General features: G+C 38.4%; 1 protein-coding gene across 2 annotated transcripts; it reads left to right on the plus strand.

The window, feature by feature from the left end:
• The first annotated feature begins 12,595 nt into the window (after window positions 1-12,595).
• LOC118805325 (B-cell receptor CD22-like) lies at window positions 12,596-24,388 on the plus strand. 2 transcript variants are annotated; one of them, XM_036566052.1, is made up of 13 exons: window positions 12,596-12,672; window positions 14,851-14,911; window positions 15,101-15,146; window positions 16,870-16,907; window positions 18,366-18,416; window positions 19,826-20,092; window positions 21,958-22,221; window positions 22,354-22,581; window positions 22,667-22,760; window positions 23,398-23,491; window positions 23,638-23,701; window positions 23,808-23,854; window positions 24,084-24,388. In XM_036566052.1, exons 2-12 carry the CDS (start codon window positions 14,866-14,868, stop codon window positions 23,810-23,812), a joined length of 1,197 nt encoding a protein of 398 aa, XP_036421945.1. In that variant the 5' UTR covers window positions 12,596-12,672; window positions 14,851-14,865; the 3' UTR covers window positions 23,813-23,854; window positions 24,084-24,388. The 2 variants fall into 2 exon arrangements, with proteins under 2 accessions (XP_036421945.1, XP_036421944.1); XM_036566051.1 differs by lacking the exons at window positions 23,808-23,854; window positions 24,084-24,388 and having other exon boundaries at window positions 23,398-23,658.
• Window positions 24,389-68,184: the final 43,796 nt, after the last annotated feature.

Consider the following 68,184-nt stretch of genomic DNA (forward strand, 5'->3'; position numbering starts at 1 on the left):
ATCGGCAAGCACAGGAATGTAGAGGATCCCAGAGTGAAGCTCAGAGTGGAAAAGTAGTTCTCATAGGGTTTGGTGATGCTTCTGCAGATGTCCTGCTTTCAAATAGCGTATTTCTCTCCTCTCCTCCTTTCTCTGTGCTCTCCTCTACTGATGAGGATCAGTTTCAGGTGCTCTTTCATAGGTTCCTGAGTTCTCTGACTGTGTTCTTCTTTTTCCAAACCCTTGTTGATGTCTCCACTGACTTACTTCTCAGGCTGCTCTAAAGGTTTTCTTCACTGGTCAGTATGAAGCATTGGTTCTTCTCCCGCTCTTCCACTGCCTGTTTCCATTTCTCCATTTCTTATTCTGGTGTCTCTCTCCAGTCTGTCTTTCATCAGGCTCTACAGAGCGGTCATCATGCTGCCACCAGTGCGGTCTTCTCACGATCCATTCATTTCTTTCAGTGCGTGCAGGAGCAGACTGAGCGGGATGTCCTCTCATTCCTCTTTCGCTCACACGTCCTCCGTTGTGTGAAGGAGTTTGTGGAGCGTCCCTCCTCAGGAATCTGGACTCTCTCAGCCAGCACTGGGCAGCTCTTCTCCAGCCGTACTCATCAGTTCGGCGTCCGACTAAATGGGTTCCTCTGTCTCTCTGCTTGTCCACTGGTCTAGGATGGATCTTCTGCCTGATTCCAGCCGTATTCACTCTCAGATATTCTCCCTTCTTTCTGCTGTCTTTCTGTGGAGCACTCTTTTCCTCAGGAGGGGCTTGTAGAGTCTTCTGCAGATGTTCTCTTGTCCAATGATATGTTTCTCTCCTCTCCTCCTTTCTCTGTTCCCTCCTCTGCCCTATGAGGATCAGTTTCAGGTGCTCTTTCATAGGTTCCTGAGTTCTCTGACTGTGTTCTTCTATTTCCATATCCTAGTTGATGTCTCCACTGGCCTAGAGCTCCCACTCGGATGCCTCTGTCTGCTGATGTTCTCGTGCTGTTCTCCTCTTCATCTACTTCACTTTTTCTCTGCTCTTCGTCCTTTTTATAATTTATTTTTTGGCCCTTTGCCACGTGTTTCTCTCCTGGTGTTTCTCTTTTGTTGATCTCTTTTGGTCTCATTCACAGGATTGTCTTTCTTCAATGCTTCGAATTCAGCTAGTAGAAAAAAATCAGAGAAATCAGTAACAAAGCTCATCTCCAATAATCTAACCTGGAACAAAGAATTTGTGACTAATATTTAAATGATTAAAGTTGTTAACATGCTTGTTTAATTACAAATACAGACACCCGTATCAGATCAGTGCCATCTGTACATTTTACTCACCAGCCTTGTTGATGGTTCCTTCAGTCTCATCCACGATATCAGCCCAACTTTTAATGGGTTCACGATCAACCATTATTTCCACATCTTTTCCTGCAATAAAATGCATTTTCCAATAAAAAAGAGATTTGATTATTTCAGTTCATGTGACATTTGAAGATGGTCTTTTGGTTTCTTAGCAAGGTTTTAACTGCTTCATTCTTAATGAATTATGGTTTCTCTTACGTACCAAGGGCTTGATTCAAAGTAGTCTTTGTGTCGTCCAGCTGAACGTCCATCAGTTTGTTTATGTCATCAGCCTCAACTTCTACGTCAGCGTCCTTGTGCATCTCATTTCCTGCTTGAGAATTAGCAGCTGTACAGCTTCTTATGTTCTTAATATCTGTTTTTCTTTTACTCACGAGACTCTGGTCAACTGTTCACTGGACATCATTCGGCAGATCTGCCATCAGACTTTTAATGGTGTTCCAATCTGCTTCGTCATCAGACTTCTTTTCCACATCTTTTCATGCAGGAGACAGAATCACTCATTAAATCCTGATGTAAGTTAGATATTTGGGAGTATGTATGCAATATTATGTAGTATTAGTTGGTGAAGGCTGAAGATGGTTGTTTGAGGAGGAGGTGCTGATATTGTTATATTAAATCCTGTTTGGACATTTTTAACAGTTTAACTGTTGTTTCTTCATGATATCTAGTGTTCATTTGCTCTACTCACCCAGCGGTTGGTCATTAGTTGTGTCAGTTTCATCTAGATAAGTCTGCATGTTGTGTGTTGAGGCTTCAAATGTCATGGATGTCATTTATTATTCAGTAAACTTTTATAAATCAATATATTTTAAAAAATCTGTGTCATTTTGGGTTTATTATGTATTATTAATTGCTATTTTTTACCCAGCAATTGGGCCTCGACCCTGTCGATGAAAAGGAGCATTAGCTCTTTAACGGCTTCAACCTCAGCTTCAGTGAGTGTCGCCTCAAACATTTGTCTCCTGCTTTAACATTAATAAATATCATAATTATAGAAATCAACAACCATGTGAACAGCTTTATTGTAGATAAATGAACAGAAATCTTGCAGTATATCTTTATGAATGAATATTTTTAAAGTGATATTTCTGTGATTGTTAGCTTGTTATGGTTTTCGTTTCTCGCCCAGATTTTCGGTCTCTGTCTCCTGAAGGTCAGTGTGCATTCACTCTTTAATGACCTCTGCTTATTAGTTTTTTTTATTAAGTTGAATTCCTGCTTTTATATTAATAGAATATCAGCAGTTCTTCTTCTGTATTATCATCACACCATCAGCTCAGTTCCTATACGTACCCAGATGTTTCTCCATGGTGTCCTCAGTTACCTAACAACACCCTAGCAACCACCTGATTTTACATGATCTGGGTATCAGCAGTTTCCCCCTGTGTTATCATTTCATCTGTTCAGTTCCTGTACTTACCAAGATGTTTCTCCACCGTTTCCTCTGTTTCATCCAGATGAATGTTCATCAGCTCCTGGATGGCCTCTGCCTCGACTTCAGCAGCCGCCTTCTTCAGCCTCTCATTCTCTGTTTTCACAGGAATAGATACTCTCAGTTCTCCAGCTTTGTCATTTTCATGATTTCCGTTATTAATGACTATTAAAGACTTAATGATTTTTCATTTTTTCTGTAAAAAGAAAAATGTTTTCAATAACACTTGATTAATATTTTCCATTTTCAAGAGTTGCTTTATGAGATATATTGGTAGTAGTTTTTTTATTGATTTTGATAATTGAATGTTTATGTGGATGTTTGGTGGTCAGTACTGGACTAATTCATCTTAGTATTATTATCAGTAGTTTTTAGTCCTGTTTTTTATTTGGGCATATATTAATGTCCATTTCTTACCCAGAGGTTGGTTGTTATCTTTCTTATCCAGGTCAGTTGACATTAGCGATTTAATGGCTTCGGCCTCGGCTTCGGCCTCAGGTTCAGCCTCATTCTGATCCAGTGAATTTTCCATTAGATCACTGCTGGATTCAGGAATGCCTTCACTGGTTTTAAAGTCCTCAGGTAGAGGAGCTCCCATCTTCTCCAACATCACAGAAGAAATATTCTCCAAGCTGCCAAACTCAAGACCTGCTGGGACGTGTGGAACTCCTCTCCTTCTCTCCCGCTGCTGGCTGTTGTTCTGCTTGGCTTTCCTCTGCTCTTTCTACATCCTTTGTCTTTTCTTTTTTTTTCTGTTGTCCCTTCATTTTTCTCGCTCTCCACTTTTTCTTCCTCTTGATTTTGCCTCCATCTTTCTTCACTTGATCTTCATTCGCCTTATTCTCTGTGTCAAAACAGGAGGCAGCTCATTGTGCTGCTGGTCTTCTCTGGTGCCTCAACACAGAATGATTTGAAGTCGCAGAAGTCGTGTGGAATTTATCTGTATCATGGCCATTATGACTTCACATCATTTTAACATTGGTCCATCAGGTGAAAATGTCACATGTTAAATGGATGTGAACAATGCAAAAATGGCATTTGTGTGTTAAATTATAAGAGAGATTTTTGCTCAACACCTTAACATTCGAAGGTTATTTCATACTAAGGCTTATTATTCAGTGACTATAGGGACTTCAGTGCACACTAATGGAGCTTTTTTTAGGTTATACAAGTGTGTAATGAATACAGAAATCTTAGGAAATATACAAAAGTCTTAGGTAAATTGCTTTAAGCTGTTTATTTTAGCAGTCAATGTTCTTTGACTGTACAACACTTTATTACACTGGAACAAATACACATAAACATAAAAACAGTAAAAAGTAGAAAGAATTGTTTTCAGAACTGTTCCTTACTTGCTGCATTCCAGCCATCACATACCTTTGTTCAGCTCAGTTAATTAGGGCAGTTATTCTCATTTGCCCCTCTGTCTCACTAACAGACACACACTTCTCTCTTCTACTTTTATATTCACTGTCTCAAAGTAGTTTTTTTTTCTTCTCCTGTAAAGTTATCATTAGGGAGATACTGACAACAGTGATAAGTTATTGGAAATGTGTGGATCTGATTTAGATGCATTTTTTTCAATAAATCATACAGTATTTTCATTTTTCTCCTGGTATGATGTAAAGCCTGAGCCACATAGTATACATTGCGTACATTGTTTGGTGATGCTATATATTGCTAGATACTTGTAAGAAAAAAAATTGTGTTCTCAGCCTGTTAAATGTTGGGTTCTTAGAGAGCTTTAAAACTTCATACACCCAAGTATTTTAAGTACTGTGTAATCAAAGCATTAATTACACCATGAAGTGTGTGTATCAAAAAATCTGGAACAGTTTAGGTGACTGAGCTGGTAATTAAGGAGTGGGCAGTTATGGAGGATATTTTTTATTATGTTAAACATACACATAAAAACTCATACTAAAAACCTATTCATGCAGATACAGTAGCTGTGAGTATGTGTGTGGCCTGAGTCCTGCCATGATAACCAGCCTGAACAACCCAGTCCGAGTACCAGTCCGGCCCTGGCTATGCCTGACATGAGTGTAATCATGGAGTCTCGCAGTGACTGGTGTAACCCTGTGGTGCTTGTCCCGAAGCCCAGTGGGACTGTTGCATTCTGTGTGGACTGTAAAGTCAATCCAGTGTCTAAATTCACTGCCAACCCAGTGCCACATATTGATGGGCTGCTTGTTCGGTTAGGAGCTGCTTGTTTTTACCCAACACCGGATTTAACCAAGGGATAATGGCTCAGATCCCATTGACTCCAGTATCCTGTGAAAAAACAGGTTTCTCCACACCATTTGAATTACGCCAATTTGTCATACTCCCATTTGGATTGTTTTCGAGCCCTGGCTTTAATTCATGAACGGAATTCTCTCACTTACTTGGACAACATAATTATCTATAGTAATGATTGGCAACATTTGAGGGTCGCCCTTCTACTTTAATGATGACATAAATGTTACTTGAAAGGGCTGAAAAACTACCTAAGTGTTTATAAATGGTGTCAAGGACTCTTTGTTCATGAAAATATCACTTGCGTTGGAAAGATCCTATTTTCTGAGGATTCCTGGAAGTTTTCTGCAATACTGTTTTCTTTTAGCAAAGAGTGTCAGTACTATAACCATAGATTCTTTAGCTTTATTAATGCAAATCTAAATACAGGGAGATTCACTCGAAAGAGGCCCCAATTATTCTGTTGTACCTCCCGTTATGATGAAGCAGTCTTAACCAAAGAAATACGTTACATACCTTGACGTACGCGTAATCGATTGCATTACACGCAATGCTGGAGGTGATCTCCGTTTTCTGACAGACACATGAAGGGGTATGGGGGTATGCACCCGGAAGTTGCAAATGGAGGTTAAACATTGTGACGGCTGTCCGGCGCCTACCTCATCGCTCCGACGCAGGGGCAACCTTGCTTGTTCGAGGCTCCATATACTGAGGAGCACATTGCACATTGTTTTGTTCAAAATGCTTCACCCTAGCAAGTTATTATAGAAAATTTGGGGCCTCTTTCGAGTGACACAGTTGGCCTCTTTCGAGAGCGAGGCCAATTGTGCTATCTTGGACTCCTGGCCACGGATGGCTGTAGCATCACCAGTGATCAAACTCGCAGTCTCCTGATGATGGGGCCAATGCTTAGATGGTTGCGCTACTCAGGAGCACAGCAGCCTACTTTTAAGTGTGGTTTCTCTTTGTAGGCTGAGAAGAGAAACAGCAATTTAATGCAGGTCCAGCTGACAAGAGACAAGCAAAAAAGTTTGAGCCTGAAGCTCAAGTTTTGTTTTACTACTGAAATGCAGCGTTTTGTTTGGGAGAATAATAATTAGGAAAGTTTGACGTTTAAGTACTCCTGCCTACTGAGTCCTTCCTCAGAAAACCACGGATATACCTTAGCATAGCATGACTGCAACAAGATGGATGCGACCAAAGAATAACAAGCCATTAGTTCTGAAGTTAATGAAGTACTTAGTGTTATGAAGATTTGGCTAAACGCACCCCTGCACTATTACTGGTTCTCTACACTGCAACTAATTATACTGGTTTATGTCTTTTATTGCAATTAATATTGCTTTGCAACAAGTGCTTCAGCATGGTTAAGTTTTAGCTTCACCTGCAAATTTAAACACTTCACTGGAAGATTGCAGTGCTTAACTCCCCTAAAACACCAGCCTCTGATCTTTAGATGGCTGACGATGGCTCTGCATCAGTGCTCTGTAATTAAAGAGAGAAAGAAAGAAAAAAGAATAACAAACACACACTGTCAATGCAAAGCACCATCTCATGAAGCAACAAAAGGTACTTGACTTCTAATAGTGTCAGTGTTGCCCGATAAATTTTAGAGGGCCAGAGAATCACAGAATTGGGGTGGGGTCATCTATGAATAGTTTTGGGAATTGTTTTTTTTTTTAAGCGATAGAACACAAGAGGGAGTGTGTTATCGCGAAATACGTTATGTTATTGGAGATAACACACAACCTCAAGTGTTCTATTGCTTTTATACAACAATTAAACAAATAAAGTAAGAAATATATAAATTGGGCCGTGAATGTTTAATATGTTTTAATGTTAGCAGTTCCTTCCGCCAAATTATTGTTCCTTAACTAGCAGCTTGTTGCTACGTCAGAGTAACGAGCGCCGCTCACTCGCTGCACGGTCTGCTGTTCGTTCTCCAGCTCCACACAGACCAACTGACAGTTTGGGAATTTAGTGTAGTCTCATCTTCAGAGTCTGACCAAATCGGCTGTTGGTCAAATGTGATCTTCAAAGTATCCATTTTCTGTTTGTGGCAAAGTAAGAAGTAAAAATGTTCATTTGGCTTGAGCGTTGTTGCTTAGCAACAGCGTCTCAGCAGAGTGATACACTGTTTGTGAAATCTGTGGCTAAATAACAGCACGGATAGAACGCTTCTCAACCAATCAGCTTGCGTGGCCGGAACTAACTGTTGTATAATTTGATTTAATTTGTAGTTTTCTGTTTCCTTTGTTCTAAGTTGTTATTCTTTATTAAACAGTATTAATGTTGAGGGGTTTAAAAAGCCACTTCCATTTCTGTTCTTGTGGTTTGAACAATTACACCAAATGGCCTTACAACACCCCTAAGGAGGATGACCTGGGGCAGAACACAGTAAGGTATTTACGACAGGACTAAAACGTCCCACTCTGCTCTGTATGACTCTATTGGTGGTGGGGGGTCAGTGGCATAGCATAAAAGCTGTGTGTCTGAGCTGCTGTTTAGATTGGGGTTAGATTGGTTGTGGGAGCAGAATATGGATAGAGTGCTCATTCTTTCTTTGAATAAACTATCATTAATTCTGTGAACCCCAATCTCCTGAATCTCTTCCATGGCAAGATCTGCCCTGTTTACCCTTCCTTAACTCTTCTAAGGCATGTCTACTGCCTTATCTACACTTCCTCAACTGAACTATGGCGTTTCTCTCAGTCTATTCACCATTCCTCCACTATACTAAAGAGTTCCGACTGCCCCATACACCCTTTCCTTAACCCTTGTGTGGTGTTACTGTGATGTGTTTGTTACTCAGTGGTCTGGTGGACCCCCGCATTATTATTATTATTATTATTTTTTTAATCAATACAGCTATAACAATTAATGTAAAAATATCAGATGTTTAAAATATCACAAGTGGCCAGTGTAGTGTTCTCCTTTAGCGGCTGTAGCCAGTTAGCAGCCTGTCCATGTTGTCCACCCTCTCTCAAACACACACACACACACACACACATATATATATACATATTGTGGTGGCTTACTGTCCTGTGTTGTGGCTTTCGGCCCTGTATGTCCTCTAGTTCATTTGCATATTGCATGTGAGCCTTCTCAGGAGCTGCTGTGCTGTTTATAGCTGTCTGTTTCTCAGTGAGGCTGTTTACCATTTATGTTGTATGTTATATTGAAACTAGCCTGTGGGATTTGTTGAAGGTACTTACTTTCCAGGTACATGAAATGTCAGTGATTTTTTCACTACCCACTGTTTAGACCTAGGTGTTCAGTCCTCTGGTCAATGACTTAGCGACTTAAAAGGCCAGTGCTCCAAGTGAAAGTATGACAATAAAAGATATATGTATGTGGCAAAAAATGCAAATAAATGGGTGTTAATCCTTTTCTGTTTTTTAATGTGAGATTTACAAAATGGGAAAATACCCCCTTTAAAAACAATGTCCATTTACTGTAAAGCTAAACCATATCTGTGCATGTGTTTAGCATGTATGCATTATGATTATCCATAAACTTATGCACAGTAAGGGGACATAAACTGGGACAGCAGATAGTCTTGACCAAAACTGGCCCAAACAATAGAGTCTCCAATGATAAGTTTACAAAACATAATAATAAAAATAATTTATAGGGAATCATTATTATTATTATTATTATTATTATTATTACAATTGTAAGAGCGGATGTAACTCTGCCAAGCATACAAACTCAAATTGGCTAAAAATATTGCCTAGCATGTCATTTTAATATTAGCTAACAAGTAAAACCCCAGTGAACAACTTTGTATCTTTCTGATGAAAATGTAACTCAGTTACATTTTGGGGATTCTTACATTAAAGGTCTGACTTTACATTTTTGCTTCAAAAAAATAAAGGTTTTTTATTCTCTCAGAAACCAGTGAATTGCTATGCACACAACCCTGCTACAACCATATATTTTTAACAGTTTTATACACCTTGTTTAACAATCATAGAACACTATCATCCAATCACAAGACTGATCTTGTGGCATCCCACAAGGCTCAGTTTTAAGCACTATGTTGTTTAATTAAAAATGCTTTCTCTTGCTGGTATAGTTAAGATATTTGCTTTCAACATTATGTAGACACTGATGTAGTGCAACATTTGGGGGCTACACTGCAAAAGCAGAAGTTGACACCCCCTTATCCAAACCCAAAAACACATTTATTGTAGAAATTCCCATTTTTCAGCTGTCACTTATACATTTTTAATGTAGTAATTAATTTCAGTGGCAACCAGTGCACACTGAGTTGCCAGTTTATTACCCATTTTATTCCCACACTCATTGGCCATATCATCAGGTACATTTACCATATGAGTGCTGGGCACTTTAGCACTGTTAATGAAGGAAGTTGAAGAGAATTGCTTTGAAAAAAACTCAAGGCCACTGACAGGTTCTAAATTCAGTGTTCCATGTTTGAGCGGAGAGTGTGGCCTAACCACAAAAACACAGGAAATGATACCAGCAGTTCTGCAGGGACAACTTCAGCACTTAAACAAGCCAGTTCAACTGCTTTTTATGCAGCCTAATAAACTTCTCATGACTGTAGAAACCCATTTTTTGATGCAGGCTTGGTTTTGGACCTAACAACTCTGTAACACGACTTCTCATGACTCATTACTTCTTATTACTTTACTGAAGAAATATCATGTTTTCCCAGGTGGGAACAGTAGCATTAGCTTTAACATGCTGTCACAACTGGTATGCACATTGTTGGCTGCCAGGGAGTGTTGGTAGCCGATTGTTCATCATAGTTTGCACAGAGTGTCCTGCACCATTGGCTCTAGTCGGGTGTCGTCAGTGCTGTTTTTATCTACTGAGCTTGTTGAATTGATGTTGTTGATCAGCTGTGAGAAAGTTGAGAATCAACACATGAGGACAGGAACAAAAGACACAGCGCTTACAAGAGGGCACACACAGAAAATAGTCAGATTTTTCATTCAAGTAGCAAGTTTGCTTTTCAAACATCCACTTGACTGTTGACTGTTGGTATAATGTTCTTATGAGAAATGTGATGTTAGCTTTACACCAGATGTAACGGTACCCATGTCTTCCAGAACGTTCTACCTTTGACTCATCAGCCCACAGAATACTATTCCAAAAGTCTTGTTTTGTCATCTAGATGTTTTTTGGCAAATGCGAGATGAGCCTTTGTGTTCTTTTTGTTCAGCCGTGGTTTGCGTCTCACAACTCTCCCATGGATGCCATTTTTGCCCAGTGTCTTTCTTATTGTGAAATCGTGTACATTAATCTTAACTGGGCAGAGTGAGGCCTGCAGTTCTTTAGATTTTCATCTAAAGAAGGTAGGTCAGTCACTCCTGGGAAGATTCACCACTGTTCCAAGTTTTCTCTATTTGTGGATAATGGCTCTCACTGTGGTTTGCTGGAGCCCCAGAGCCTTAGCAATGGCTCTGTAACCCTTTCCAAACTGGTAGATTTCTGGTAGATGACTTTGTTTCGCATCTGTATTAGAATATCTTTAGAACGTGGCATCATGTGCTGCTGTTTGAGACATTCTAGCCTGCTTCTCTTTGCCAGTCAGGTTCTATTTAAGTAATGTTTAGATTCAACAGGTCTGGCAGTCATCATGCCTGGGTGTGGCTAGTGAAATTAGTCAATTGAATTTGGTTAACTGGTTGATTTAGTAGCTAAGGGGGGGAATTACTTTTTCGCATAGGGCCAGGAAGGGCTGAACAGCAATTTTTCTTCAGGAAATGAAATCATAACTTAAAAACACCATTTTGTGTTTACTTGGGTTATCTTTGTCTAATAGTAAAAGTAATTTGAGGATCTGACACATTTGAAGTGTGACAAATATTGAAAAAATAGAATAAATTAGGAAGGGGGCTAATACTTTTTGTATTTGCATCACCTTACCAGACTTTTCTGGTGAAAGGTACAACTCTCCCGGCTGTTTCTAATTTGTAACATTTCCACTCCAACAAATAGTAGGTGCTCAGAACAAATTTAGCATTTTCTTTTGTAGCCCATATTTCCCAAGAAGACATTTCTCATTCCCAAAAACCAAAATGTGTTTTGGTTGTACACTAATTTAGGAATTTGGGGTAAATTATTACTATTAATTAATATGTTCGAAATTATTATTAAGTAATACAACTAGCAATAAGATAACAAAAGAAATAGTAAGGATTTTCTCAGTAGCTGAATGAAATTTGACCACTTAATATTAGAACTATTATTAGAAATCCTGTGATGTTAGTTCTTAGTTACATACACACACACACACACACACACACACACACACATATATATATATGCAACTGTCTGGGCCTCTGAGAGCTTCAGACCACAAAGCTGGAAGTGGCTTAAACACTGACGACAGTCCACTGCAGATGCAAAAATTGGATAGATGTTGAATATGTCATGACTAAGCTAAATAAACACCCTCTAGTCCAGACCCTAACAATTTATTTAAATTATTATTTAATTATTATTATTTATTTAATTAAAAGCTCCCTAACATCAAAATGTGCAGAAATATAACTGTTACAACTGTGCATGTAATAATAGGCCTTTTGCACAATGAATAAGAATTAATCATGTTGCTCTCTTTAAAGTAGACATAAAAACAGGCTGTTGATTGAAGTTATTTTTCATGGCTTTTTTTTTTTGTTGTTGTTGTTTTCTGCATTAGTGTCAGAGTGTGGGAAGCTTGTGCCCAGGGGCCTTGTGAGTCAATGATCTGTCCCTCAACACCATGTCAGCATTAGAAAGAAAAGCAGAGAAAAGCTTTATATTTACATTGCAGATTGTCCTCGGTTTAGTGACTGAAGCTCAGTCGATATCATCACTCCTGTTAATTGTGGGAGTAGATCCAGGGCACCTTCAAAATCCAGAGTGAGTGTTTTAGCGTTACACAACTTCACCACACACCCACTGTTGTCTTTGTACTATTTTCAGTTAAATGCAGGATTTAAATGATTTGCAAATCATTGCATTCTGTTTTTGTTTACATTGTCACAAATTTTCTGGAAACTGGGTTTTGTGTGTTTGTGTGTGTGTGTGTGTGTGTGTGTGTGTGTGTGTGTGTGTGTGTGTGTGTGTGTGTTTCTGTGTACATTAAAAACCAGCACTACTATACTATAATTGCATCACTGGACTGGCATGGATTCAATAAGATGCTGGAAATATCCTGGTGTTTGTTGACATAACTGAATAACACAATTCCAGATTTCTCGTCTCTAATTCAACTACATTCTACAGCTCTGTAGGATTCAGAGTGCATTTTTATGTTGGAAGTAGCCATCAGAAGAGTAAATGATGGTCATAAAGGAATGGTCAGTAACAATACTCTTGTGTCATTAACACCATGTGCCATTGTACACATTGGGGTCCAGTGTGTGCAAATAAAAACATATCTCTAAATGCATTTGTAAAAACCTTTTCATTATGACTTCAAACTCAACTCTTTATCATTTAAAAATGTTTTTAGAAATGAACACTGTTGGAACCATTAAATTGTTGTTGTAACGTAAGTGACGCACACTGTTCTATTATGGTACAATCACTTTGTAATACTGACCGTTGCATAAAATAAAGGTGTTAGCCACATGCAGCCTGACTGCTTGTGCAAAGTTTAGTACTTCCAGGAACTCATCATTTGGTATATAGGTGTTGCAGACTTGTCTTACCAAGGTAAGAAACTTTCTGAATAATTAAATACTGAATAAGATCTCAAGTAATTAAATAAGCAACATTTTTCATTGTTGGAATCTCATTGTTTTATTGTTTAATCAAAAACTATACTTTTTTTAGAACATTTTAGATGACAATTTTTAGGTGATATATTGAGAAATCTTTTTGTAATATCCTTTGGAATCGGACTAGGAATTACAAAGGAATAACATAAAAATTAATTAATGTTTGTGTTCTCCAAACAAAAATGTTAAGCATTAGCAAATGAGATTTTGGCACCATTTACGGGAATGATGTACACAATACAAAGAAAATGAATATTAGGTGTAGACAGAACATATATATATATATATATATATATATATATAAATGACACAACATATTTGTTGCAAGTGTGGTGGACGTTAACTCCACTACACTTCTAACCTTTGCATCTAGTCGCTGGGCAATATACTGTATATCATAATATATAATATCATATGTCTGTTGTCAAAATGTAGATTTGACATTTATAGAGGCAATGCATCCAAAATCTTGTTTTTTGTATTTTTTGTAACTCAAAAATAACTTCGGCACATAATCATTAGCAAACTTGAGAGGTTTTTAGTCAATTTGTCCCTCAGTTACCAGTGATCTTAATTTATAGAGTATTTTTTATGACTAAGTAATTCTTTAGTAGTACTAAAAAATAGCCCAACAGCTGGTTCACAGCACCAAATGCTGGGTAATGGGGTGAGAGAGAAAGAAATAACCCAGCATTTCAGCATTTTTAGACTGTAAATAATAAAATCACGTAAAAAAGAATTGATCATCATCATCATCCTCATCATACATAGATCAGCTGAAAATAAAAAAATCCAACATTCATGGTTAAGTTAATCCAGCACTGTGTAAAAAAGACTCCAGAGTTGGTTACTGTAACAACCCATCACACCGATTATATTATTTGAGTATTCTGGCGTCCCGCCACTGACTATGCTACCACAAGAACATGTGAAGGGGCTCTCGGGAGGCTCTGCACTTGTGGTAGGGGAAAGATTTATTGTTGTTTAAGTTGTTGATGCTTGTTTAACAAGTGTTCACACGGTGGTTGTGCTATTCTGTGCTGGGTTGTTGGGAAGTTGTTAAGTGTCTACCCTGAAGGAGAGTTGTATGGTTAGAAGTGACCTGCCTGCTTCCCAGCCATACTTCAGGAAGGCGCCCACATCGCAGTTGTTCAGGCATCTGCTCTGTGGGGTCACCAGGAAGGCTGATCTTTGAAGAGAGGCTATGTACTGTCCCAACACTGGTCTGGCTAAAATTGACCTGCCTGCTTCTCAGCCGTATTAGCTAGCGCTGAGCTATAGTTCTCCCTTTAATTTGCCTTTAAAGCACTACATTTCCTGCCTCTATGTTTTTGCTAGCGCTACAGTATTTTAACCGTTGTGATGGTTACAGTGACCCAACTTTGCCAAATAAACCAGGTTGGGTTGTTTTCAGCCCAGCATTTAATATAATAGCATTTTATATAAACTCAATATTTAAGATAATTTAGAACCCAACTACAACCAGACTAAAAAACTACTTAGAGTACAGATTTGAATTTTTTGCTCGTTTCCTGAATAAAATAAATTTATTTTTTTGAATGCTTGAATGCTTTTTTCATGGAAATCCATGATGTGTCCTGTCATGCTGTCAGGCTGTAGGTGTGAAATGACCCAAAGGCAACCCTGTAGTATTGCTGTGATCTGACAGTGTAGAGAATGTTTAACACCATCAATAGTTCTATAGGCTGGTGAGGGAAAGTTTCCTCACCATGTTGCTTTTAGCCATAGTTGTTCTTTTTCTTCAGCTATCTGCTCACACAGGTACAACAGTATTATTGAACTGCTGCCATCTTCAGGTCAAGTTGTTAACTCTCTGTAGGTTAGAGGTCACCTTAAAAATTTAAACAAATTGTATTGTTGACAATATCAATAATGTTGAATAATTGTTTCAACACTAGTTCTAATATTAACAACTACGTAGATGTATATATATCATAACTGCTAATATAATCAGCTCTACTAATATAGATTTTCATGAAGCTAGAGCAAACTCAGCAACCAGCATCCTGGTGGACAGTAAAATTTTTGTTTATACTAATCCACGACAAATTTAATGACTGACATTTTTGCTTTGTACCTTACACACTTAAAGGCCACAGCCACAGTGATGATGGTTCATCCTCTTTCTCTGATTCTTCTGCTCATGATGCCAGGTGAGTTGCTACTGAAACGATGTCACTTAAACAATAATTTATCCATCTTTTCTTTCTACATAAATAAAAGCATATCAGTAGACATATCAAGCCAAGAAGATTTACATGTTGATGGTGTGTCCTCACTGGTCAGTGAGTACATGTAGACTAACTTCTTTATTTCTTCCTCCAACACAATCACTTAAACAGCTCAGCTTGCAACATACAACTTAAACAACACAACGGAAAACAGCATGTAAGTTTCTGGAAACCATAAACAACGTTCTGAGTGTTGTTTTTTAATACCAGTAGGTGAACTTATCACTTAAAAAACAAATATATATGTCATCCAAGGACAAATAGATACAGCTAGAAAGACATGTAAAGGTATCCAAAACTTCTGCAAAAGAAGAAAGTTGTCTCAGAATCATTAGATATTGTTAAACTTATGATAGCAAAGAGCCAATCAGGGTGGACATACAGGGTCTGCCACCACACTGCCACCTTCATAGCGCTTGCCACCCCACTTTCTACCCAATTCTGCAGCCCCTAAAAAAATGTAAAAATGTAAAATGCAAAATGTATTAAGCACAGTGTGCTCAAAAACCCAAAACTCACCTGACATATTACCTCTGATTTTTAGAGTAGATAGGCCTGTTTTCCATTTAGCTAGCTAGCAACTCAGGGCTCGGATCCATTCAGTATGATGACTTTGTAGTTATTCTGGTTCTGTATTTATGTCGGTATGGTCATCCTGCTTTATTTCAAACCAAAAACAAGTCAAATAAGTTCAGTTCACTTATACAGCCTCCAAATAAATGAATGCAGTGAACGGTCTCCAATCATTTAATAATATCAAGGTCAAGGTCAAACCATCAATCCAATAATTGCTAAATTTATATATATATGTGTATATATACTATTGTATATATATACACATTCATGTATAAATACATATAACTATTGTACTATATTTCACTTCATTAGAAAATATGTAGAAGAAACATAGATGATACATAAAAACCTTTCAATATAATATGTAATATATATGAGAAATACATACAAGCCATCCATATAAGAATAATGTTTCTGTCATATACTGTTAAATATATGTGTTGCACATATGTTTACTCACTTATGTTTGTATATGCTGATATATGGCTGTAATTTGTCCCATATATGAAAATTTCAAATAAGTTGGTGTATATGTCACATATATGTCTACATGTCACAAATGTAAGTTTGATATAAGGAAAATCCATATGTGTTAATATATGTTATATATTTAAAATCCATGTGTTGCCATATCAGATTTCCATATGGGCTTGGTTCCAACTAAGTTTGGAGGATAAAGAGTCATATATGAGTAAGGTTGACTGACAGGTGTTGGAATGACAGCTAGAATTGAACGTGTTCTGTGGTGTGTGTGACTATTAGCGTGTTTGCCGTTGATAAGCTACTATTGTGTGAAGTTTTTCTTTCCTGGTCCTGATATTTATCATTAGAGGAGAAATACTGTAGACTAGCCATCTTGCACTGCCATGTAAAATAAAAATCTGTTGATGTGTACAATAAAAACTAACTAGCTAAACAAATAAATGAACACATTTTTAGTTTTGAATAAAGATTTTGTATGTCTTAATATACAGATTGATATAATCAAGGTCATCTGTGATTTTAATTATATGGAATCTAGTGGTCAACCCACCAGAAATCCCCCAAACTTATATAGTAGTGTTAATGAGAGATAATTTCCCTTCAGGCCACTTATAATTTTTGTCACATACATAAAAATTTGCTTGCTGTGAAATTTTTCTTCATGGACCTTTTTATAGTTTGGTTTAATAAAACATAGACAAAAGAGGTCAAAGGAGGGAAAATATTTATAAAGAAGAAATGGAAGAAATTTAAGACTATGCATCAGTAACCGGAGTATTTATTTCTCTACTCACTCTTATTTACTATCTTTGCCTCTGCAGGACTCCTTCTGCACATAACTCTACAGACGCTCTGTATAGTAAGTCACACTAGCCATTTCACCATAAGATATGTGTATGTGTGTATGAAGTTTAGGGGTTTGGGGAGGGAGGGTGCAGTAATTGTACTAATAATTTTTTGTGGCACTTTGTTCTCAGACTTACTAAAATATTCTTAATAGAATCACTTCACTGATTAAGTAATAACATAAAGAATATTTTTTTCAGCACCAACATTCATACACATGCACTTTGACTGTGTTCCAGACACTCCAAATAAATGAACTGTTCAAATGCTAATGCAGTTAGTTTAGCCATTAGCCTAACAGTTAGCTTAGCATTAGCCTACTTCCAGTTTTACTTCCACTTGTCTTGTTGTATCTTAGCATAGAACAGCTTAGCTTAGCCTTTTGTTTATTTACTAGGACTATTTTACTTCTTTTATTTATGCTTCTTATATTTAGTTATTTATCTGTATTCTGTGTTAGCTCAGTGTTCATAAAAACCTTCTGCATTAGTGGTCATCCCTGATCTAGTCTGGTTATTATAGGATGCAATAATTTTGCTTCCTAGCGGTAACGTTAGCTATCTACCTTCCGCTGCATTCACCAAGAAAACAAAATCGTAACAGCTCGGCCCTAAAAATCCTCCCCAAAAACAGCAAAACTACAACCTTCAGGACACATTGCCAAAGAGGGTTTCTCACTCTCACTCTTGAGACCACCGCAGCACTGCGGTAGGATGTAAAAAAGCATGTTTATAACAGACATAGCAGAGTGGTCCTTTAAGTCATGTTAAGATGTCATGTTCTCTGGACTACAGAAATGTACAGGTTTAACCTGATGATTCTGAAATGACTAGAAATGTAACATCAAGAATAAAGTTATTATAAAATATCCAAATATTTTATAAGAATTGTGTGTTAGTGTGTGTTGCGCTGGTACAAGTGGATCAGACAGAGTGTTTTTAAACACCTCAGTGTCACTGCTGGACTGAGAATAGTCCACCAACCAAAAATATTCAGCCAACAGCGTCCTGTGGGCAGCGTCCTGTGACCACTGATGAAGGACTAGAGGATGACCAACAGAAACTGTGCAACAGCAGATGAGCTATCGTCTCTGACTTTACATCTATAAGGTGGACTGACAAGGTAGGAGTGTCTAATAGAGTGGACAGTGTTTAAAAACTCCAGCAGCACTGCTGTGTCTGATCCACTCAGACCAGCGCAACACACACTAACACACCACCACCACGTCAGTGTTTCTGCAGTGCTGAGAATGATCCACCACCCAAATAGTACCTGCTAGGACTACTGAAGAACAGGGTAAAAGGGGGCTAACAAAGTATGCAGAGAAACAGATGGACTACAGTCTGTAATTGTAGAACTACAAAGTGCACCTATATAGAGCTGATAAAATGAAATATATATAAAAATATATATAAAAATATATATATTTATGATGAATTAATGTAAAATATTGGGGGTTTTTTTTCATCAGCAACATCAGCCCCTCTAACACAAACTATCAGCAAGAAAACCCAGACAGAAGGTGAGTTCATTTGAATACACTGTGTTAGTGCAACAGAAATCACCAGTAAAATTCTTATTAGGGTTTAATGTTGTGAGGTTGTGAAAAGGAAAACAAGGTGAGTCAAACTTCCTACTGGCTCCTACATCAAAACATAGTTTCAATTGTTTTGTTGAGTATTTCATCTAAAAGAGAGAGAATGGGATGTGAAAGGATGTCTATAGTGGATGCTGGACTGCTCAACTTTTATTGCGTGCTTTGCACAAGTATTATTCTCTGAATCTGAACCAGGTCTAATTCACAGTCACAAGCAAAGATACTTTCTCTAGATAGAAAAAGCACTTTTTGTAAGTCACTCTGGATAAGAGTGTCTGCTAAATGCTGTAAATGTATATCCACATTGAGCAGCACACTTTTCCAGTCTAAACTCTCCAGTTCATCTACAGTCATCTACATTCTTTACTTCTAGGCCCAACAAATGTGTGTTAGTCCATCTGGTGAAATAGTGGAGGGTAGTTTAGTGATGCTGACATGCTATAATTTAAGCAATCTGACTGTGAATTACACCTGGTTCAGATTCAGAGCATAATGCTTGTGCAAAGCATGCAATAAAAGTTGAGCAGTCCAGCATCCACTATAGACATCCTTTCACATCCCATTCTCTCTCTTTTAGGTTGGGTTGAAAACCAAAATAACTGCACTGCTCCACAACTTAATGCCATGCTCTAGAGCTGTGTGAATGCACAAACAGAGCTCTGGTGAATCTGTACTGAAGAGGACACAAGTATATTTTGCCCCTTATACACAGTGAAGAGGATAGTTAGAAATGCAAAACAATTCTCCAAGTATCACAGTCAGAGATTTACAGAAGATTGTGGCATTTTGGGGTCACCCAGTCTCCAAAACTACAATTAGATGCCACCTCCATGTCAATAAAGAAGTCAGAAAGAACACCAGAAGAAAATGTACCTAACAAATGCCTGAAGTTTGCTAGATGCTACTGGAATGTTAAATAGAACTGGGTTCTATAGTCTGATGAGACAAAATAGAGCTCTCTGGCAACAAATGCTCAAGAATGATTTGGAATAAGAAGGATGGTTACACAGAGAAGACCTTCATCACTACTGTTAAGTATGGTGAAGGATCTGTGATGTTCAGAGTCAGTGCTCTGGAGTGGTTTCAGATTCCTTGCTCATTTCATTACTGTGATGTTTGCAAAGGAAATGTTACACAAGGTACAACATTTTGGGGTGCCAATAACTACAACACATGGTTGTTAAAAAATACATTTTTTATGACTTTGTTTTCTTAGAATACATTTACTTCTGTCAAAGGATGTATTTTGTTCATATTTTAAGTGAGAGATTATTTTTAATGATTTTCTTTTATCTTTAGCAAGGGTGGCGATATTTTTTTTATTTTTTTTACAGATAGCCCAAAGAATGTTGTAGTGTCTGGACCATCTGGTGGAATACCTGAGGGTGATTCAGTGAGTCTGACCTGCAGAAGTGATGCAAACCCACCTGTGGAGAGCTACACCTGGTTTAAGAGATCAGGAACAGAGGATATACAAATTGGGACCGGACACAGTTATACCATCGAACATATCAGCATTGAAGACAATCACAAATACAAGTGCAGGGCATCCAACCAGCACGGATCTGCATTCTCAGAATACATGCCACTTGATATTTTATGTAAGTAAATGGCACTTTGTATGTACTGGAACGTTATTTTATGTACATTTTGCACACAATAGTTCTTTAACCCTGACTAAACTTCAAAGCCATCAGATCAAAATTATGTACTTCTAGAGTGCCCAAAGAATAATTCTGAGTGTATAATACCAGCACCCACCCAAACAACCCCACAAAACCACACTAGTGTCATTGCTATGCTGAGAATAGCCCACAATCCAAATAATATCCGTGCAACAGCAGCAGTAGGTAGAAGGAGGCTGATAAACTGTTCATGACAATATATTGCAATATAAGGACTTACCCTAGGTGGAAATCAAACACAGGTCTCATAGTACAGAAGACCAAAGTTAACTGGGTGAGCCACCACTTAGACCAGAAAAAGTGTAGAGCTGAATAGAAAACTCAGTGGAGCTCATGGAAACAGCAGTCAGTGATAAAAACTTAAAAACTAGAACTTTGATAGCTTATAGAAAAGGAAACTCCGACTTACCCCACTGGGAGTGTGAACTGGAAACAGACCCGGAAGTTCCCCTGAGCTGCCACCCCGCTGTCATTGGTAGGTCAGGGATAAGTCAGGAGCTACATGCACATTGCAGGTCAACATCCATGATGTCTGTGAGCACAAACAGCCAATGAGCTGCTCCGCTCTCCAACCAATCAGCACTCAGTATCAGTAATGTCAGCGTCCTGCTGCCCAAAACCTGTTTGCTGTAGAAAAAAAGAAATATATAGGTAAGTTTTCTTTGCTTTTTAGTGAAATAAATCCTTCTACTTTCTAAAATTAAAGGAAGGTTCTGGGCGAGTGATTAGAAACTATTTTAACTTTTCATTTTTAGCCGTTGAGCTCCATTTACTCCCATACATTGAGATTGTTGTAAGAATATTATAAGACTATAAGACTTTATACTAGACGCTTTACTCAAGTAATTTTACTAAATGACATCATCTCACTACAGTGGCAGAGAATTTTGCTTGTTTTAAGAAATATGCTTGTATGGAGAGATAATTTAGTACAGAGAAATATATAATGAATAATGAGATTACTATTTCCAGGAAGTAATAAGTAATATAATCATTACACACTGTAAGAAATAAAGGTTCTGTGCAGGTACAATTTTTGTTCATCAAAGTACAAACAACGTAAAAGTACCCTCAAAGGTACAGCAATGGTTTTAAGGTCCAGTTGTATACCTAATTTGCATTTTCATGAGGTCCTTAGCTCATGGGGTCCCTAGGCAGCTGTCTGCTTTTGCCTAGTGCAAAGACAGCCCCTGTCCCCAAACCTGCTGCTTGTTGTGTTAGATTGTCTCTGGTTTCTTTATAGTGGCTTTCATGTAATTCTTCGCCAAGTGTGCTTTGTTAGTTCTTTGATCTTTGAATAACTTGGCTAATTTTGAGAACAATAACATTTATATCCACTATAATAATCAATAATGGGCCCTCTTCAAAATCACTGAACTCTTGTCATCTAGTTACCTTTACCCAAAATTGAGCTGGGTCTGCTTAACATTTTTACACAGGCCACAGAATACGGTAGGATGTTAATCGTTTATTATGCAAGACACCTGTCTGAAAACATCTGCACTCTGGTCAGATATGTGTCTATTTATCTTTAATCAAAATGCTTGAAAATGTGTCATCAATTACCTAATTATACTAGTTATTGTGAAGTATGCTCATATCACCGTAACTCAACAATCAGTATGTTGCGGTGGCAGTGTACCTTTCTGTTTCCAGAGGAAAAGAAGAATATTTTTTGGGATTATTGGATTATTGGACAGGTAACTGCTGGGTTAGTCCATCAGCTGAATGCTATGGTAAATTGTATGGTCTATGTCTTTTTCTTTTGTTCCGTTTTGCAGATGGCCCAAAGAGGGTGTCTAGCAGACCATCTAGTGAAATACTTGAGGGTGCCTCTGTGACTCTGACTTGCAGCAGTGAAGCAAACCCACCTGTGGAGAACTACACCTGGTTTAAGAGATCAGGAACCAAAGATTTACAAATAGGCTACGGTCAGAATTACAGCATCAGAAATGTCAGTGTTGAAGACAGGTACAAATACAAGTGCAGGGCATCCAACCAACACGGATCTGCATTCTCAGAGTACACAAAACTTCACATTTTATGTAAGTAAAGGGCCATTTCTATCTACTGGCACTCAATGTTTTATGTACAATGTGCACATAAGAGTTTCTTTTAACTCTGACTGAGTTCTAAGACCAGTAGATCAAATTGAAATTCAAATCGTTGTACTTCAGACTCCCCAAAGAAGACGGCAGTGTCCATGACCCTGACATGCAACGCCGATGCTAACCCACTTGTGAAGCACTACACCTGGTATAAAAAAGGTGAAAGTGAACCTGTGGCATATGGGCAGACCTACAGCATCGCCAGTATCACTAAAGAGGGCATTGCGCCATTCTACTGCAAGGCTGGCAACAGAATTGGCCATCACTTTGCACATCCTGTACCAGTCACATGTATAGGTGAGCAGCATTGGCTACTCAATCACATGACTCTGTTTTCTGGTTTAGAGGACTTTAATTGTAGTATTTTAACCTTTTCACTCAGAGGTGTGTCCTAAAGGAAAGGCTGCAGCTGCTGGCATCGGTGGATTCTGTGGAGGACTTGCTGTAGTCGCTCTCTTGAACATTCTATGGATAAGGTGATGTGTCTCTATTTAATATTTAAGCCATTCTCACAGTTACAGTCAAACTCTGTATCCAACTAGCCAACATTTACAGTCAGTTTCCCAAACCTAATTAACCCTAAGTCTAGACTAAAAAGAATTTCTAGGTTTAATCCATGTCTGTGAAACTGCACAAAGCACAGCTTTTAAAGCAATGGTCTGACTTAAACTAGATGATGTCAATGAGCCAAAACATGTTTGGTGTCCAAATTTTGCCTCTTTACTTTAGAGCTGGACCTGTAAGGCTAGCATGGATAACAAACACAAGAAGTCAATAGTCACCCAAACCTCTTCCATAAATATTCCCAAAACGTCTCTCAATCTGCTTAAACTGCATCCAGATCCTCGTTAAGTGTGGCTTAGAGGACAGCATGTCTTATCGTGAACAATAAAAATGAACTTCACTGTGTTGCTGAACCCAACTATTTTAGTCAACACGTGTTGTGACTACCCTTCATATGCATGCCTGTCATGCATTCTATCTATAAACATATCAGGAAAATCAAGATTGACAGTTATTTGTAAGAATAAATGAGACATTGCAGGGCATATGCCAGGGGAGTAAGAATTCATGTGCAATGTAGAGCTGTTGTCATTTATTACCTGAAAGCAGGAGGAAGAAGCAGACAACAAGTGGAAATGATTACAGTAAAGGTGAACACAAAAGGAAGAAGCAGAAGAAGACAGCAATTGAAGATGATTACGAGGTATGTGATCTATTAGAATGTGTGCATCATTATTCATCATGGCCCCCAGGTAGAGTGCAGGATAATGCAGTGCTGTTTAGCCATACAGTTGCAGAGTGAGACAGCAGTGCATGGTGCTGATATACTCTTCTTTCTTCTTCAAATAGAATGTTGGCCCAGAGTCCAAGGACGACACATACACGGCTCTTAATCTGAGGACCAAGTACTCAGGTGATGTGTATGAAGCTCTAACAGTAAGATCCTCAGCCCAAAGACAATTCCAAACATGAACAAATGCAAATATAACTTCCTCTCTGTTGTTCTTTCTTACTATTAGACTGAGAGCAGTGCTGTGACACAGGTGTAGATCCTCTTCTGACTCCAGTAGGTGATTTCACTTGCAATTGCTGCTTCATCAGTTAACCATGTTTTAGTGTTAAATAGAGTTAGCAGTGGGCTGTATACCAGTTCAACCATCCTTTAATTTATCATCTGTCTGTTTGTTCGTCCATTAATGTAATAGAATATGTTAATATACGGACAGTGAGTGTTTCTGTCTGAGTGTTTAGCACTATTACCTGTACTATTACTAGTACCTGTGTTCTTGCCTTAGACTCTGTGGAATCATCATCATCATCATCATCATCATCATAACCATCACAGTGGATACAAACCACATAACAGACTGGACCTACAAAGGAGGAAGAGGAGAAAATCAGAGAATGAGATGTTAATGCTTATGCTTATACACAGTGTTTCTTATAAAGCACGCAAGTTCCACATTTACCTGCTAAAGCTTTGCAACAGCTGTTTGACTTGTGTAGCAAACCAATATATTTGTAAATTAAGTACAGGAGGAAAATACTCAAGTAGTTGTAGTTTGTTACTATATAGTATTGTATTTGGAAAATGTGTACTTTATTTAAGTAAAAACTCTTGTACTCTTACTCGGTTATATTTCTAGAACATACTATTTACTCTTTGCATTGTCATTTGAACCTTGAATGTCCTTGTTACAAATTTCAAAGGCCATGAGATTCATCAGTGCTGTGTTTAAGTGTATTTGAATGTTGACATTAAGAGCTGAAAGGGGTGAATACAAAATAGATTCGCTAGTCTGGGTTACTTATGTGCAGCGTGATCAGTTAATGCCCAGCATTAAAGTTGATTTAATGTTAAGAACAATACAAAAGGATGACTGGATTCTTAATCTAATCTGTCAAAATGTTTATATTTTGCTTTTATGTACTTAAGTATTTATATATTTTATGTTAACTTAAGTACATTTTTTGCCTTTATACTTTCACTTTTGAGTCAGAGTTTGGCAGAGTACTCATACTTAAGTATAGTTTTTCTGTACTTTTCCTACCACTGATTAAATGGCATTCTGGCCTAAAACTAGTATTAATATGGTATATGATATTCAGTTGCTCATTATTTCATACCTCAGCCTCATTAGTTTGACAGACCTTACGGTTTTGTGTCCTTTTTGTGTTTTGATACATCAATATTTTAATATTTATTATAATACCTAGCATGCGTTATGCAAATATTTAGTACAACCACTGGGAAACGCTTCTATCCGCATTAGCCAGCTAGCAGGAAAACATCATTTATCCACCACAACAGGCTTGAGACATCATCAGAAAGAGTCTTTATCTGGAAAATCTCACTCTTAGACTATTGTGGCACCACATTATGCAGGCAAATAGGCATGTTTATAGCAAATGTTGCAATAGTTATGTTTTGGCTGGAGTGCATCTTTTAGTGTTAATTCTTTGTTGCCAAAATATTTTTTTGCTATTTTGTATGAATGTTTCACTCAAAATAAAGTTTAATTTGGAGTACAACACAGCCTCATTGTTATTGGGAGTGCATTTTCTTTTCATATATTTTCAAATATGGAAGCTTCCATTTTAAGGACAGTGCCAAAGCACTGTTTCATCAAATCACGTTTATTGTCACATCACATTTACACAGGTGCGAAGGTGAGTGAAAATCTTAGGTGCCTAGCCCCTTGTAGAATTTAAATGCAAAGAAATACATATATAAGAAGAAAAAAAAGAAATATATATATATATATATATATATATATATCTCGACTAAATATATACACAATATACACTAGTATTGCATTTCCAATGTACACTTGTACATTAATACGTTATGAAATAAAACTATGATATGTACAGTTGTACACATTTCTGTATGTGCAGTTTCCATCCCATTTGCATTAAAGTTGTCTCTCAATATAAATTCAAATGTCTATTAGGCCTATCAATGTTTTAATTCACTCCATATTTGAGACCTACATTGCAAGTTGCCTTGGATGCATGAACATACCAAAGTTCATGGAAAAGCAATGCAAAGTCATTCTGAAATTGTCAGATGTTTGCTGTTTACATTCATAGCTGCTTACAGTTGGTGCACTTGAGTACAGGTGTTGAGAGCAGTACATCATTGTCTTTAAGCAGGCTATATAATAGTATTCTGCGGTATTTCATGTCTTCTCGTTGACTAGTGGTAAATGTTTCTGAAATAACAAAAATTCAGTAGATATTCAAACAAATAGATAAACTTGAGGCTGAATTTAGTGTTTTACTGCTTTCTGCAAGATGTGTCCACAGTTCACACACCGCATACAGAGAGAACGCACCCTTTCATCCTGTGAATTTAAACAAGTGAAGTTGGTGAGTATAAGTTGAGTATCGTATTTAATTGTGAAAGATAAAATGACAAAACAAACGTATTCAACATATGAATTTAGTGTGTATATATTTGTAGTCAAAATGGCTCATTTTTAGGAGATAATTTGTTTAAATATAGGATTAAGATAATCCACTGATATATCTCATTTTACAACCCCTGCAGCAACACACTACCAAGTGCCATACTAAAGTAGACCTCTTTACTGCCAAGGCTAAAATCCTCCACCAAACAATCTGAAGCCTAGCACATTACACTTAACTCAGATACCCAAACGCTCCATCTGACCAACCCCTCGTTCTGAATCTAGCCCCTCTTTATGTCACTGGCATACATACATACCAAGTTCTCTACCCAAACTGCTGCTGTTCTTGTCACTGCTACAGAATCAGCATTTGCAAGACAGAGACTTTTGGACCACTGTCTTTCTCATCATGTGAAGTTCCCTCAAGCATACTCTTCTTACACCTCTCTGCATCCAAGACCCAAAAAGCTTATGAATTGATGCTAGAGTTCTTCTGGGGGTCCAGCCTTCTAGCTTCAGACAGAAGCCACATACTTCCCTCATACTTCCATCATATGCTGAAGGCGTGGTCCATGGATCATTGAAATTTGTTTGGGAACATGCCTGAAACTTCCTCTCCTTCCAATCTTATGCCCTATAATTTCCTTCCTTACCTTACGTTCTCACAATCCCTACCACCATTTCCTCCCTGTTCTTCAGTCCTATGTCAATCCTACCACATTTACAAGGGGGAGGGGGTCCAGCCTTCTAGCTTCACGCAGAAGCCACCCAGAACTCCAGCCCAAGTTCTCAGAGTTTTCTCCCCTCTCTCAATCAATCTTCCCTCATACTACCATCACATGATGAAGGCACAGTCCAAATGCGCAAGTTAATTATACACGTCTGCATATCTTGTGGGTGGTGGAAAAGATTTAGAAACCGGTACTTGAATTAAATGTATATAATGTGTCTGAAAAGGCCAACATTTTAAAGGGGTGCTAATGGGGTTCTGAATGATTTTCAGGGGTACCTGAGCACCTACCACACCCCTGATGCTGCACCTGCTGTCATGCCTGCCATACCTTTCATAAAATACAGAAAACATGGAGGGGCCTCTTTTTGGTTATTATGCTTCTAAACTGTGGAACTCAATTCCACCTTTTATTAGACAGTCAAGCTCAGTGCACACTTTAAAGAGACATTTGAAAAGGCATCTCTTTAACTTAGCATTCAATTAAAATCTGGTATTTATCTTTTTATTTTGATCTGTGTTATTATCTCATATGATTTTAAATGAATACTCATAGTTTTGTCTATTATTATTAAACATTATAAGACTGGGCACAGTCCACTGAAGAGGCAAAATCAGGGGAATTAATAGCTTTTGAATATGGAATGACTAAATCAATTAAATAAAAGGCCTGTCAGTCCACACGCTTCCAGAACATTAAATTAATTAAAATTCCCACACATAAGTGTAGAAATACAACTGTGCAATAAATAATAGACTATTACACATTGATGAAGAAATAATTATTTTGTTTGTTTACATTACATTTTATAATACTGGCACTCTTCATGAAGATGAGCTAAAATCAAAATATCAAATAAACCACAAACGTCTTTGCTTGTCGGCTGCCCTCTTCAAAACACACCACAGATTTTCAGCTGGGTTCAAATCTGGGAACAGAGAGAGCCACTGAAAAACTTTTACTTTGTGTTCCCACAACCATTTCTGTATGGATTTTAACATGTGTTTGGGGTCATTATCTTGCTGAAAGGATTGTCGACAGCTACGATTTAGCCTTCTCACAGAAGCAGACAGATTTGGTTATTTAGTGGATTAATGTTCACAAGAATCCCCGGACCACTATCAGCAAAACAGTATGTAGGACCCACCACCTTATTTGACAGGTGCTTTTCATTGAACATAGTCCCTTTTTCAGCAAATGTTACAATGGTGTGCCATTTTTTTTTCTCATCTGAGTACATCGCACAATACCATTTTTAGTTACATGAAAGGTGTGAGAAGGGCAAGATAATGCTGGTGGCCTTGCGAATGCAGAACTTGTGGTAGGTTCTTCCACTTTTGTGCTTCAAAAGTATTTGATTTAGAATGACCAAATATGTTGGTATTATATATATACAAATATATTGAATTGCTGTTAGCTTAGTGCTAACAAACCACTACAACTCTATAAGGATGCTGTAATTAACTGTAATAGTCACGGTCCGCCAGTGCCATTACTGTTCATTTTCGTGGCGGATGCCATAATATTTGACGTCATGATAGCTAATGAGAGTACAATTAGCAAAAATGTGTAACGAACACTGGCTGAAACTTTACCCCTAGGTTAGTGTTTCTAACGTATCAACAACCCAGTTAAGGGCCTTTTGGCTCCAGCAAGTCTGAAATTGAGGTGTAAATCTGCTGGCTTAACACCCCCCAACCCCAGACTCAGTCAGATTTACAGCTGAATCAAGAACCAGCACCCCTCTCCCTTGACCTAGAGGGCAACAGGACAATGCCTCCTTGGAATATTGGCCACATGGCCCTCCAAAGTCCTGTGGTCAACTTTATCTTAAATAACAGAAAGTACATTTCTAAGGTATATGTCCACTCCAAACTGCAACCATTCGAACTCTTTTTAACCTAAACTAGACATACCAAAAACTCATACGACTTTGGGCGGCAATATTCCAACTTTCTGAATTCCCTAGGGATCTCAAGCATGGACCCACAGCACCCCCAAAGGGTGAAACCGCAAATTACCACATCACCACCGTAAGGACTTGTGCTTATAAGGAACACGAGAAACTTCTTGCTTTGTCTGCTTGATTATCAACATTTATATAATCTGTAAGCAATACTACTTGTTGTATTAATCTTGTTGTTGGGTAGTACCTAAATATTACCTGTATCTTTTTCTACTATTAAGTGCTAGAAATACGTAGAGTATAACTTTGATAACAGGCAGAGACAACCACTTCATTGTAATGAATTTAGACCATTTACGAATATGTATCCTGAATGTGGTTTTCTTTTCTTTCTTTTGTTCCTTTTCTTTCGCTGTCGATTTTATTTCTTCATGCAGTGGGTCATATTCAGATATTATAGGCAAATATTACCTGTGTTCTTTAACATGTGTTGTGTATCAGGTAACAAGGGTTAAACTCTCTCTTATAAATATACCTGAATATCCTAGTTGTTCATTCCTTGATTTTGTAAGTTAAACCAATTTGATGATATAAGAATGTTTCTTTTTCTTTGTTTAAACTAACTGAAATAAAGGAGGCAGTGATTCTGGGGAAGGCATTCCTAAAATTATGCACAACCAATCAGAGTTGGAAACAATGAGTAGCTAGTTAACCGTTAGGTGAGGAGAACCTATCAGCACTCTGGCTCCACCTCCAAAGGGTAGGGCCTCCAGCTGAGCAAAACCAGAGTGCACCGCAAATTTGGGAGATTCCTGCGTTCGGAACAAAGAATAGCTAAGTTTCTAAGTTTGTGCCGGCCTTGGTCAGAAAGACAGGTCAGAAGTATTAGAACGCTAAATTTTCAGATCTGAAACCTTTGTTTGTTTTGTAACTTGCCTGTTCGTCTACACACCTTAAGTTTAAACCACCCTCAGAGAAGGAAGGTGGATATTTCTTGTCTGGCCAGGGAGAGGCAGTTAGTTAAATTAGTATCACCAGCCTCAGAACCCTGATTGCAACCTGAACCTCGCTAGCGGAGTGGGAGCGGTTCTGACGCCACGGAGACCCAGCATCGCACCCAGAGGCACGCACTGATCTGTGAACAGATTGACCATCGAAAAGCTGCTCAAGCTCCACCGTCAGACGACCACGAGACACCTCCACCCAATCACTGACAGAAAGGCGCGTGCCCGCACGGAGATGCAGCATCCACGGCCAGCGAGGAGAGGAACCACCGCGTGAGCTCCAGCCTTCAGTCGAGTCTGTCCTGAGACAACCCCGCCTGAAGTCAGCCCCCGACTCCAACGTAAGCTGGTTCCATCAATTTGAAGTCAGGGCCCTGATGCCAATTTATTTAATGAGAGAACTTTTATAGGTACATCCAGCCATATAGTTATTCCCGTCCATGCTTAGGTTAATTCTCTAGAGGCTCTCCCAAGCGGCTCCCCAAACCACACTGCCTCATACCGTTTAGCCCTGAATCACTCTAACTCGAGCTATTCTGTCTTTCATTACTATCACTTTGTTTTGTTTTGTTTTCTGGTTTTATTTTCTATTGTTTATCATTGAATGTAGTCCAAAAGTAGTTAGATATTTAGCCAATAAATTCCCTTTTCTGAAGCATCCTTGGTGCGAGTGTTTCTCTCTCTTGCCCTGGTCTGTAGACTTCAAATAAATCCGGGTTACCTCACACCCTCACATAAGGTTCTAGCAATAATAATATTAAAAATTGCTAAACCCGTTACAAATGATCATGTGACATTAAATGTCACGGTATCAAACATTATGGCATCTTTTCTGACAATGACACTGGCTATGTTTACATGCAAAGATTTTTGCCAATCCGATTGAATACAATCCGATTACAGATTCAGACTGAGGTGTTTATATGCACACTCTATTCAACGATTTGATGGAAAATCTTCGTTTACATGCTCACTACAAGCAATCTGATGCAAAATGACGCGCATGCGTGGAGTAGCGTTTAGAGTAAACGTTACCATGACAACGAACATCACGTGAGGTCCAGTCCGCGTGATATGAGTTTCCAGTTGGCGCGCTTGTGTTTTAATTGCTTTAAAATGATGTCAGACGTGCTTCACATGTGCTTATAAAGGAAGCGGCGAGAGGAAGACGTCGTGTTCTGAGACTCATAAGCTGGTCGTCCGTCCCACCGCCGTCTTTTAAAGCTCAGAGCATAAACTTCGTCTCCCCTGCAGACCCGTTTCTGCTCCGCCATGCTGAACGGTATAAACTTTCGCCATGACGCGACGCACATGCGCAGAACATACTTACACATTCCGATTGGAATGTAATCGGATTCAGGCGTTTACATGGCTATTATTCTTCTACTTAATGGATTATTTAGAAGTTTACCCACCTCGTTCAATCGGATAGAAATTGTATTCCGAATGGCCTCAATCGGACTAGTCTATTCCGATTGAGGTGTGTACATGGACGTGTTCTATTCCGATTGAGCTATTAGTCGGATTATTAACGGATTATCAGGCTGCATGTAAACGTGGCTACTGTTACATTACTGAACAAAATCTGTGATTGAATGACATCTGCTATGACATGTTTATGGCTTGGTTATGTCAATGCTATGTAGCAGTGTTAAAAAAAACTGTTAAGTAATTTTTTTGTTGAACATTGAAGTACATATGCAAACAGCAGTGGTTCTGAACACCTCTTATACATTTTTTTTCCACTTTTTTAAGCGGTTTCAAAAAACATAGAATTCAGGAATGAGTGTTGAAGAGTGTCAGTAAGGGTTTCAAAATATACTGAATGCTATCCAGCTCTAATCACAAAGCAACCCAAAATGGCCACTCTGCGTCAAGGTTAGCAACATTGGGACGGCGCCAATTTGGTGTGGCAAGTTTTGAAACTGGTGGTAACATTTGGAAAGAGGGAGGTGGAGGATTTGGGTTGTGACTGGCAACTTTGGGACGTGATAGCAAGTTTGGGATGAGAATGGTCTATTTGAAACAGGCCTGGCAACTTTTAGGCAGAGGAGCAACTTACGTAGTGGGGGAATATTGATTCAAGTAGAAGCAAAAGCTGCCTTGTTTTCTGTTCTCTAGAGTAAATGAATCTATTAATATTATTACTCAGTTAAACCAGAGGTGTTTCAAACAAAATGAAACACCTGCCATTTTAAAGAGACAGCAGGAGTGTTTAAAGCAAATGCCATTATATTAACTAGAGGGGATTTAGCGGGGATTTATTTTAGGGCAAATCAATACAAATATGCTTAACTGAATTACTGTGCAGAGTGTTTCAATTATTCCACAATACTACACACACACATACATCTTGTGGTGACTTTCTGCCCTGTGTTGTGGCTTTCAGTTCTGTATGTTTTGTGGTACATTTGCATATCACCCATTAGTCTTCTCAGGATCTGCTGTGCTGGGTATAACTGTGTGTTTCTCAGTAACTGGGTGTGCTTACATTTTACTGTATTCTCTACAATGTTGTATGTGCCATATTGGAAATAACCCAGTAGGTTTTGTTGATGATATTTACTTTTCTGGGTACATGAAATGTAAGTAATCTTTTCACCACCCACCCCCAGCCCCTAGTACCCTAGTATGAGTATGACTATAAAAGAACTTTGCACATTTTCCAGAACTCCTTGTGATGCTGCCTCTTCTTTGGGGTCATCACTATATACATGTGGCAAAAACATGCAAATGAATGGGTGTAAGTCATGCTCTATTTCTTAATATGAGAGGGAGCAGTAAGAGTGAGAGGGAAAATTCCACTTTATGTAAAGCTAAACCATATCTGAGTGTAATTTTAGCATGTACTCATTATGATGATCCATAAACCTATGCACAGTAAGGGGAAATAAACTATGATGTTGTAGTATGTAAATGTATTTATTTACAATAATAACAATAATAATAATAATTGTAACAACAACAAACAAGAAAACAACAATAATAACCATTATTATTATTGTTATTATTATTATTATTATTATTATTGCAAACAATGATAACAAATCAACAATAATAATCAAAACTGAGTAATAACATTCAATATTTAATTGCTAAGTGCAAATGATTATTGCATATTGTTTGATTACAAGCAAATTGTAGGTGTCAGTGTAATTCTGCCAAGCTGCAAAAGCCCACATACAAACTCAACAAAATAGCTAAAAATATTGTCTAATTCTAGCTAACAATCACTATAGCTAGCATGTAAAGCTAATATTAGCTAACTGGTAAAACAGAACAAATTAACAACTTTGTTTTTCTGATGAAAATGTAAGTAAATAATAGTTTTTGGAGCAGTATGCCAAAAGGGGGTGTTTTGCCTGACATATGAGGGGGCTTCTTACTTTAAAGTTGTAACTTTACACACACATTTTTATTTCTTTATTTTTATTTTGAATTTTTAGCAACTTTTTTGTACAGCTAATTATAAATTCATAGATCACTATTATCCAATCACAAAAGATCACTACTGACTCCAGAAGGTCTCCAGGGAATAAAATTCATTTCAGAATGTCAGAATTTAGTAAATGTGTCATTATTAGATTTAACCCCATTTTATCAGCAGAAAAAGTTTTAATTGCTTTGACAGTCAACAACAACAACAACCTATTTGGTTCCTTTGACAACATTGACAATATATGAAGCACAGTACTGTCAACTACTTTCAATGGAAAACAGCTAAATCCTGCTTGAAAAGTCGCTAAATGTCACTTGATGACATCATGCACTATTTGCCATATTTGTGGCATTGCTGCATTGTATTTACATTCTGCTTTGTGTCAGATGGTGTCAGCACTTAACATCTGCCAGCATCTCTCCTACTTTCTGTGCTCAGATATGCTGCATTTTAATACAGCCAAATTCACAATAAAGCTGTTCTCATGTACTTAATTTTCTGTTTCTGGAGGAGTATGAAATAGTGACTGCAGCCTTTTAAGACTACATATTAACCAGCAGTCACTTTCAAGCCATCTGCTGCTCTGCATTGCAGATCCAATTGTAAATACATTCGTTGGTTAAATTCTAAGGGATAAAGAGAGGTTGGAAAATTGTCAGTTGAGTGTTTTTTGAATATGCCATCTTCAAAAGCTTATTATTAAAATTTTAAGTCCTCTTAGTATCACCAGTGTGTCAGTACATCAGTTCTTTGTGTGTTGTGAACTTGTGGTAGTTCAGTGGTCAGAGAATTTGTTGTGTGTTTGTCTGGGCCCTTTAGTGAGGCTTTGTTCATTGAGGAAGTCGAAAAACGTTGCTTTGAGCATTAACCTCAAGCCAACTGACAGATTCTAAATTCAGTTTAACATATTTGAGTGGAGAGCGTGGCCTAGCCACAGAGGAAGAGAGGAAATGAGACCAGCTTTTTTGCACTGAGAGCTCACCAAGGGCTTAGCAATCACTACAGGGGTTCAGTTCATTCTGGTACGAAACAGAAATGCTTTTTAATGCTCCTGAGAAATGGCTGTAGGAATCCGTTTGTGTAGTACAGGCTTGGTTTTTGTAGACAATAACCTTGATATGCTTCTTTCTTAATTACACATAAGCCCAGCACTGCAATGACCAGAGAAGTACACAGATGACGATCATACTCAGAATAAGTAAAACATAAGTAAAAAAGAATAAAATCAGAGTATGAGAGTAGTCACAAAAGAGCTGATGTGAAAGGAGCTAAAGAGATGAATATGTAAATGTGTCATATGTGAATATGTACATATGTGCAGGGCCTGAGGAAGTTTACTGTACATTACCGGAATATGTTTATATACAGTGGTGTGAAAAAGTGTTTGCCCTCTTCCTGATTTCTTATTCTTTTGCATGTTTGTCACACTTAAATGTTTCAGATCACCAAACAAATTTAAATATTAGACAAAGATAACACAAGTAAACACAAAATGCAGTTTATAAATGAAGGTCTTTATTATTAAGGGAAAAAAAAATCCAAACCTACAGGGCCCTGTGTGAAAAAGTGATTGTCCCCTAAACCTAACAACTGGTCGGGCCAGCCTTAACAACAACAACTGCAATCAAGCGTTTGTGATAACTGGCAATGAGTCTTTTACAGCGCTGTGGAGGAATTTTGGCCCACTCATCTTTGCAGAATTGTTGTAATTCAGCCACATTGGAGGGTTTCCGAGCATGAACTGCCTTTTTAAGGTCATGCCACAGCATCTCAATTGGATTCAGGTCAGGACTTTGACTAGGCCACTCCAAAGTCTTAATTTTGTTTTTGCTTAAGCCATTCAGAGGTGGACTTGCTGGTGTGTTTTGGATCATTGTCCTGCTGCAGAACCCAAGTGCGCTTCAGCTTGAGGTCACGAACAGATGGCCAGACATTCTCCTTCAGGATTTTTTGGTAGACAGCAGAATTCATGGTTCCATTTACCACAGCAAGTCTTCCAGGCCCTGAAGCAGCAAAACAGCCCCAGACCATCACACTACTACCACCATATTTTACTGTTGGTATGATGTTCCTTTTCTGAAATGCTGTGTTACTTCTACGCCAGATGGAATGGGACATACACCTTCCAAAAAGTTCAACTTTTGTCTCGTCAGTCCACAGAGTATTCTACCAAAAGTCTTGGGGATCATCAAGATGTTTTCTGGCAAAACTGAGACGAGTCTTTATGTACTTTTTGCTCAGCCGTGGTTTTCATCTTGTAACTCTGCCATGCAGGCCATTTTTGCCCAGTCTCTTTCTTATGGTGGAGTCATGAACACTGACCTTAACTGAGGCAAGTGAGGCCTGCAGTTCTTTGGATGTTGTTGTGGGGTCTTTTGTGACCTCTTGGATGAGTCGTCGCTGCACTCTTGGGGTAATTTTGGTCGGCCGGACACTCCTGGGAATGTTCACCACTGTTCCATGTTTTCACCATTTGTGGATAATGGCTCTCACTGTGGTTCGCTGGAGTCCCAAAGCTTTAGAAATGGCTTTAACCTTTTCCAGACTGATAGATCTGCTAAGGGTGGCCCAACCAGTTATTAGCTTTAGGGGGCAATCACTTTTTCACACAGGGCCCTGTAGGTTTGGATTTCTTTTTCCCTTAATAGTAAGGACCTTCATTTATAAACTGCATTTTGTGTTTGCTTGTGTTATCCTTGTCTAATATTTAAATTTGTTTGGTGATCTGAAACATTTAAGTGTGACAAACATGCAAAAGAATAAGAAATCAGGAAGGGGCAATCACTTTTTCACACCACTGTATATATACATATATATATATATATATATATATATATATATATATATATATATATATATATGTATGCGCAGGGCCTGAGGAAGTTTAGTGTACATTACAGGAATATATATATATATATGTACACCGTTCACATCTCGCTAGCATCCTTGCACAAAGATCATTGTTAAAGAGTAGAGCAAGCATCACATTAAACATTCTCTATCAGTTAAGATAATCTGACCTGACGTTTGAGTGTTTGCTTGTTCACTGTTTGTTACATTTAACATTTTTTTATCTTGTTCTTAACCTTTCAAGTTACCTTCTTTCATTGAATATTTAATTATTACCTTAATTCATTAATAACTGCAATCCTTATAAAAGTTTTCTTAGTTCTTTCCAGTTTTTACCTAAGCTTTACTTTTCTCAGCAGACACTGAGAAAATGGTGGGCACCACTGAACGCCAGCTTTAGGCACTGGGCAGAGAACTGCAGCAACTGGATCAGCAGATTAGTTCTCTCCTGGAGCGGCCGACTGAGCTCCACAAGTGAAAAACGCGTTTGTTAGTAGCCCAGGACGCCTTGTATACAGCAGTTTCAGGTCCATCAAATCTGGTGGCGACTTCCACTCCTCTGGACAGAGTGCTATGTTCATTGCTAACACTGGGATCTCCCAACTTCATGCCCAGACCAGGGTTGGGAATGCCAGCGGGACTGGGGAAAGAGAAGGTCTTCACCAGCTCCTCCACTGGACTTCACTGCCAGTAATCAGTTCAAAGCCATCAGCTCACTGCTTGCTTTAGTGCCTCGGACAACGACTCAGGACATTGCTCTAATAATTGGAGCTTCCATCGTCAGACATCTGAAAGTAGCTGGCTCTAGAGGTAAAGCTGCTGTCGTAGCTCTGAGCAAACACGAGGATGTCAGCACTGTGGTCATTCACGTGGGGGTGAATGACATCTCATCCCATCAGAGCGAAGTCCTCAAGGAGCATTTTGGATTACTTCTATGCACTGTTAAAAGAGGACTGAGGCCAAGATTATCATCTCAGGACCCCTGCCCACCTACAGGAGAGGGACCAAGGTGTTCAGCAGGCTCTACATGCTTCACTGTTGGCTCCAAGGCTGGTGTGGTAATGATGGTATCAGCTATGTGAGCAACTGGAGCACTTTCTGTGAGCAACCAGCCTTCTACCACAGGGATGGATTACACCCAAGCCACTGTGGGTCTATCATCCTGTCCGAGAACATAGAGAAGCTACTACACCAGGCCTAACTGGACATAACTCAGATAAACAACGTAAAATGCAACAGCAAGAACAAAAAAGAGAGATCATATCACACCCATTTTAAAAGAACTGCACTGGCTGCCTGTATCATTCACAATAAATAAAGTTCTGCTTCCAGTTTTTAAGGCTCTAAAAAGCACTCACTAACATCGCTGTCCGAACGTCTGTCAATGTTCTAACACATGATATTAGATCTGTGATACTGCACTTCTGCAAATGCTTTCTGTAAAATACTATAGTCATGGTTTCAGTCATTATGCTTTTAAACTGTGGAGCTCAATTCCACCTATTATTAGAAGGTAAAGCTCAGTGTTCAGTTTTAAGGGACAATAAAAAAATGTATCTCTTTAACTTAGCATTTAACTTAAACTCTACTTCTCTTGGCGTTTATCCTTTTAATTTGATGTCATTATCTTATTTGACTTTATATGAGCAGTTTCTTCTGTTACTGTTAACATTTATCACCTGTCTGTAAAGCACTTTGAGCTGCCAGCAACATAAACAGTGATGTATACATAAAGATTATTAATATTATGATTATGATTATTATTATTATTATTATTATTATTATTATTAGTAGTAGTAGTAGTAGTAGTAATACAAAGCTTTTGGGAAACAGGGCTGTGGTTGGCTGTTGTCAGTGCTGCTTTGGACGATTAATCATGTTCAATCAGCACTGCTGGTCAGCCGCAAATCAATACACGAGCAGAGAAACAAAACAGAGCATGGTGAGCAATCTCAGAAAATGGTCACAGCACATAGAAAATGGTCTCAGTTTTCATTTTTGCAAGTGCAAGTAGCAAATATTTATCACTGATAATGGAAATTTATTTATGTTTTGAGTACCATGAAAAAAATCATATTTCCGACAACAAAATATTTAATATTGTTATGAACAAAGGTGAGCAAATATCACTGAAGGTGCTCTGACAACATAGAAAATAAAATGAGATACTTAAACATTTCATTTTCATAGACAATTTTATTTTGTGTCATATAATTATAAACATGTTTAAACAGCATGTTTTTTTACTGTTTAAATGTACAAACACTCACTTTTAAGTGGCCTTTTACAAACTGTTATTCTGTTATCAAAAACTTACTATGGAGGTCTTGTATTTAAAATAGATTTAAATTTTATCCCTGCTTATATCTGCTTTTTGGAGAAAGAAAAGAATTACCACTGGGTTTTGGGGGGTTTTTATTTGAACTCATATTGAATGTAACTATATTGAATCCATTATGCTTGCATCATTTTACAAGACTTTTCTAATGAATGTTCTAAGTTGTCCACGAGTCTGTGGACAGCGGTACTTTCTAACATTTCCACTTATGTCACTTGGGGCTGAACTATTAACCAGCAGCAGATTCTCAAAACAAAGTTTACATTTTCATTTTAATCATACTTAAGTATTCTAAAAATGTTAAAAAATAGCAAAAACCAAAATGTGTCTCCCCTAACCCAGGAATGAAAAACTAGAATTTCAGAAAGAATTGTAAGGTCAGATGTCATAGAGCTGTCAGGAGTTGTGATGGCAATGTGTGATTATGGCAGAACTGATGCCATAATGTGTGATGTCATGAAAGACATGTCACACAACTCATTTTTGCTAAGTAATTTCTGGATAGCATGTTTCTTTTTATGACAGCTGTTATGACACTTACTTAACCTACAATAAGAACATACAGTAGATGACATCTTAAAATGGTTTTCTAGGTAGTAGATATGTAATGACAAATGTAAAGGCAAGTGCTTTGTGATACTATCAAGGACTTGGCGATAACGTCATAAACATGTAATCTTGAATTTATAATCGATTATCAGAAATTATGGTAGCACTTTACTATAGAGCACTGTTCTTATTCCAATAGGTGTCATCTGGCATAAAGGCTACTTTAGTTTGATCAAAATTGGCAAATGTGATCTTTATAACTAATGATGTCTATTGGCATAAGCACTTGTAAACATTTATGTAGGGGTATGTCAGTTGTCAGGACAAGCTTATGTAGGTGTCATGTAGCCTTATGAACAGTACCCTACAGTAAAATGTTACTGAAATTATATTTAGGTTGGAATGGCTTCTTTTGTTGATAGTTTTGATGATAGTTCAACTTAAACCAATACACAGTACTGTATTGAGTAGTATTGAGTAGTAATCAAGTCATATTTAACATGCTATCTAGAGTAGCTAGGCTCTACCATCCAGCCTGAGAAAATAAAATTAAAATAAAACTAAAGACATGACGCCCATTAGGATTGCAGGTTATTTTGCAAGACAGAAATTGACAAATTGACATTAGGAACATCTTTCATATGTAGTGTTTTTGTTCAAAACAAGATTTTGATAATATTACAAAGCATGAAAAGGTTGGGCAATTATCTTGACATAAAATGTTTACATCGACACAAGAGTACACTGTAAAATACAGAATCAAGCAATAGCTTGCCAAACATAAAAAAATCTGCTGTTGCAATATATTTGTGCCAAAAATTTAGTCTGACCAATTGCTCTTTATAATGTGGAACTGATGTGAATTCCTGATTATGTTGGGGATTAAACACAACATCTTGAATTCCATAAACGAACATTAGTCTATTGTGATGTTAAAGTCTCTTTTGCCTCGTGTGTTGGAGGAGGAGACCTCACAGCAACTAGAGACTATTAAATTTGCCTATTTTGACCTTCCTGCAAAATTAGCTTTATTAATTTAGTCATATAAGCTACACTACACATATTTAGCTTTGTTACTAACAGTCCGAAATTATTTTAGAGTTGGTTTGATGTAAAGAAACATGTAGAAATGTCTGTATGAATATAATTTTATATAAACATGTTACTGGCTGACAAGCTAACACTATTAAACTGGAGTCAGCTTATGGTAGGCGACCTGCAAAGACACCAAGACACTCATCACTCTTCAGTGCTAGTAGGTTGAAATGACTTTTTGAACAATTAGCTGATATACGGTCAGATCCATAAGTATTTGGACAGTGACAGATTTTTTTTTTCTTTCAGTTTTACCTCTATACACCACCACATTTGGATTTAAAATGAAACAGTCAAGATGTGATTGAAGCGTAGACTTTCAGCTTTAATTCAAGGGGTTTAACAAAAATACTGCATTAACCATTTAGGAATTACAGACATTTTTTACATAGCCCCTCCATTTTCACAGGGTCAAAAGTAATTGGATAGACTAACACAGTTGTAAATACATGGATAATTTTTAATACTTAGATGCAAATTCTTTGCAGTCAGTGACTGCCTGAAGTCTGGAACCCATTGATATCATCAACTGCTGAGTTTCTTCCCTAGAGATGCTTTGTCAGGCCTTTACTTCAGCTGCTTTCAGTTGCTACATATTTGAGGGCTTTGTGCCTCCAGTTTTGTCTTCAGTAAGTGAAAAGTCATGATCAGTTGGATTGAGGTCAGGTGACTGCTTGGGCCATTTACAAAGATTCCATTTCTTTGCCTTAAGAAGCAATTGGGTTGCTTTCTGGTATGTATTGAGTCATTATATATCTGTACAGTGAAGTGCCATCCATACGTTTTGCAGCATTTGACTGAATCTGAGCAGAAAGTATAGCTCTATACACTTCAGAATTCATCCTGCTACTAATCATCAGTAAACACCAGTGACCCAGTTCCATTGGCAGCCATACATACCCATGCCATGAGACTACCTCCACCATGTTTGACAAATGATGAGCCTTCTTTTCAATTTACATTCTTCTGTGAACAGGCCACACCTTGCCATGAAACTGCTTATCAGACATTGTCTTATCAGACATTATTTTGTGAGCCTGTGAAAATGGAGGTTAATCCAATATTTGTGTTAAATACTATATTTTTGTTGTCAATCACATTTTGATTGCTTCACATCAAATCCATTGTGATGGTGCACAGAGGCAAAATTCTACAAATTGTGTCACTATCCAAATATGTCACAAGACCTAAACTAGACTACTGAATGCCAGTCTGGTACTAGTAAGTTACATATTTGGTGTCAAGTCTTTTGACCTTTGCATGCCAATGTTCTGTTATTTCTGTTCAGTTCAGGTCTGTCATGCAATGCAAACTGTGGAGCTTCACCAAGTGTAACACACAACTGAGGCACTAATGAAACATGTCATGGTCTATTATTGATCATATTCATCATCTTGCAGAACTTAACAGTGAAAAGTTGAGTAAAATAAGAAATGCAGATACTTAAGTTAATCATGATCACATACTTAATTTAATTGAGAAGGCAAGTTTTTTTTTTTACACAGTGCATGAAATAGAGGTGTTAACCACATGCAGCCTGACTGCATTTAAAAAGCTTAGCACTTCCAGGAACTCATCATTTGGTATGTATATATGTGTTGAGGACCTGTCATACTAAGGTAAGAGACTTCATTTTAGTTCAAAGCAAGATGAAACATGATATCAAAACTGATTCTTCTTTATTACTGATATTCTAAAAATGTACATGAACAATATCCATTGAGATGATTTTGGCATTAAGAACAACTTTGAGAAATCCTTTTATAATATCCTTCATTATCATGATAAATTACATCAATATATCACAATGTGCTTTTCGCTTATACGCTCATTTTATAATAAGCATATAGCCAGCACTTACAAACACATTATGCATGTTTGTAAGCATTAAGAGAGTATAATTGGTCCTGTTTGATTTACTGCAATGTTGTATGTGAAATGTTGTATACAAATAATTGGATACCACACCAGATTCAAATAATTAAAAGCCAAAAATATGCAGAAATGTACCTGTGAAGAAAAGAATAGGCCATGGCACAGTAATTGAGGATTAATAATTTTGTTTTTTTACATTCAGTTTTTTCTACATTGTTCAAAATGCACATAAAGAAACATAAACAGTTTCAGGTGTATTTAGTTATTAATTAATTAATTGATTTATTTATTTGGTTGATTGGTTGGTTGGTTGTTATAGAGAAAACTGCTTGAAGTATTGTGATATTACATTGCCATATCGCCCATTTCTAGTGCAGACTGTGCATCTGTAGGGAGTTTGTCGATTTGTCAAAACAAGAGAATCTAAGGAAAGCTAACGTTTATGCACTATTCTGCTGCTTCACAATCTACACCAGCATTCTTTCTTCTCCGGTAGATGAAGGTAGCATTGTGCTTCCATGGAAAGCAAAGTCAGACTTGCATATATTCTTGTGACTACTTTATCCTTCATTAAAAAACTGCTCACAGACTTCACTTCTTTATTGAGTATTCATCATAATTGTTCTTCTTCTTTAGCTATCTGCTCACATAGGTAGGACACTATAAATGTTTTGGTGTCTCATGTGTTTGTTTTACTTGTTAAACTTGTGCATGGTGTCACAGTTCAACTTACTTTCAACCAGAATGAGCTCCTATACATCAGAGGCTTAGCACCGCAAAAAAATAACTCACCGAAAGATCCACAGAGATGGAGCACTTGCGAAGACAATCACACAACTTCAGAGATGTGGCTTTTAGCTGGCGCTTCCCAGCATATTTCTTTCCAATGTGTGCTCATTCAGCAACAAAATGTACAAACTGAAGCTGCTGGTAAGAACAACAAAGGACTTTTCTATGGCATCTGCTTTCTGCTTCAGTGAGACATGGTTAAATGATGCTACTCCAGACACAGCAGTGGAACAACCAGGCTTTTCACTGTACAGAGAAGATCTCCAGCATGAATGACTACAAAACAGTTGCTCTAAAATCTGTATCTATGAAGCGTGTTGAGAGGCTTTTACTTCAGCACTTCAAAGTCATGAGTGATGCCCTTCAGGACCCTCAGCAGTTTGTGTATTTGGCTCTTTCCTACATCCTGCAGCACCTGGATGGCCCTAACACTGATGTGCTGTTTGTAGAGTTGTGCTCTGGTTTCAGTACCATCACTCCTGACTTGCTACGAGATAAACTGTGGCAGATCAATGTCCCTCCATCTGTCTGCTGCTGGATCCACAGCTTCTTGTCTAACAGGAAATTGTCCCGATGGTTGACCACATCTCGGATCCTCTCTGCCTCAGCATGGGTACTCCACAGGGGTATGTGCTCTCTCCTCTCCCTCTCTCTCCTCTACTCTCTCTACACCAATGACTGTACTTCTAGTAGTGATTCTGTTAAACGTATTAAGTTTGAAGATGACACTACCCGGGCTGGTCTCATCTCAAACAATGATGAGTCCATGTACCTTGAGGAAGTAACATGGCTGGTGTCATGGTGTGGAGCTAACAACATGCAACTAAACACACAAAAAAACTGTGGAGATGACTGATTTCAGAAAAACCCATCCAACTGCCACCACTGGAAACACACATCCAGCAGAGAGTCTTACAAATTCCTGTGCACTGCCATTCAGCAGGATTTCAAATGGGACAGACACAGCACTGCATTATAAAGAAGGCCTTTCTTATGAAGAAGGCCCAGTAGTGGCTGTATTTCCTGTGATAGCTCAAGAAATTTGGGTTGCCTCAAGCACTGCTGGTCCAGAATCCATCATCACATCCTCCATCTCCATCTGGTTCGGCTCTGCATCTTCGTACACTGTGATGAAAATCATCAGCTGGCCACTCTCTACCCTCGAAGATCTTTACTCATCTAGGATGATGAAGAAGACAGGGAAAATCATGGCTGACCCCACACATCCCGGTTATTCTCTCAGCAGTTTCCATCTCAGTGGAGACCAAGAGCGAGAGCTCTAAAGACTCAGACCAACTGCTACCATACCTTCTTTCCCAGTCCACCATCCTCATAAATGAGGACCCTTCTCACATCCCTTTGCTTTAAACTGCTGCACATGCACTTGATTACACACACTGTAATATAAAAAACACTGTATATACCATGCCATAATCCTTCTAATCCTTCATTTCCTTCATTTCCCACTTTCCTCTACTGTAGCTGGGCATTTTAACTTGCTGCATTATACACATTTCGTAAATTTACTTACATTTGCATTTGCTGCTTAATTCTCTAAACTGTACATATTGTATATATGTACCTCAGTATGACAGTACTTGATTGTATCTGTATTTTTCACGTCTCCCTCTGCACATCCTTTTACTTGCAGTGTGATTGTGCACTGCCTATTTTATGTTTATGTATAGTATACGTTTTTCTATATTTATTTTATTGGATATAATTTTATGTTCCTTGTGCACCTGGTACTTGGCGAATAAAGATTCTGATTCTGAAACTTCAGCAAATGCGGCATTCAGTCAGCATCCCAGTGAACAGCTGACAACAAATTTAATGACTATTGTATCTGTTTTGTACACATATATAGGCCACAGCCACAGTGATGATGGTTCATCCTCTTTCTTTGATTCTTCTGCTCATGATGCCACGTGAGTCTCTGCTAAAACATCCTCACTTTAACAACAATGCATTTGTCTTTTCTTTCTATATATACATAAACAGAGGGGTGTTGTCTGGGCCTGCAAATATCCAGGGTTCAGCCCAGTTCATCCCAGTAAATTGTGCATTAGCTACTTTTTTATTAACAAAAGAAGAGTGAAACCCTATTTGTAATCGAAAATGTAATATGTTTTAAAAAACAGTTCCGCCAGTAATGCCATTATTAAAGTCCTCTGCACATTTCCTCTCTCGCAACATCAACCCTCTCTTCTACACATCTCCTTTCAAATGTCCTGCTAACACAAACATTTAATCTATAAATTTTGATATATTTTAAAAGCTGAGTAGTCATTCAGTAAAACCTTTCTTGCATAAAAGCACCCCAGAAAGCCTGACCTGAGTCTGACAGGCCCTAAAACAAATGGGGTAAACATGTACAGTATCAGGCTTGGGTTGGGCTGGTTTTTAAATGAATGTTTTTAGGTGCACAGTCAAAAAAACAATTTTAAAACTTCAAAAAGTAAGTAATTTGGCTGCCTGCAAGTGTACTTCTACTAACGAGGTACAGGTTCAGTGAATTTAAAATTTGAAAACAGTTTAATTACTTTTATAAGTTAAATGATTATTTTTTTTACAGTGTAATTGATTTGTACGGAGCCCTGCTGGTAACATCCCGTATAAATAAAACTAATGCATGGCCAGTCCTTATTAGCACATGGGAAGCTTAATTATCTCATTTCCAAACCTTACTAAGTCATGGCCATGCCTTAGGATCTCGTCCCCACACCCTACTAATTCATGGCCACAACCTAACTATCTTGTTCCCATGCCTTACTAAGTCATTGCCACACATTATTTCTGTTTATATGGAATGTCAACAGCAGGGCTCCATAGATTTGCTTTTTTTCTGAAAATTTCAGGCATAAACTCATTCCCACCCCTCTCATATGCATGTGCACTTTCTCTTTCTCTCTCTGTCTCTCCGTATAAGGTGCCATGCACACACTCCAGGCTCGGCAGTAGTATTGTTAGGAAAGGTGGGCGAAAGAAATGACTGGGTGGGCACGGCTCCTAGTAAACAACAGGCAATAGGTTTTTCTGATTGTAATAACTGTCAATACACATTTGTTGATTTTCTTCAGTATTACTATTAACCCCATTAACATATTACTGGTAACACATATTAAATTTAGTGAACAGCAGCGTACCAACAGAGGCCAAACATGGAGACCAAACATAACTGTAAACTGCACTTTACCCAGCTTAGAAAGCACAAACCTAAAAGCAATACCGCACACACACACACACACACTTCTCTCTCTCTCTCTCTTTCTCTCTCTGTTTGAGAAGTAGGGGGAATAGGCCCCTGAATTAAATCCTGGGTGATGAGAATGATGTGTAATCGAGTCAGGCTGAAACGTGTGATCAGGGATGTAGCCTCTGAAGCCCAGGGCAAGCAAAGCCCCTGCAAAAGCAAATCAGTAGATATATCAAGCCAAGAAGATTCATATGGTTGATGGCGTGTTCTCACTTGTGAGTCAGTGCTAAGTGGGCTAATTTATTTCTTTCTTCCTCCAACCCAACCATTCAAACAGCTCAGCTTGAGATGTACTACTGGTACTATACCACAGAAACCAGCAGGTAAGTTTCTGACAATCATAAATGATGGTATCAGTGTTGTTGTTGTTTTTGATTAAATCATTAAAAAATCACAAACATGTAAATCATTCAAAGACATAGATAGAAATACAAGTCAAAGCATCCAGACGTCTGCTAAAGAAAAGGAAAAATCTGTTTATGTTGAAGCTGTCAGCAAAAAAAACATCCAGAGGCTGATCTACCGGGTGGCAGGAGGTGGCAACTGCCATCCTCTCAATAGTGCATGCCTCACAACTTGCCACGCAAATCTGCAGCCATACTGTAAAAAAATGGCTTACCAACCTAAAAAATTACTTCATGTGGCAACAAGTAAATTGACTAGCTTTATTCAACATAAATAAATACTTTGAATGAAACATTTTTTTCAATCAAAGTAATTTTTCGAGTTTATTGAGAATTAAACTAAGTCAATTGCTTGTTACTGCAAGAAGTCATTTTATAGGTTGATCTGACAAGCCATTTTTACAGTGCACTAAAACATGATTAAAAAAGCACAACAGGTCTTTTTCATCTTTTCAAGTTTTTGTTTTATCAGTTATCTCAGTGTTACATTCACATATAAAAATTAACAAAACAAAAAAAAGAAAAGGAAAAAAAACACATACACTGTAAAAATGGCTTGTTAGATCAACTTTAAAACTTACTTTATGTGGTAACAAGTAAATTAACTAATTTTATTCAACCTAAATAAATACTTTGAATGAACGATTCTTTCAATCAATGTAAATTTTTTGAGTTGAATAAAACTACTTCAACTGCTTGTTACTGCCTGAAGTAATTTTTTAGGTTGATCTGAGGAGCCATTTTTTACAGTGTAGGCCAGGGGTCAGCAACCCAAATGTTAAGAAGAACCATTTTGTCCTTTCAACAAAAATCAAACCACTTAGGGAGCCACAACATTTTATGTCCATTTTATTATCGTTGCTGTAAATATGTCTCAGTATGTGCTAATGTACTATATGGGCTAAAAAATACAATATAAAAATAAGGCTCTGCTGATCATGACTTTGCTCTGCTTTAAGCTTTAGTTCAGATGTAGCCACTTTTCTCACATCTCCGACTGGAAACTTCTCCTCAAAAGTAGAACAGTTTCTTGTAAAATGTCTCTTAGCGTTTGACTTTTTACGACATTGTTGTCTGCATTGCTATGATGTCCAGCGGTCTGTGTCGCCAATTTTCAGGGTTAAAGGGTGAATTAGCATTTTACATTAACTCCAGCGTTTAAGACCATTTATTAAAATGATCAGCAGAGCCTTATTTACTGCAAAGGAGGATTATTTTATGCTTACCTAAAAATCTAATTCTGCTGGAGCCACAACAGAGCAGGAAAAAGCCACATGTTGCCGACCCCTGTTGAAGGCATTATTCATGAATGTTTCACTAAAAATAGCCTTTAATGCAATAATATAATACCTTAATACAATACATACAAACTACTTTGCATCCTCTGTTGTCTTTGGTAGAATGATATGATTGTGTATTGTGATTATTTTTTTAAAATAACATATTTAAACTCTATATCATAGGAGTGGGGGATAGATTTGCTTCTGTACTAGCTGAGTTTTGTATTTTTTTATTTTTTGGCCAGTATCAGTAGCATAAAAACACAAAAGCACAGTATACTTGTTTTTTACATGGAGCATGGAATATTTGTTAATACCAGTGTGCATGTAAAATAAATACATCCACTTCTGTACTGGTTGGCCATGAACACAAAATATGAGTGTTGTTATTTTTAGGTTCATTTGTTTAACCAACTTAGATTTCTTTGTTTATTCAACATAAGGCAGAAAAAACATAAAAAAAACATAACCTTTTTAAAAAATACAGTTGTGGCTGTTTGAAGACGCCATTATACAGAATGACTTATAGTCTAACCAACTTACTGAGATGACTAAACCAACATTAGGAGTCTTCTCTCCTGAGAAGACTGAAAAAAAAAAACACCCATTCATAATTTCTGTGTTGCAATACGCTCTCAAAAGAGGAGAGCACACACAACTGCAAAAGTAAAATAGATTATAGAATTAAAAAGGAAAAATGTTTTTCTGGATTACAGGAACATGAAAAAGGAAACCATTGAAAGAATTGATAAAAATAAAGAAAAATAATCCAGAACAGGTCAACACATTTGCACAAACATGCATAACCTCACACACACAAAGACTTAACTAAGACATAAGCTTACAGAAAATCAGCTGGCTGAAATAAGTAGTAGTAGTAGAAGTAGTAGTACTGGTGGAGAGAGAGAGAGAGAGAGAGAGAGAGAGAGAGGGAGAAAGAGAGTGTGTGGTGGGAGTGAGAGCACCCGCAGATGTCTTCCCCATCTAACACAGAGTTGGTTAAAGCAATTATACATTTATGCAAATTATATAAATTAGACTATGAAAAAAATCTAATTAAACTTTTGTTTACTTTACTGATTTTTTAAAATTACTAAAACAAATCTAGTAGCACACACACTATTTCTTAGTTACTAAGTTCAATCTAGTTAAGATCAGTTCATTTGGATAATTTTGAGGCAATAAATTTGCATGATTTTCTTTAAGTAAAGTCAATGCTCACTGCCCCCTAGTGTGTGTGTTCACTAGTGTGCGTGTATGTGGGTGTTTCACTGCACGGATGGGTTAAATGCGGAGGTCTAATTCCTCTGTGTGCAAAACACAGTTGGCTAATGGTTCTGAATGAATTTCATTTCCAATATTTGTAAATATTGGGTCATACATTTCACTAAGTATAATTTGGATTTGTTTGTTCTTGTTTTCAATAAAAGGTTAAAAGGGTGTTTTTTAGAGAAAAAATGTTATGGTGCTTGTTTCTTTTTTATTTTATGGTGCTATGGTATGATTGCACATTGTTGCCAAATAGCAACAATTTACAAAGTAACCCACTAAATTTTTTTAAATAAATATTTTTTCCCAAAATTTCCATTTAGGAAATTTTTCCATTGGAGGGTTAATTTAGGTTTACACTGCAGGCCGCAGTGTCAACTTAGATGGACATAAACAATATCTCATGTTTATCTCATGTCACAGTATCATTCTCAAGGAACATGTTACAGGCCTCACAGGTATTCCTAGGTGTTAGAAATATATTTTTAAAGTAAAGAATCACTGGACATGGTCTACATCTCTTCACTACAAAAGCAGCTGTTGAGAAAACTCAGAAATCTTAATTCATTGTGTTTTGAGATCTCAGGGTTTTTTTTACAGTGCCATCACTGGTATTATAGATGTTGTTGGTGATTGTTTGTATGAATTTATGAAGCTGAATGAAGCTGTGTTAGCAGATGCTACTGTTTTCAAAGCAGCAGCGGATGTAACCATTACAGAACAGCTTTCTAACCTCAAACTCTCTTCTTGAAACAAGAATGTGAGTGGTGAAGGAAATAGTGCAAACTTTGTAAACTGTAGCAGCATTTAAATAATTAAAGAATTTAAGTGCAGTGTGCAGTGATGTTTAGTGTGATGGTGCTGGAGGTGGTCTTACCAGTTATGACAGACTGAGGTCTCCCAGTCAGGAAGTGCAGGATCCAGTTGCAGAGGGAGGTGTTCTGGGTCAGCAAGCTTAGCTTTCCAATAAGTTCCTGTGATATGATTGTGTTCTAGTACGTTGCTGTGGTATAATTGTGTTGTTGGTAGTCATCGAGGTAAAACACAGTAAATCTTTTCAGCATGGAGATGATGCTAGTTGTTATGAAGCACTTCAGAAAGACTGCCTGGCTCAGAGAAATACTGAAGAATGGTAAGGACATCCGCAAGTTGGTCAGCTCATCCGCTGAGCACTCGGCCAGGCGTGTTGTCAGGGCCAGCAGACTTCTGAGAGATGTTCTGTGAAATTGGTTAGCCAGAGTCTGAGATCGTCTCAGTCGGTAGTGGATTAGTTTGATATTTCCTGACAAAGAGAAACAATCTACAGCAGTAGCAGCTATCTAGAGAGATCAGATGAGTAGAGGAGGTTAAAGACTGACCTGAAGCTCTCTTGCGGAATTATTTACTCTGAGCAAACATTCTCTCTACACCTTGTCTCCTCTTTTTATATCCATTTTGCAAACTTGTAAACACAAATTGTAATGCTGTAAGCTAGTTGACTAAGCCAGCTGGTCAGCTAATTCTGCTGCACGTCTCTGATCTAACAATGCTTATTGCGCAAAAGTCATATGTGCTTTAAGAAGATCAATCATGCGAGGGATCCGAAGGCAGAGGGAAAGAGGAAGGGGCTAAGATACATGACCACAAGACCATTTTACTTGATGTCAGGTAGGATTTAAAGCTGCACTATATAGTAAGACGTTGAAAGAAGTAGCAATACTGAGTCAGGAGGAATGCAAACACTTGTATATGGTGTGTGTGCTGCTGTGAAGCCCCCTGTCAAACCTAGATTAATAATAATTTAAAAGTCAGAGGTGTTGGGTCAGATTTTGCAGGAGGTTTTTACAGGGACTATATCAAGTGTCTTTGCATATTAACATCACACACAGGCTCAAAAAGGATTGGCTCGATGTTTAGGTCACAAATGCAAAATCGACATTATGCTGATGAAGATGATACAATAGTAGATCATTCACTTCATTCACTTACATCCTTAGAAGACACGTCCTTCACCTAGTTTTGACTGAGTTCTCTTTGAATACTCACACAACGCATTTATAATCCTCAGATTATTCCATTTGGGGAAGGGATCTGAAGCACAAGCACCAAAACTATTCTTCTGCATGTTGTGTGCAATTACAGTTATGTACTTCCATCAGGGAGGTCTCCAAATCCCTTTACATAGTGTAGCTTTAATGCTTTAAAACTTAACTGAATATTGCCACATACACTACCGCTCAAATGTTTGGGGCCACTTGTCATAATAATAACTGTTATTCAGTAATAACTCATATAGTGTAGACTGGAATTACAACCCCATTTCCAAGACAGTTGGGATCCAGTGCAAAATGCAGATAAAAACATAATGCAGTGATGTGCAAATCATTTAAATCCTATATTTAATTGACAATAGTACACAGACAACATATCAAATGTTAAAACTGAAAAATTTGATTGTTTTTTGAAAAATATATGCCCATTTTGTATTTGGATTTAGGACATGGTTAAAAATATGGAATTGATATTAAATAATAAGCTCTGATTGTCTGTTTCTGGAATTTGTTGTCACAAAAACCCAATGAATGGCTATTTAATTAGTGAGATTTGGTCATCAGTTTGCAAATTTGAGGCACTGTGAATATCACTTATCATAAGCTCATTCTCAATGCTGTTCAGATTTCTCAGTTATATTAAATTCACATCTCTATTTAGCATTAAAAATATCTTCATTTTTACAGGTTCTGTTTGAAAATTAGCTTTGTAGTAATTGTAGTATTATTTTATGCACATAAAAAAGAAATGTCAAAGAAGTTGGTTTCACATGAACAAAATCAGTGACACCAACTTTTTTAGCAGCAGTGTATTTTAAAAAAAAAGCCTGTTATGAAATTCTCACACAGGGATCTTTTTGTCTGTCTGTTCAAGGAAATATTGCTTAGAGATCAAAGGATGCCAATTATAAATGAGAGTAATTATTGATCATGTATCAGTGTAACCAGAGAATTTGTTTCTTCACTCACTTATATACTGTCCTTGTCTCTGCAGGATGGTAACAGACTTTACAGGCAGTAAGTCACACAAGCATTTTAAAGAATTTCACCATAAGAATAAACCAAGATAACTGCACTGTTTCATAACTTAATGCCATGATCTGGGGCTGCTTGAATGTGCATATTTGTGGAGTTTAGTTGGCTTGATGCGTCTGTCCTACTTTACCGTTCCAAAGCTGGCAATTGTGCAGTATTATATTTAAAATCTTAAGGAAAACTGGGTTAACCTCAAGAAGGGGGTACTATTGTGCCTAAGTGGCAGATTGTCTATTGTGTTCTCTCTGGTGTTAAAGAAAAAGAAAAGACAGCTGAGGGAAATGAAAGGAGAGAACTGAACAAAGTGGAAGTCTAAGCTGGAAATAAAGGTCAAGAACATCTACCGAGTCCACAGGTTGTATTTTCTTCACAACAAATGCCTTTTACACAAGAATCACTTGAACAGTGTCAATTTAAATATTGCAAACTAGATTCTCAAAGCTAATTTTTAGTTGTTTTATTAATACGTGAGGTATTTTGGGAACAACAAGAAGGTACTGAATGATATAATTTGATTTTCTGTGGAGATAAGGTTTTTCTTGATGTTACACAGTCATTTCAGAATCATGATCTCTGTTCATCATTCTGTACACACTTAAAATTTACTCATTTTTCACAGGTTCAGATCATTCAGATCATTTTTCATAAATGATCTGAAAGCTGTGAAGTGGTATAGAACTAACATATTACAATTATGTTATACATTTGTGATTCCAGACTTTTGAACAGTGAACTTGTTGAACAGTGGTGTCTCTGACCAGCCAAAATCAATTCATTACAGAGCTTTGCTTTAACAACCGAGAGAAGCAACAGACATTAAGGCCAACTGCACTGAAGTCTTAGACATTTTATACTATTTCAAATGAACTAAGCCAGCCTGTTAACTTTACCAAACAATGAATGCTTCTTCTTCTGCTTCTTCTTCAAATTATTTATATTATTCAAACATTTATGCATTTGTAAAAGTATTAATGATCAATTAATGTCAAAAAATCCCCTTTCTTATTCCGCAACAGCAGTCCTTCCAAAAACACCACCCCATGAAAGCAGCTTAAGCATTACAGGTGAATTGATTTAAATACAAGGTGTAAGTACTGTGGCGTTCCGGAAAGAGACACACAGTTACAGAAAGAGACACACAGCTCTACGGAAAGAGACACGCAGCTTTTCCACAACTGTAGACTTTCTTCAAGTTTTATAACTATTATTATTATTATTATTATTGTTGTTGTTGTTGTTGTTGTTGGAAGGGAATAATGCATTGATAGATTTGTAAACATATGCATGATTAATGAATGTCAAAAAATCCCTTTTCTGATTCATCAGTTCAGTGACTCTGACATGCTATAGATTAAGCAACCTGACTGTGAATTACACCTGATTCAGTAGGACAACAGTTATAGGGACCAGACAGAGCTACAAGACTGGCAGGATCAGAGCTGAGATCAGAGGAGAATACTGTATATGTGCAAGTCCAGCAATCCTGTTAGATCAGTTTGCAGTGTATGACAGCAATCACTTGTCATATTAACCATTTTGGGAATGACAATAAGTTATTAAATGATGAATGACATAATACATTTTTATTTACAGTATTTTTGTCAAATTATCTGCCTCAGGATTTAATTAACACTGTCTAAATATGAGTCATTGTGGATATTATTTTTTTTCCATTCTTGATGTCATACATTTCTTTTAGTCGTTGGTCAGACTCATCATCTCTGTGTAGCACTCTGAACACAACTTCAACAGTTTCCTATAAATGATCTGAAAGAGAAGCAACAAATACTACAGACAGCTGCACTGAAGTCTTAGATTTTATACAACTTGAAGTAAACTAAGCCAGCCTGCTAACCTCACCATGCAATGAATGTTTCTGCTTCTTTTTCTACTTCTAGTTCAAAATATATTATTCAATGTTTTATTGAAATTTAATAATGCATTGATATCTTAGTAAATATATTCATGATTAATTCATTAATTCAAAAATCTTCCTTCTTATTCATCAGCCTCGTCCTATCACACACATAGTGTTAGCAACACAAGTGAGACAACTGGTGAGTAAATTTGAATACACAGTATGGGTGCAACAGAAAGCAACCTGACTGTAAACTACACTTCAGAGGGACAACAATTATAGGGACCAGATAGAATTACAAGACTGTCAGGATCAGAGCTGAGGACAAAGAAGAATATACACCCATCAGGCATAACATTATGACCACCTCCTTGTTTCTACGCTCATTGTCCATTTTAGCAGCTCCACTTACTATATAGGTGCACTTTGTAGTTCTACAATTACAGACTGTAGTCCATCGGTTTCTCTGCATACTTTGTTAGCCCCCTTTTACCCTGTTCTTCAGTGGGTAGGACCCCCACAGAGCAGGTACAATTTCAGTGGTGGATCATTCTCAGCATTGCGGTAACACTGACGTGGTGGTGGGTTAGTGTGTGTTGTGCTGGTACGAGTGGATCAGACACAGCAGTGCTGCTGGAGTTTTTAAACACTGTGTCCACTCACTGTCCACTCTATTAGACACTCCTGCCTTGTCAGTCCACCTTGTAGATGTAAAGTCAGAGACGATAGCTCTGCACAGTTTGTGTTGGTCATCCAATTTTTCAGTTTTTCACAGCTTTCTACAAATGATCTGAAAGTCTTAAGGTAGCACAGAACTAACACGGTGTGAGTACTGTAGCGTTCTGCCACTACAGAAAGAGGCACACAGCTTTTCTACAACTGTAGACTTTATTAAAGGCTGCTTCTGGCTCCAGCTTTGCCTCACATATGAGAACTTTTACTCCAGTATGTCCTCCAACGCTGCTGCAGGGGCTTAAGATAGCTCAACCCCAGCGTGGCCTCCCTGTGGACTGGAGCAGCCCCTGTAAGGAGCCAGCCTGTAGTGCCTCTTTACACCCACAGGGTGGGAGCTGCTCTCTGTACACAACTTCTCTTAACTTTTTTAGGACCTGGTATGGTCCTACCCAGGGTGTCTTTTGAAAAGCTGATGATGCTGAGGCTAATCCATAGCATACTCTCTTGTACCTGAAGAGGCCATCATCAGTAATAAAAGCAGTTGGGCCTCTGCTCTTCTCCTACACGATCAATTGTAGAAAACACTGTAGAGCCCTGCAGTTCTGAGAACAATTCTTCAGTGTGTGGGAGTAGGCAGCTATCAACTATAACTGGTAGGTTCATGGAGGTCCATACACATCTTGACACCACCAGACTTCTACAATTCTCCCTACAATTGGTGATACCCATTACATCAGCCACTTGGAGGCGTTTCAACTTGGCAGACACTGCATTTTTCACTGAAAAGGGCAGACGGTGGAGTTTCTGTTGGACAGGGGGAACACTGTCTCTCAGGTTCAGGTGAAGTGGACGCCTCCAAAACAGGACCTGCCGATCAGTGGACTTTCCTTAACTGCTCAGATTTAGTGCTGTAATAAAGTCCATATCACACAAAGGTTGGTTGTTTTCACAATGTAAAATGTGGCTAGTACTGAAAGTCCATTATGTTGCATTATGTTGTTAAGCCCTCGCTGGTAAAGTCCCAAGCATGAGAGACATTCCAGATCAGAGAGGCTAAAAGTACGTTCCTGCTGAACTTTTGCAATTTTCAGTAGTGCTTATGTACTGTATGTTATAAAAGCACAAGTTTTCTGTATATGCAAAATTACTATTACACTTAAAGGTTAAAAAGTGATGGTCACAGGTGGAGGGTGCAGACATCTGCCACAGTGGGTGACATTTTGGGCACATTACAAATAACTGTGTTGCAGTATTTCTATATTTCAATATCTAAAAACATTCAAATTAAAACATCTGTCTTTTTACAGCTCCACACACAAATACAGCTTTCTTGTTACACCACTACACCACTGCATGTAAGTGACTTATTTCCAATTAATATCACTGATGTGTAATCTTATCTAAATGGATTGGAATGTCTTGTAGACACTGTAGCCTATCTGTTAACAAAGCCATCTCATCAGAGTGACTGATTTAAAAAATTGACTGGATATTTTTGGACCCCAACATTACCACTATGCCTGATACACTTGTACCAATATCACACACATGTTACTATGGAGTGAAGATCTTGCTTTTAGTTTTTTTTGCTAAATGGTCACACAGTTAAATGCATTAAGGAGTGTTTTCATATTACTTGCTCTTGATCTCATCAAGCGTTACAGGAAAAGATTCATTGCTGTGATGTTAGTAAAGAGAGTTTGCATAACATCATAAATGCAATAATTTTGGCACACATAATTTTGTTAAAAGTATATAGGTTTTGCTTAGACTAAATGTACCAAGGGTATTAACATTTATGGGGCCTACTGTAGTTATTTTTTTTAATTCTTTTATTTATTTATTTTTTTTTTTGCAGATGGACCAAAGAGGGTCTTGGCGTCTAGCAGACCCTCTGGTGGAATACTTGAGGGTGGTTCAGTGACTCTGACATGCAGCAGTGATGCAAACCCACCTGTGGAGAGCTACACCTGGTTTAAGAGATCTGGAACTGAAGATATACAAATAGGCACCGGTCAGAATTACAGCATCAGAAGTGTTGGCCCTGCAGACAGTAACAATTACAAATGCAAAGCATCGAATCGGCATGGATCTGCATTCTCAGAGTACATGCAACTTGATATTTTGTGTAAGTAAAGGGCCCTCCATAACTACTGAAACACTTTTGCACTTTTGAAGTTCCCAAAGAAGACCTCTGTGTCAGTTACCCTGACAGTACATCACTGCGGTGCTGAGAATGAACCATCACTCAAATATTATTTGGTCAACAGTGGTTCTATGGTCAGAAACTGAGGTAGAGGGGGCTGATAAATTGTGTATGGCAACTGATGGGCTACAGACTGTAACTGAACACCTATACAGTTAAGTGAAAGTGCAGGATAAAACAAATGCTGTATGTATATGTTTATTCATCTTTAATCCAGGCTCTGTGAGTCTTTGCACCCACGAGCCTTGTCCCTACTGCACTACTGACTATGACCAAGCGCCATAGCATTCCAATAGCTGAATGTTTCACATGAGCTGAAATACTCCACTTTGTCTCAGCTCCACTGGAGATAAAAAATGCTTGCTCTCTGCTGCCATCTCTCTTCCGCTCTCAGCTCACATGTAAACCATGTGTAGATTCTTCTTGTATTACACACTTTAGTGATGTCGCATTGCACTATCACTATACCTCATAATGTTCTCATCCTTCTCACACACAGTCAATAGATAAACTTGTATACAATTTTTTGTTGTTGTTGACCGTGTGTGCTGACCCAGATTTACAGTATGCCCACTTTCTTAGGACTACCCAGCTACATGTAAGTGACTTATTTCCAATTTGTATCACTGAAGTATAATCTCTAAATTGATTGTAGACACCGTAGCCCATCTGTTAACGTAGCCCTTCATGAGAGGTCAGTTTCTGATCCCAGAGTGACTGAATTAAAATATTGACTGGATATTTTTTGGATGGTGGACCACTCAAAACCTAACAGAGATGCTGACATTTGTAAAAAAAAAAAAACCCAGCATCACCACTGTGCTTGAAACACTCTCACCAGTACCACACACTTCAGTGTCAATGCTATCCTGAAAATAGTCCACCACCCTTCCTGTCAACAGTGGTCCAACGTCCTCTATGGTGCACCTATATAGTGGCTCTGTTAGGTAGGGGGACCTAAGCAATTGTCCTTTAAGTAAAAGTGTAAAGTTGGTCTTTCTAAAAAAAAGGCTATAAAAATACTTCAAATCATATCTTTCTGTAAGAAAAGCTCTGTGTTTCAAATGAATTACTTTCACATGTGAACAAAACGAACAAGAAAGCATAAAAGTAATATTTCTACTGCTTTTGCTAAATGGTCAAAACACAGTTAAATGCATTAAGGAGTGTTTTCTTATTACTTCCTCTTGATTTCATCAAGCGTCACAGGAAAAGATTTATTGCTGTGATATTAGCAAAGAGAGTTTGTATAAAGTCATAAATGCAGGGAAGCCAATAAATATGACACGCATAATAAGTATATTGTTTTTTGTTTCCTAAAACTACATTTATCGGAGCTTTTAATAATTACGGGGTCTATTGTAGTTCTTTGCTTTTAATTTTTTTCTTTTTTTTTCTGCAGATGGCCCAAAGAGGGTCTTGGCGTCTAGCAGACCCTCTGGTGGAATACTTGAGGGTGGTTCAGTGACTCTGTCCTGCAGCAGTGATGCAAACCCACCTGTGGAGAGCTACACCTGGTTTAAGATATCTAGAACTGAAGATATACAAATAGGCACCGGTCAGAATTACAGCATCAGAAGTGTTGGCCCTGCAGACAGTAACAAATACAAATGCAAAGCATCGAATTGGCATGGATCTGCATTCTCAGAGTACATGCAACTTGATATCTTATGTAAGTAAAGGGCCCTCCATAACTACTGAAACACTTTTGCACTTTTGAAGTTCCCAAAGAAGACCTCTGTGTCAGTTACCCTGACAGTACATCACTGCGGTGCTGAGAATGAACCATCACTCAAATATTATTTGGTCAACAGTGGTTCTATGGTCAGAAACTGAGGTAGAGGGGGCTGATAAATTGTGTATGGCAACTGATGGGCTACAGACTGTAACTGAACACCTATACAGTTAAGTGAAAGTGCAGGATAAAACAAATGCTGTATGTATATGTTTATTCATCTTTAATCCAGGCTCTGTGAGTCTTTGCACCCACGAGCCTTGTCCCTACTGCACTACTGACTATGACCAAGCGCCATAGCATTCCAATAGCTGAATGTTTCACATGAGCTGAAATACTCCACTTTGTCTCAGCTCCACTGGAGATAAAAAATGCTTGCTCTCTGCTGCCATCTCTCTTCCGCTCTCAGCTCACATGTAAACCATGTGTAGATTCTTCTTGTATTACACACTTTAGTGATGTCGCATTGCACTATCACTATACCTCATAATGTTCTCATCCTTCTCACACACAGTCAATAGATAAACTTGTATACAATTTTTTGTTGTTGTTGACCGTGTGTGCTGACCCAGATTTACAGTATGCCCACTTTCTTAGGACTACCCAGCTACATGTAAGTGACTTATTTCCAATTTGTATCACTGAAGTATAATCTCTAAATTGATTGTAGACACCGTAGCCCATCTGTTAACGTAGCCCTTCATGAGAGGTCAGTTTCTGATCCCAGAGTGACTGAATTAAAATATTGACTGGATATTTTTTGGATGGTGGACCACTCAAAACCTAACAGAGATGCTGACATTTGTAAAAAAAAAAAAACCCAGCATCACCACTGTGCTTGAAACACTCTCACCAGTACCACACACTTCAGTGTCAATGCTATCCTGAAAATAGTCCACCACCCTTCCTGTCAACAGTGGTCCAACGTCCTCTATGGTGCACCTATATAGTGGCTCTGTTAGGTAGGGGGACCTAAGCAATTGTCCTTTAAGTAAAAGTGTAAAGTTGGTCTTTCTAAAAAAAAGGCTATAAAAATACTTCAAATCATATCTTTCTGTAAGAAAAGCTCTGTGTTTCAAATGAATTACTTTCACATGTGAACAAAACGAACAAGAAAGCATAAAAGTAATATTTCTACTGCTTTTGCTAAATGGTCAAAACACAGTTAAATGCATTAAGGAGTGTTTTCTTATTACTTCCTCTTGATTTCATCAAGCGTCACAGGAAAAGATTTATTGCTGTGATATTAGCAAAGAGAGTTTGTATAAAGTCATAAATGCAGGGAAGCCAATAAATATGACACGCATAATAAGTATATTGTTTTTTGTTTCCTAAAACTACATTTATCGGAGCTTTTAATAATTACGGGGTCTATTGTAGTTCTTTGCTTTTAATTTTTTTCTTTTTTTTTTGCAGATGGCCCAAAGAGGGTCTTGGCGTCTAGCAGACCCTCTGGTGGAATACTTGAGGGTGGTTCAGTGACTCTGTCCTGCAGCAGTGATGCAAACCCACCTGTGGAGAGCTACACCTGGTTTAAGATATCTAGAACTGAAGATATACAAATAGGCACCGGTCAGAATTACAGCATCAGAAGTGTTGGCCCTGCAGACAGTAACAAATACAAATGCAAAGCATCGAATTGGCATGGATCTGCATTCTCAGAGTACATGCAACTTGATATCTTATGTAAGTAAAGGGCCCTCCATAACTACTGAAACACAATGACATGTTGCACTTCTAAATTTCCCAGAGAAGACCTCTGTGTCAGTTACCCCGACAGAAGTCAATGGTCAGAGGCATTCTTGGCTGGATATTTTTGGGTCGTGGACCATTCACAGCATAGCAGTGATCTTGATTTGGATTAAAAAAGCCCACAACATTTCTGAGCCTGATAAACTCGTACCAGCACCATGTCTTATATGATGACATCACCCCTTTGACAGTCATCCCAAGAGGCACCCCAAGCCGACACAGCTCCACACCCTTGCTCTTGCCTGTTCGCACCCAACTCTTATCCCTGCCTAAATTCAAGTTTCTCTCATACCAATGCCTTACATTTATTAAGTGGGATGCACTGCCTCCATGTGTTTAGCCTTTTCTCAACCCTTCACCCTTCTACCCCTTCATTCCCTCTCTCCACTCTTTCTCTGCCTCACTCCTTTCACCCCATCCTAGCCCACCCTCTCTCTTTTCCCCATCTGCGTCATCTTCTGTATAAATCCTGCCCTCACTTTCTCTCCTTTATTCCCACCCCTTCATTCCCATCTACTCCTTCTTTTTTCATCCCCTATTTGTCCTCCTTCCCATGCTTCCCTCTCCCTTCATCCACCCTTTAATCCTCTTCTCTCCACTTCCTGCTCCTCCCTCATTCATCCCCCCTCCCTTCCATCCTACCACCTCATTTCCAGTTTCCTCTCCTCCGATGCAACCACCAACCCAATCCCCACCCTCTCTTTTACCCCATCACTGTTCTACTGCCAGTGCTTGGCCTTCCCTGCCTCCTCTAACCACTTCTAGCCTGCACCAATGGAGACTACAAGTCTTACTTTAGTGCCTTTTCTTGGCCCCACCCTTCAGCTACCTCAGCTATTGCCAATGCCTAATTCTCCACACATCTCTGGCTCATACTTGTGGGTCTTCTAAGGACAGACTTCTAACTCCTTGCACTCTGCCCCAATATGGCTCTGTCATTCCCCACCTATCAATGCTTGATTCCTTGTGCCCCCTCCAGTCCCTCCCCACCTGCACCTATGGAGCTTCTAAGCTTGGACTTCATCCCCCCCCCACTTGCTCAGGCCCTCCACTGGCTCCTTTATTCTCTGCCCTGTTTGCACCACCACCCCCCCCACCTAGAATTCCAGCTACCAATGCATGCATCTCAACGTCTCTTCTGGCCTATGCCTGCAGATCCTCAAGGCGACTCAAATTTCACATTGCCCTATCTCCCATCTACCGGGACATCATTTGACCTGACTTCCCTTATAGATTGTTCTTAGCCCCTAGTGGTGCACCTTCAGCTAGGGATGAAAGATGAGTTGCTCTAACCAGAACCAACCACACACCTACGTGCTGTGAACATGACCACACAACACGTGGCACAACTAACTGACAGTCTGGCACACTATCTTCATTATTTAAGACATAATTTAAGTGGATATGATGGTCAAAATAGGCCTCATCATATAGACAGTAAATTATTCAGCCCTACCTTCAGCTACAGAATGTATCCAGCCATTCCTACTGTGAAAAGGAAAATGTGGAACTGCATCATTACCTTCTCAAGCATCACATAGCCCCACCTGTTACCTCTGCATTCTGATTCTGTCTCTTTAGTCCCCTTTCTTTCTCAACCTACAAGTGACCCCATGGACATTGCTACTCGCAACACCACAGCAGGAGACTGGTCCCCCTATTTCACTACATTTCATCATTGTCCTCCTACTAGCCACTTTTTTAAACCTCATTCGCAGACCTAGCCCCCTTTCACTACCTCACTGCACTATGCTTCAACCCCATCAAACACGCCTTTCATATTTTTCCACAAAGGCTCCCCTCCATCTACTATCCCTCTCCCATTTCATCTGCCCCAGCCCCCGGATGGTCCACCACTTTGCTGCCTGCATCTCTCCCCCTACATTTGATGCCTCAACATCCTTCTGGATGCCATTTCTTCTCTGGCCTCTCCTCTGCAAGCTGAGCTAGACTGCCTCTCTCCTTAAACTTCTCCTGTTCTTTTCCCCTCGGGCTACCATTGCATCTTACTGCAGAGGAACCACCTCAGAACATCATTCAGTCTTGCTCCATCTGTTCCTTCTCTGAATGATGCCCTTGTGGGCCTTAACTATGCCCCTTAGGTAGACCTCTTTACCTGATTAGGTTAAAGTCCTCAGCCAAACCATATGAATCCTGGTGCACCACACCTAACTCAGACTCCAAAATGCTCCATCATCTGACCAACCCCAAAAGAGGGGACCTAGAACTCTGGAGGAACTGAAGTGATTTTGTGTTTAGGAGTGGTTTCAGATTCTTTGCTCCTGATCTCATTAAACATTACAGGAGAAGATTCATTGCTGTGATGTTGGCAAAGAGAGGTTGTACTAAGTACTAAACGCAGGGCTGGTGATAATTATGACACATGGTTTTGTTAAAAAAATCATATGTTTTGCCAAGTTTATTTCAATTAAAGGTTATATTTCACTCATATTGTCAGAGTGATTTTTTTATGACCTTTTTTACCAAGGGTATCAGTAGTGGGGCTGACTGTCTTTTGTTTTTTGCAGATAGCCCAAAGACAGTCTTGGTGTCTAGCAGACCCTCTGGTGGAATACTTGAGGGTACTTCAGTGACTCTTACCTGCAGCAGTGAAGCAAACCCACCTGTGGAGAGCTACACCTGGTTTAAGAGATCAGGAACTGAAGATTTACAAATAGGCTACAGTCAGAATTACAGCATCAAGCATACTGGCTTTGCAGGCAGTTACAAATACAAGTGCAGGGCATCCAATCGGCACGGATCTGCATTCTCAGAGTACATGCAACTTAATATCTTATGTAAGTAAGGGGCCATTTATATCTACTGACACACAATATTTTATGTACATTTTGTACATAACACTTCTCTTTTACTCTGACTCAGTGCTAGGGTCAGCAGATAAAAATGATGTTCTATTCTAGAGTTCCCAAAGATGATTTCTTGTCACAGTGACCCTGACAATGGTCAGTGATGCATTTGTACTGACTCCAATCATTTTTTTGGTAAATTAAGAAAACACAAATGGGTAGTTCTTATGATGGTGTAGCTGACAATCAAAGGATCCCCATCCTAGATCTCACTGGAATATTCGAAATGTACCTTATACACATTATGCATCATTATCCCCAAACCTGCTGCTTGTTGTTAGGTTGTCTGGTTTTGTTCTTAGTAGTTTTCATGTAATGATTCCAAGTTAATTCTTCGATTTTTGCCTGCCTTTATTTGTTGATGAGTGGTTGATGGATTTTCCTGCATTTTGTCAGTCTTGTGATCCCTACCTTTTGAAATTCATCCAGTGAAGCGACTTATCAACATTTTTTTTCAATAACAGACATAACACATTTTTGTTATTTAGAAGGTAGACTAAAGTTTTATTGAAAATTAAATAACAGGTAATGTCACTACCTTGGCTTATTTTGGAGGAAAAAAAAATCTGAAAATGTTACTGAATGAAGAACCATTTGGGAGCTAAAAGAGTCAGCTTTTATTTGTGAGCTTAGCCAATTGACCTGACGCTCACTGTCCATGCTGTTTTGAATTAACTTAGATTTTTTTTTCTTGCTATTTTGATCCAAAATTGAGGTCAGCTGGATCTGCTTGGCATTTTAGGAATGCCACAGAGTACAGCAGGATGTTAATTGCCTATCATGCAGTACACCTGTCCGGAAGCAACTGCACTGATTATGTTTCTCCATTCATTTAATCAAATTTTCCTTTAATTTGTCACCCATCTGTATCCAGTGGACCCCAGAACCTGCTCAGTGAGTGGAAGCGTAAGGTCATAATTTGGATAAAGTGGAAAGGGAGGGTATGTGTCTATTAATTTTTAAACAAGTTAGCAAAATTAGTGTTTACTAATCCAATGGTCAGTTAAGACATTTGCATATTATCTATTGTGAGGTCAAAGAAATGTGGACTGACAAATGGACAACAGTAAGTGTGTTGTGGTTGCAGTGTGTAACCATAAGAAGAACCTTTTTTGGGATTAGTGGGCAGGTAATCAATATTTCTGGGTAGTCCACCAGCTCCAGCACCAGCACCAGTTCTCTGGCAAGTGAAACACTGTAAGAATTCTCTTTTTTTTGCAGATAGCCCCAAGAGGGTCTTGGTGTCTAGAAGACCCTCTGGTGAAATACATGAGGGTACTTCAGTTACTTTGACCTGCAGCAGTGAAGCAAACCCACCTGTGGAGAGCTACACCTGGTTTAAGAGATCAGGAACTGAAGATTTACAAATATGGCCTGAGCAGAGTTACAGCATCACACATATCAGAATCGAAGACAGTGGCAAATACAAGTGCAGGGCATCCAACCAGCACGGATCCGCATTCTCAGAGTACATGGCACTTAATATTTTATGTAAGTAACGGGCCTTTTATAGCTACTGGAACAAAATATTCTATGTACATTTTGCATAAAACAGTTCTCTTTTAGTTTGACTGAATGCTAGGGCCACCAGATAAAAATGATGTTGTACTTCTAGAGTTCCTAAAGAAAACCTCTGTGAGTGACCTTGTCAATGGTCAATGATGTATTTGTGTCTGCACCACACACACTGCCATGCTAGTGTCACTGCTGGGGTGGAAAAGTTAAGGGCTTGGATGGGAGACTAAGAAACTAAGGCCCAATCCCATTTCTTCTTTTTACCCCTAGCCCTTGTTTTCGAATGTCACCCTAATCCCTTGGAACCGAGTTACAAGGGGTAGTGGTTGAAATCTTGCCCTACGAAATGTGACAACCTTCAAATAAAAAAAAAAACAAAAAAAAAACACTGGTTCATTAACAGGCTACTAGCGCTGCTCTGTAGGCAACCCGGCCTGTCTTAAGTGGTAGCAGAGAAGGGAAAAGTTCAGCGACCTCACTGCTGGGCTTTAGTTACATTTAGGGCATCATATGCTTTCAAAGAGGCGGTGTAACAATTATTTATTATCGCCCATCGCTAATTCTTTGGTGATACGAAGCTGAAGTCAGCTACTCAAGAGCTTCTTCTTAGAATTTTCCCGTTCCACCTTAAATAGTGCAGCAGTTACATTCTGGCACTTCAGGCGTCAACACTGCTGGACTATTTAAGGTGGAACGGGAAAGTTAGCTTGCTAGCTACCAAGACATTAGCATGCTATTAGCGATTTTTTATGCTTGTTCTGAAGAAAACAACCATAATACATTGAAACGACATTAAACTAAGATAAAACAATGATTATTGTAATTTTTTAATGGAGAAAATTCTCACATTTGTGGGTTTCTTTGGTCGCTCGCGCAGCCATCTTACCGGTTTTTCTTTTTTCTCATAACACTCTGTTTGGACAGTGCCTCTGAGAAACCTCCACTTGGAGGGCCATGTAGCCCTAACACTTCACCCTACCCCTCTATCTCAACAAAAATTGGGACACCCTAACCCTAGACGTGAACACGCAAAACAGAGGGCTAAGGGCTAAGTGGTAGGGGTAAGGGGTGAAATGGGTTTGGGCCTAGGAAGGGAGCCATCAGTAATGGCGCCCAATGATACATATTGGCTACAGATTATAATTGTGCCCCTACAGATGATGGTGACAGATTAAAGAACCACTATAAACTGCCAGAACAGCTTCACTGCAACTTGGCATAGATTCCACAAATGGCTAGTGCTGTACTGGTGGGATAGAACATGATTCTTCCAAAATATATTCCTTCAGCTAAGGCTTTGATGATGGTTTGGAAGAGCACTGAACAAGTTGGTCCTTACTGTCCCATAGATCTTGGATTGTGTTGAGATCTGGTGACGGTTAAGACCATAGCATTTGATTCACCTAGTTACTCATCATACCGTTTAGTGACTCCTTGTGACCATTGAACGGGAGCATTATCATTCTGGAAGAGACCACTTTGAACTGAATAGAAATATTTTATAGAATAATGTTGACCAGTCAGAATAACTTGGTATTGATTTGCAGTGACCTTAACCTCTAAGGCAGGGGTGCCCAATCCTTGCCCTGGAAATCAACCATCCTAGAGAGTTCAGATCCAACACACCTGGCTCTAATATTCAGATACCTCAGAAAGCCTTCATTACCTGGATCAGGCATCTTAGATTAGGATTGGAGCTAAACTCTGTAGGGTGGTAGATCTCCAAGACCAGGAATGTGCATCCCCGCTCTAAAGGGGTGAAGTGGACCCAAACTATGCCAGTAAGTGTGTTGTGGTTGCAGTGTGGCTTTCTTTTTCCTCAGGTAAAGAATAATATTTTTAGTGGGCAGGTAACTGTGATTGCTGGGTAATCCACCCCCTAAATTCTATGGTTAGAATTCTGTGGTTTCTGACTTTTTCGTTGCTGTTTGTTCTTTGCAGATGGCCCAAAGACGGTCTTGGTGTCTAGCAGTCCATCTGGTGGAATACTTGAGGGTCGTTCAGTGACTCTGACTTGCAGCAGTGAAGCAAACCCACCTGTGAAGAGCTACACCTGGTTTAAGAGATCAGGAACCAAAGATTTACAAATAGGCTACAGTCAGAGTTACACCATCGAACAAATCAGCATTGAAGACAGTCACAAATACAAGTGCAGGGCATCCAACCAGCACAGATCTGCATCCTCAGAGTACAAAACACTTGATATTTTATGTAAGTAAAGGACTATTTATATCTACTGGCACACTATATTTCATATACATTATGTACGTAAGAGTTTCCTTTAACTCTGAGTTTTAAGACCAGTAGTTCAAAATGATGCGTTGTACTTTTAGACTTGCCAAAAAAGACGTCAGTGTCTGTGACCCTGACATGCAACGCTGATGCTAACCCACCTGTGATGGACTACACCTGGTATAAAGAAGGTGAAAGTAAACCTGTGGCATATGGGCAGACCTACAGCATCGCCAGTATCACTAAAGAGGACATTGCACCATTCTACTGCAAGGCTGACAACAGAATTGGCTATCGCTTAGCACGTCCTGTACCAGTCACATGTATAGGTGAACAGCATTGGGTACTCAATCACATGACTCTGGTTTCTGGTTTAAAAGACCTTCATTTTAGTCATTTTAACCCTCTCACTCAGGCAAAGCACAGGTTGCAGCTGCTGGCATCGGTGGATTCTGTGGAGGACTCGCTGCAGCCGTTCTCTTCACCATTCTGTGGATAAGGTGACGTGTCTCTTTAAAGTTTAAGCTATTCTCGTGGTTACAGTCAAACTCTGTATCCAAATATCCAACATTTAGGGCCAAATCCAATCAAGCCTAGGCCAGGACTAAAAAGAATTTATTGTGGTGATTCACTATTGGTGCCACAGTTATACCAGATGTGGTGGAGCAGCCAAAACATGTTTGCAGTCAAAACATGTGACCAAATTTTGTTTCTTTAGTTGAGCACTGGACCTATGAGGCTAAAGTGGCTAACAAACAATACAAGTCAATCGTCACCCAAATGTTTTCCATAAATACATTCCCAAAATGTCTCTTAACCCCCTCTTAAACCATATCCAATCTTCATTAAGGTTGCTCAGACTTGTCAGTGTGGTTTAGAGGGCAGTACTATTTACTGTGAGCTATAAAAATGAACTATTTTAGTCAATAGACACGTTACGCAGGCACATGGATAACATTATATTGTATTCAAGACTGTTGTGTCTATTTATAAACATATTATCTTGGGTTAGAGAATTCAAGATTATCAGTTATTTTGTAAAAAAAAAAAGAAATTGTAAATGTAACATTTTAAATAGCATTTAAAAGATGTCGACAAGCAGCTTAAAAAAGCATTTTTTTAAAAAAGCACTATTATGTTGAACTAAAACAACATAAGCATATGTATCATTTGTTATAATAATAATGAAGCATGACAATACGCAATGTAGAGCTGTTGTCATTTATTACCTGAAAGCAGGAGGAAGAAGTGGACAACAAATGGAAGTAAATATTGGGTAGGTATAAGCAGAAG

The sequence above is a fragment of the Colossoma macropomum genome, unplaced genomic scaffold, assembly GCF_904425465.1.
Source record: "Colossoma macropomum unplaced genomic scaffold, Colossoma_macropomum, whole genome shotgun sequence".
NCBI lineage: Eukaryota > Metazoa > Chordata > Actinopteri > Characiformes > Serrasalmidae > Colossoma > Colossoma macropomum.

Excerpts from the sequence above, each read along its gene's own strand:
- LOC118805325 (XM_036566051.1), top strand. The coding sequence starts at position 14,866 with ATGATGGTTCATCCTCTTTCTCTGATTCTTCTGCTCATGATGCCAG. Across the intron at positions 14,912-15,100 it reads TCTTCTGCTCATGATGCCAG|CTCAGCTTGCAACATACAAC; the intron begins GTGAGTTGCTAC and ends TCACTTAAACAG. Across the intron at positions 18,417-19,825 it reads CAAGAAAACCCAGACAGAAG|ATAGCCCAAAGAATGTTGTA; the intron begins GTGAGTTCATTT and ends TTTTTTTTACAG.